At 43.9% G+C, this 72,089-nt stretch overlaps 1 protein-coding gene across 1 annotated transcript; it reads left to right on the top strand.

Annotated features, from left to right (window-relative positions):
- The first annotated feature begins 54,017 nt into the window (after positions 1 to 54,017).
- ZNF217 (zinc finger protein 217) lies at positions 54,018 to 65,611 on the top strand. The gene is given in 7 exon segments (XM_027623902.2): positions 54,018 to 54,088; positions 54,226 to 55,700; positions 59,109 to 59,225; positions 59,972 to 61,242; positions 61,244 to 61,391; positions 62,876 to 63,007; positions 65,476 to 65,611. Coding segments are annotated over 6 exon segments (3,192 nt in total). The 3' UTR covers positions 62,986 to 63,007; positions 65,476 to 65,611.
- The last annotated feature ends 6,478 nt before the right edge of the window (positions 65,612 to 72,089 follow it).

Raw genomic sequence — 72,089 nt, 5'->3', positions numbered from 1 at the left:
CACAAGCAACTGTGAGCAGGGGAGGGGCAAAGGGAGAGGGTGAGGGAGAGAAATCCTCAAGCAGATTCCCCACTGAGCCCGGGGCCAGAGGCCAAGGTGGGGCTCAATTCCAGGACCCTGAGATCATGACCTGAGCCAAAATCAAGAGTCTGATGCTTAACCACTTGAGCCACCCAGGCACCCCAGCAAACCTATTCTTAAAGGTTAGATGGCATGTGTTTTAGTCTTTTTTTTTTTTTTTAAGACTTTATTTACTTGAGAGAGAGCAGCACAAGCAGGAAGAGCAGCGGAGGGAGAGAGAGAAACAGGCTCCCGGCCCAGCAGGGAGTCTGACGTTGGGCTCCATCCCAGGACCCTGGGATCATGACCCCAGCAGAAGGCTGATGCTTAGCCCACTGAGCCACCCAGGCGCCTCCATGTTTTAGTCTTTGAGAGCCATATAGTCTGTCTCAACCACCAACAGCAAGTCATGAGAAAGCAGCCATAGGTAATCCATAAATGAATGGGCACAGCTGTGTTCCAATAAAACTTTATTTATAAAAACAGGCACCTGCACCATTTGTCTCTGGCGGGAGATTGCTGAGACCCGCTTTAGATGTACTAAGTCATTCAGCACTCACAACCTACCCTTGAGGCCAGCACCAGCACTATTAGCATCATCCCACTTTAGAAGGAGAAACAAGCTGGAGGGAAGGTAGGTACGCAGCCAGTGACTGCTGGAAACTGGCACCCAAATGCCCATTTTCCCTGTTATGGAAACAAGCATTGCCCGCCAACTCTCACATCAGTGGTGCAGACTCTGGAGTCCGAGTAGCGGGTTGGGATCCTGACGCCTTCATTTACTACCCGTGAGAGCTTGAGCTGCGGCCTGGGTTGGATTAGCTCAGTCCCCTCTGCTCACTTGCTTTCTTGGGAGCCAGCCAAGAGCATGTGTTGTCAAAGTTTTTGACTGACAAGCTTCATGTCCATGTCCTGCCCTTGAGCTGACTTCCCCCAGGGGTCTTGGGCTGCCTGTCTCCGGGGGATGAGCCTGGCCAGCCTGGAGTTCAGGGCCAAGAACCTCATCGCTTCACTAGATACTGGCTTTCTTGGTCTCCACTTGTTTCACCTTCTTTTTCCCCCTCCTTGTCTGGCATTTGGGTCAAGACATAAGCCAAGAGTACTGTCCGGTCCCTTAGCACTTTTGAGCTCTCTTGGATCCAAACAGACACCACATCCCCTGTGACCCCAGTCATCCCCCCTTGGCTTTAAACCTCATCTACCTGCTAAAGAGTTACATACTTCCCCCACAAGCCAGCCCAAACTTTGGTCTTGTTTATCCATCTGCCTGCTTAGACAAAACCACCCCCTCACCAGGCTTTATATTTCTGCTGAGTGGTATTCCCACCTGAGGCATGTGTAAAGTAATCATTTGATTGTCCTTTGCTTGCCTTTGTGAGAACCGAAGTTAATGCGAAGGCAGAGACTTACTTCTATTTGCTGTGTCTTGGACAGTGACAGGAAGAGGGAAAGCCCTCAAAAAAATATCTGTTGAATGAATGAATGAATGAATGAACGAACAAATGAATGAAAGAATGAAGAGAGCAGAACAAGCAGGCCAGATGGGGTGGTTCTGAACTATCAAGAATCCATGCTCCATCCAAAGGGGCACCTCATTCTTCTCTCCCCTGACTGAGCCCAATGGGAATCTAGGAATGTCTTGTAATTTTTCAAGATAAACCCCAAATCTGGATGTTATAAAGTCTCCAGGTTATTTTATTTTTAATAAAAATAACCTTTTTTTCGGGGCACCTGGGTGGCTCAGTCGTTAAGCGTCTGCCTTTGGCTCAGGTCATGATCCCAGGGTCCTGGGATCGAGCCCCACATCGGGCTCCCTGCTCAGCAGGAAGCCTGCTTCTCCCTCTCCCACTCCCCCTGCTTGTGTTCCCTCTGTCGCTGTGTCTCTCTCTGTCAAATAAATAAATAAAATCTTAAAAAAAAAAACACCACGAAAAACATTTTTTTCCCAAGTATAGTACGCATGCATTTTGTAGAAAGTTAGAAAATAGAGCTAAACGATAATGTAAACATAGAAGCACGAGACTCCAACCTCTGTGAACGGCTTTATGCTTCCAGATCTTTCTCTGTATGCATACATAAACATCCATGTATTTTTGACCACAAGGAGATCATCCCTGATTTATTGACTTAACCATCTCCACCTTCCGATTTCAATACTTTTTCTTCTTATTTGGTATTGCTCCATGTTCAAATTTCCCCACTGACCCAAAAAATGTCTTTTGCAGCTGGTTTACCCAAACCAAGATGTAGTGCAGGCCCAGGCCCGGAACTGGGTCATTATGTCATGCCTGTCTTTTCCCATCAACTTCAGTCCCTTCTTCCTTCCTCTGTGCCTTGTTAAATGCACCAGGCCAGTCGTCCTGTAGAATGTCTTTTTGGGGAGATTTGTGTGGCTATCTCCTCATTCTTCAGCATTTTATTTTATTTATTTATTTTTAAAGATTTTATTTATTTCTTTGACAGAGAGAGACACAGCAAGAGAAGGAACACAAGCAGGGGGAGTGGCAGAGGGAGAAGCAGGCTTCCCGCGGAGCAGGGAGCCCGACGCGGGGCTCGATCCCAGGACCGCGGGATCATGACCTGAGCCCAAGGCAGACGCCCAACGACTGAGCCACCCAGGTGCCCCTATTTTTTTTTTTTTAAGATTTTATTTATTTATTTGAGTGAGACAGAAGGAGCAGGGGGTAGAAGGAGAGGGAGAAGCAGACTCTCCACTGAGGCAGGGAGCCTGGCGTAGGGCTCGATCATGGGACTCCAGGATCATGACCTTAACTGGAGGTAGACGCTTAACCAACTGAGCCACCCAGGGGCCCCTCTCTAGGATTTTAGATGTTAAAAAGTAATTTATAAAAAATGAAACCACACACACACACACACACACACACACACACACGCACACGAAATCACTGTGAGGACAAACTGCACCTGTCTGCAAGCTGAATTCAGCCACCAGTGCTGGAACTCCAAGGGTTAGGGGGACCCGCCTTGCAGTGCCCATGGGGTCCCTAGGCCTGAAAGTCATTTAGAAAAATGACTCTTGGGCGCCTGGGTGGCTCAGATGGTTAAGCGTCTGACTTCGGCTCAGGTCATGATCCCAGGGTCCTGGGATCGAGTCCCGCATCGGGCTCCTTGCTCCTTGGGAGCCTGCTTCTCCCTCTGCTTCTCTCTCTCTCTCTCCCTCTCTCATGAATAAATAAATAAAATCTTTAAAAAAAAAAACAGAAAAATGACTCTTGTGGCAAAAAGGAATGGGGCAGATTGGTGGGGACCAAGATTCTGGATAGGGGACAAGTTAGGAGGCCAGTGTAGGGCCCCAGCATCACCTGAGGCATGGTGACCCAGGGTATGAACTCTGGGCCCAGAACGCCTGGCTTCAGATCTCGAACTCACCACAAGCGCTGGGACCCTGGGAAAGGCACTAGGGCTCTGAGTCCACCTGCATGAAATGGGGACAATAGTGGCACCTAACTCACAAAGTAGCTGTGAGGACTCAGTGAGCAAATGGCTGTAAAGTACATAGAACAATGCCCAGCACACAGTAGGTTCTATGCAGGTCTTTACTATGATTCTTTTCCTTCGGCTTAATTGAGGTGTAATTGACTAATAAAATGGTGATATATTTAAAGTGTACAAAGTGATGCTTTGCTGTTGTATCCACTGTCAAGTGATTATCATCATCAAGTTGAAACATTCATCACCTCACAGTTACCTTTTATGTGTGTGTAAGAACCCTTTAGATCTACTCTTATAGCAAATTTCAAGTGTATACAATAATACGGTATTATTAACTGCAGTCACCATGCTGGACACCAGATCCTCAGAACTTATTCATCTTCTGATTGAAAGTTTGTACCCTTTGACCTGCCTCTCCTCATTCTGCTCCCACCCCCAAAGACCACACCCCCAGCCCCTGGTAACCACCATTCTACTCTCTGTTTCTATGAGTTCAACTTAAAAAAAAAAATTCTCCATCTAAGTGATACCACATAGTATTTGTCTCTCTCTGGCTGGCTTATTTCGCTTAGCATAATGCCTTCCAGTTTCCCCCATGCTGTTGCAAATGGCAGGATTTCCTTCTTCTTTATGACCAAATAATATTTCAGAGCATGAAGATCCCAGAATATCCCATTATAATATATAATAGAAATATATATATTCCAGTGTAATATTTCCATTATATATTATATACTTTGTCTTTACTCATTTATCCCTTGATGGTCACTTAGGTTGTTTGCATGTCTTATCTTTTGAGAATAATGCTGCAACGAGCATGGGGGTGTAGATATCTTGTCAAGATAGCAATTCCGTTTCCTTTGGGTGCTGTTGTTATTGTGACAGATGAACGACTTTCTCAGGTTCGCATGCCTAACAAATTGTTCTAGAAGCCAGACTTTCTGATTCCCGTTTGCCTCCTCTTTCCATTCAAGGCTATTTATGGAAACTAAGATCACCCAAAGCAAAAAAAATTAAGTAACTAAATATTTGTATCAGCTTAACTCAGTTTCAGCTGTAATCTGGGAAATCAAGATTTTGTCAGATGTATTCAGGTTTCACAGACCCATTCACTCGTTTTTAAATTTCATCCATCAACTTTAGAAAATAGCAGCATCGTAGAAAAATTTTAAAAAAAACCTCAAAAACTATGTTGTTGCCAGATTTATACCTAAATTTAACTGAAATATTTTTATGGTTTTTTTCTGATAATAAAAGTAAGACATGATCGTTACAGAAAATGTTTAAAATATGAAGCAGTGCAAAAACAGAAAAAAACATCACTCACAACTCTACTTTTCCCCAGCTAAGGACTTGAACTCTTTGGGTGCAAACCCTTCCAGTATTTTACATACATATGAAAATGTTCTTTGTTTTATATTGTTCTCTATTTTGTGTTTGTGGCACACACTGTTGGCTGCCTACACAACACAGCAAGTATTCTATTCTATTCTTTCTTGTTCACAGAACCCTGACTCTTTCCAGGCATTTTACCTAATGTGAAGGCGGGACCCACCCTTGTCCCAGAGGGTAAAATTTGATTAATCTAAGACACAAATCTGGATGTTCCATTATCCTTGCCACTGATCAGTTTAGAACATTTCTCAACCTCAGTACTTTGGACATTTGGGGCTGGATTATTCTGTTGCGGGGCTGTCCTGTGCTTGTAGGATGTCTGACAGTGTCCCTGGCCTCTACCTTCTAGATGTCAGTATCAACACCTCCCCTCCACCCCAATTATGACAACCAACCAAACCAAAATGTCTCCAGACATTGCCAAATGTCCCCTGGAGAGCAAAAATGTACCTGACTGAGAACCACTAACTTAGGAATAAGCAGGTTCTAGAACCCTGGCCAATGAGCCATGTAGGGCATACCTATGTTACTCCTCTTAATGACTATACAGTATTCCATAGTGAAAATAGACCATCATTTATATAACCAGTCCCCTAATGATGGATACTAATTTCCTTTTCGATTCTCTGCTGTTCTAGTTAGTCACACATATGACTTTATATATTCACACACTTGTGGAAATAAATGCCTAGAGGTGGAATTTGTGAATTGAAGTTTTCATTTCAATAGATATCACCAGTATGCCTTCCAAAATGTTCCAAAAAGTCAATGCTGATTTACCTACTAAATGAATGAGTGTTTATTTCCACAGACCTTCACTAACTCCAGAGAGAAAATCCACTAAAATAAATTTTGTTTTATTTCAAATACATTAACAAAAATGGTTATCTATTGAAAACTGATTTTCTTAGTGATGGAATAATGTTCCATTGAGGTACCACAATTTATTTCTATTACCCTAGGATGAACACTGAGTTGGTTTTTATTTTGCAGAAGGATTTCCCTTTCTTTTTTTAAATGACTACAAATATTTTTCATAATTGTGACAATTCACTGACAGGCTCTTTTTAAATATTAAAAAATATCTGTCTTTTGTCATTGGCTTTATGATTATTAATCTATGTTTCTTTGCAATGACTGTCCTTCCTCCAGGGCAGACTTCTCCATTAGATGCAGCGGGCCCCAAAAACAACTTTAGTGTCTTTTACTTTTTATTTTTTTTAAGTAATCTCTACACCCAACATGGGGCTCAAACTCACAACCCCGAGATCAAAAGTCGGACGCTCTACCGACTGAGCCCAGCCAGGTGCCCCAGTTCTAGTATCTTTTAAAATCAGAAGAAAAACATGACCTTTTGGGTTGAAGAAAACGTTTTAATATTTAATATGAACACATTTGATTCATTTTATACGGGATGCAGTTATAAAATATATTCTATTTTCTTTTTTATAAAGGAAGGGACCCATGGAAGTCACCTTACAGCCCTACCTAGTTTTAGCATGTTTGCTCAAAACACATGGATCAAATCAAACACATGGTCACTTCCATGTGGAATAAGAATAAAAGTAACAGCTTAAATCTCAATGTGTAAAATATTCAGATAATTTTCCATCAATAGTGATCAATTTTCAATTTTGAAATGTGACTAAATAAGGGAAGATGAGAAATAGTTCACATCACTTTTCATAAAGAATGACGAACCTCTGGGTGTGTCTGTGATCTGCCTTCACCAACACAGTGAGAGGGAAATAAAATACACATTTTTCATTTTTCAGCTTCCCCCTTATTTTGATTTTATTGTTTGACATCTTTCATTTTTTATCAGAAATAAGGTGTGTTCAGTGTTCACCTCTCCCACAAGTTGCCGTAGTGCATTTTTTTGCTTGTTTAAATAAAAATGTATTCCATTTTTTATTTTTTAAAAGATCTATTTTAGGGGCGCCTGGGTGGCTCAGTCGTTAAGTGTCTGCCTTAGGCTCAGGTCATGATCCCGGGGTCCTGGGATCGAGCCCCGCATCGGGCTCCCTGCTCCGCGGGAAGCCTGCTTCTCCCTCTCCCACTCCCCCTGCTTGTGCTCTCTCTCTCTCTCTCCCTGTGTCTCTCTGTGTCAGGTAGATGAACAAAATCTTTGGGGGAAAAAAAAGATCCATTTTACTTTTACAACTCTGGATTTATTCTGGACATTTTTGGTTTCATTCATTTATTCATCTAACAAATTTAAGTACAACAATTAGAAAAGAATAGCCTGAGAAGGACCTTTAGAATCAGATGAATGGATGAGGACAATTAAAAGTCACAAAGTTGTAGGTTTCTTTTAAAAAATTAAAAGTGGAGCATGAGTTCCCAGCATCAGTTCTTTGTATCTGGACAGAGGAACCAGAGAAGAGGGGCAGAGCTGATGGGAGCAGGCTAAGCCAGGCTCAGGGTACCTCTGAGGGCAAAGGCTAAGCTAAGACTCAGGTGTCCCCATAGCTGCTTTGTGTAGGTGACACGGTTAATGACCTACCTTCTTCCCTGGTGTTAGAACGCTTTCGGTTACAGTATTGTGGTGAATCATTTCCTTCCAAGGCTCAGGGTGATCTATCACACGGATGCCTTGTCTAGATTTTAACAATATGAGCAAAAAAGTTTCCTCATTCCAGCAATGCAAAACAGATTACATAAGAACCGTGTTCTTTAAAAAAATCCACATAAAGGTGTAATAACCGGGAAGGAAAATAAATGCAGGGGAAAACAAATCTCTAAAAAAAAAAAAGTAATAAAAATGCTTGTCAGAGAAATGAGGCGGTTTCTCTTCCCTTGTCTAGTTTGTAAGAGTGAAACTCCTTTCTGAAGGGAGGAACTGGGCTGGGATGGTGGGGCGGTCTGGGTGTATTTGCCTTTTCTGAGCCTCGCAGGATTTCCCTAGGGACCCAGTGAATAAGGAACAGGGACGGTGTGGAAACACTGGCCCTGGTGTATTACTGCTTGCACTTACAGGAGTTTTTGTTTTTGTTTTTGTTTTATGCCAAATCAATACCTTGGTTGTCCCTGAAAAACCCTATAGGTCTGTTTTTAATAGCTGGCTTACATGGTTGAAATTACACTGATTACTTAGCAAAGCCTCACCTTTGATCTACTGATCTAGTTAGGGCTATGTGACAGAGGGAGCCTGTGGCTGAGAGATCATTAACAAATTAAAAGACGGGAGGGAAAACTGCAAGTTACAGAAATACAGGAAGTCTGAGGTTTGTCAGTTGTTGAAACATTTTGATACTGTCTTTTAAGAGTCACAGTCCTCTGCGGGCTTTCTTTGGATGACAAAATACTGAGAACAACAACAACAAAAGCAAAGCCACACACAGTTCAAACTCAGGAAGAGTGGATCAATTCCAAATTAATGAATGGTGGCTGGCATTCTATTTCCCATTTGTGTGATACTGAAACCAAGGGGTATTTTTTACAAGTTTTGCTCTCATTAAAAAGTGTGCCCTTTAAACTTTTATTTGTTTTAATTAATAGACTTTACTTTTTTAGAGCGGTTGTAAGTATACAGAAGGTTGCCATATACATTCCACCGCTGCCCTGTACAGTTTCCCTATTATTTACCACTTGCATTAGTGTGGTACGTTTGATAAAACTGATGAACCAGGGGCGCCTGGGTAGCTTAGTCGCTAACCGTCTGCCTTCAGCTCAGGTCTTGATCCCAGGGTCCTGGGATCGAGCCCCAAGTGGGGCTCCCTGCTCTGCGGGAAGCCTGCTTCTCCCTCTCCCACTCCCCCTGCTTGTGCTCCTGTTCTTGCTGTGTCTCTCTCTCTCTGTGTCAAATAAATAAATAAAATCTTAAAAAAAAAAGAATAAAAGAATAAATGATCCTGTGACATGTACACTTCAAAGCAGTAAATAAAATGAATTAAAAAAAAAACAACTGATGAACCAATACTGATGCCTGATTATTAACTGACATCCACAGATGACATGAAGGTCCATCCTTTATGTTGTAAAGTTCTATGGATTTTCAAGAACGTGTAAGGATATGTATCCAATCATTACAGTATCATACAGAACAGTCTGAATGCCCTTAATATTCCCCCTTTTTGTTCCAGCAAGCAGCTAATCTAAATTGTCCTTTTTTTTTTCCTTTCAAACAGAAGGTCTCACATATTTATTACTGAACCAACCTACTCGTGCAGAAGCATAGTAGCAGAGATACATCATTTCCCTGATAAAACATGTCTACTGTTCAGGCAGCAGTGATGTTTACGCAGTGATGGGATAGGAGCCCGTGACCTTCACGCAGCATCAACACGTGTGCCGTCTCACGCGCGATCCCTTATAGACCCGACTTGGACCTCCTCCGATGCCTGCTCCAGGAGTTGTGCCTGATTTTATTGCCAGTTTTCATCCAAATCCACTGGGGAATGGGACGATTCTGCTTTTGTTTCCTAGGCAGGAATTGCTTGATCCTGAAAGTCTCGTGAGAAGACGTGGAGGGGAACAGTCAACTGCACGCACCGTGATGGTAGAGAAAAAGCTAAATTCTGTACTTTCAACGTAATTGCTGTTCCCCCTCCCCCTTTTTCCCTTCTCCAAGGGACTTTTATTTTAGGAATAGATGACAGCTGATTCTCCTTTTTGGCAGAGACCCACAGAAAGCCACTTTGTCTGGCTGCAACTCACATATCCCTGGAAGATCTCTCCTGCTGTATTTTTGCCCATGCAGGAAAATACCAAAACTTGCTTTGCCAAACACCCAAGAGGAAGGCCCTTTCCCCATAATGACAGAGCAAACAAGCTAGAAACTGGAAGGGGTGTGTCCAACGAGCACCGGCCCCTCACCTGGTTCTATAGTTGCACATCCTTGATTATTTTTTTTAAGTTTATTTATTTATTTTTAGTAATCTCTACACCCAACACGGGGCTCGAACTTACGACCCCGAGATCAAGTGTCGCATGTTCTACCGACTGAGCCAGCCAGGTGCCCCCCTGATTATCTTATGAAGCTGCCCAGACACAGAATTGTTTCTTGCCATCTCTTGAAGATGTGACGTCTTGCTCACGATCCCCTTCATTATTGCACGTGTGTCTAGTGTTGAACTCCTAAGCCTACAACTGCGACCAGACTTCTTAACTGAGTGTGTAGGTGGCAGAGCGGTTAGACAATTTGGGGGTAGAGAATGCAGGATGTAAAAAGTAGAAAATTACCGAAAAAAAAAAAAAAAGAAAAGAAAGAAAATTACCATGCCTCATCTATTCCTTTATTAAATTATGCCACAAATATTTGAGTCTCTACACTGTGTCAGGCTCTGCTTGAGAATAAGACAGTTTCTGCCATTATGGAGCTTATGGTCTCACAGAAGAAAATACTGAAGATAGGAATTTACAGGCAGAAGGTGAATAAAGCATGGTTGTAAGTTGGGTGGGGGAGCTATTTGGTTACGTGAGTCGGGAAAGGTTCCTGCAGAGCTGATATTTGAACGGAGCTGTGAATGAAGTGGGCCAGCAAAGCCCGCAAGAGTCTACAGATGGAGTGTTCCAGGCAGAGGGGGGAGCAGACACAGGGCCCAGGACTGGGTGAGCTGGATCTGTTGGAGGAAAGGCGAGCATCCAATGAGCTATATCTCATCTTTTCTGTCTTTACTCACCTTTTGGATGTCTAAAAACACCTCAGATGAGTATAACCCAAACCGAGCACCTCCTCTTCCCCCACCCAACCAGTTTCTTCCACAACCTTCCCAGCTCTGCTAAAGAAAATTCCAGTTTTATGTTGGCTCAGGCCAAGAACCTTGGAGTCACCCTTGACCACTGCTTTCACTCAGATACTGTTCCTAACCCAGAGCAAATGTTGTCAACGCTACCTTCAAAATTTATCAAGAATTCCATTAGATAGGGGCGCCTGGCTGGCTCAGTCGGTGGCGCATGCAGCTCTCTATCTTGGGGTTATGAGTTCGAGCCCCAGGTTGAATGTAGAGATTACTTAAAAAAATAAAAATCTTAAGAAAAAAACAAAAGGAATTCCACTAGATAAATCCCAGCAATTCTATCACTTTCCTAGCTCAACCCCTCACCATCTCTTACATAGATTATTATTAGGGTGCCCTCACAGCTGGTTTCATTGTTTCCAATCTCCCCCACCCTCTTACAGTCTGCTCTTAAAGTAGGGAAATCTGTGAAAATAAACCAGACCACATCACCCCTAACCACACAACTGCCATGGACCCCATCTTGCCCAGGCTAGGATCCCAAGTCCTTATGATGGACTGCACATGATCTGGTCCCCCATGCTCTCTGACCTCATCCACTCTGCTCCAAACACCATGAGTTCCTCCTCTTGCCAAGAATACACCAGGCGTGGTCCAATCTCAGGCCTTTGAATGTACTGTGACATCTGCTCGGATGTTCAGAGTAAACATTTTAGGCATCGTGGACCACATGACGTCTTTGGCAATACTTAACCCTGCCATCGTCACACAAAAGCAACTAATAAACAATAAACAGCAAGCAGGGCTGTGTTCTAATAAAACTTTATTTATAGACACTGAAATGGAATTTCCTGTAATTTTCATGTGCTGCAAAATGTTGTTCTTTTATTTTTTTAATTTTTTAAAAATATTTTATTTATTTATTTGACAGAGAGAGACACAGTGAGAGAGGGAACACAAGCAGGGGGAGTGGGAGAGGGAGAAGCAGGCTTCTGCTGACCAGGGAGCCCGATGCGGGGCTTGATCCCAGGACCCTGGGATCATGACCTGAGCCGAAGGCAGATGCCCAACAACTGAGCCACCCAGGCGCCCCAATGTTGTTCTTTAAAAAATTTTTTTATTCCAACAAGTGGAAAATGGAACAACTATTCTTAGGCAGTGGGCTGGATTTGGCTGCCCTCGGTCCCTTGTATGTCGACCCCTGCTTTACAGAGTACCTTCCCTGGCCATCTGCCCCCAAATTATAGGTACACATACACACACACCCCATTTTTCATATCCTTTCTGAATAGGGTCTCATGATCTGGCTTTCTCTATATTTATTCTTTGTCTTTTTCTTTAAGTAGGCTCTACACCCAGCGTGGAGCCCAACATGGGGCTTGAACTCAAGACCCTGAGATTGAGATTTGAACTGAGATCAAGAGTCTGTCGCTTAACTGACTGAGCCACCCAGGCTCCCCTTTCTTTATGTTTAACTTACTATCTTCATTTTTATCTCTTCTCCCAAAGTTCCAACTGTAAGCTCCATGAGGGCAGGAACTTTTGTCTGTTTTGGTGCACTAAGGTGTCCTGATGTCCCTAATCTACCTGGCATATAGGGGAAGCTCAACACAAGCTGTTGCATGAGAAAAGAGTGCAGACGATGTCTGGTGGTATCCACTCTCAAGCACTATCTCCAAAGAGCAGGGAAAGAGGGAGGAAGGTACATTTGCTGAGCACACTCTCTGTTCAAGCATCAGGCTTTACGCTCCGTACGTGCCAGATGTAGAATACTTTTCAGCTGAGAGCAGGGGTTAGCATGGGGAGACAACATGTTTGTGGATGATGATGCAGTGTGGTTGGCAGGGATGCACTTCGGTTCCCAGACCTGGGTCCTGCCTCAGAATAACCTGACAGAATTTTCCAGAAATGAAGTCTCCCAGGCTCCACACCGCACTTACCGACATCAGAATCCCTTGAGAGTCAGGCAGCTACGAGATTACATCCAGACTCCACCAAATACTGACTATATGACCTTGGACAAGTTACTTAATCTTCCTGAGTGTTTACTGCAAAATGGAGATAGTAATTACCTCATAGAATTGTCACAAGGATCCCCTGAGCTCATGTAAGTGAATCGCTCAGCACAGCGCTTGGCACATTGTGTACAATAAATAATAGCTCTTGTTTACTTTTCGTTAGAAAGGCATGCTCACCATGGAATAAATAATGAAATACAGATCAGCAAAAATAAGGCAAAAAAAAAGTCATTCTAGTTCCCCAGAATAACTACTGATAATGTTCTAATGTACATCCTTCCAGATTTTGATCTCTCTGTGTGCTTTTTTTTTTTTCCCCCTCCGTGTGCTTTTTAACACACTACCATCATTGGGTTGCTTGTCATCTTAAACCGCCCCAAGGAATTGACCCTGAATTGGATCAAGGCAGCAGGTCGAACTGCTGGTTAATAGAGAATATAGAGAACAGAGAAACAGAGACCAGAGAAACAGAGAACAGAGAAACAACTCTAACTCTATCAACTGCTGGATAATAGAGAATAACTGAACGTGGGAGGGTTGCCATCAGCAGAGTTTCAGACGTGTGGATCTCGGCAGGACAAACACCCTCAGTTTCCTCCACAAATAAACTGCAAGGAAAAAGGGGTCGCGCATCCTCCGGGGCAGTGCTGTCTAGATAGCACTTTCTGCGATGATGGAAATATTCTGTATCTGCATTGTCCAGTGTGGAAGGTGCTATTCCACAACATATGAGGCCACTGAATGCTTGAAATGTGGCTTGTGTACCTGACTGAATTTTTTTGCTGTATTAAAATTCATTGATTTAAATAGCCACATGTGGCCAGTGGCTACTATGCTGAACTGTGCAGCTAGATTAAAAGGGGCTTAGACACATGTCATCCCAACTGCACCGTAAAGACCTTGTTTTGTTTCTCAAATAAATTAAACAAAACACAACACAACACAACAAAAAAAAAGCCCATGAGACAAATGAGGGCAATTTATTTTATGTAATTTATTCATTTCTGAGACCATGAGGGAAATTCAAACACTGGCGAAAATCTTTGATAATATTAAAAACTTTTTGCTAATTTTGTAAGGTGTGATAATGATATTGTGATGATGCTTTTTAAAAAAGTCCTTAGCTTGGGGCACCTGGGTGGCCCAGTCAGTTATGTGTCCGACTCTTGATTTTGGCTCAGGTCATGATCTCAGGGTCGTGAGACCGATCCCCAGGAAGGGCTCGTGCTCAGCGGGGAGTCTCCCTCTCTCTCTCTCTCTCTCTCTCTCTCTCTCTCTCTCTCCCTCCCTCCCTCTCCTTCCCTCTGCCCCTCCCCTCCCCGTCCACTCTCATGTGCACGCGCACGTGTGCATTCTCTCTCTCTCAAAAAATAAATAAAATAAAGACACAGTTTTAAAAGGTCCTTATCTTTTAGAGATCCTAAAATATCAATAGATGAAATTATACAGTACCTAGGATTTGCATCAAAATAACATAGCAAAAGAAGTAGGCTGTAGATGACAGAAGAGGTTCAGGAGTTGATAGTTGTTGAAGCTGTATAATGAGTAGATGGAGGTTCATTACACCCTTCTCTCTATTTTGCTTGAAATTGTCCATATATAAGAAAAATTTTGTAATCATCTGGCTTTATGTCTTTTTCTTCTGTAGGGAGGGCCATCATAAGTGAGCACTGACATTTCTAAATGGAAAGGTATCAATTCTATAAGTATTAATAGAGTTTTAAGAGGAAGATAAAACAGTTTCTCTACACAAGTTCCAGTCAGGCCTCATGTTACCAGCTTCCTTTAGGAGGGCTGAGACCGTTCCCATTCTCTGTGGTATTCACATACCAAACTCAAACTGCCAGGACAGAGGCCACTAGTTGCCCCAATATCTGTCTCCCCTTCTCTATCAGCAATAAAATCCCAACTTTTAGTTGGCATGTGGCCACCCAGATAAAAGAGTGTTTCCTGAGCTTCCTTTGGTCTTGGAGGGGTGGCTATATGACTGTATTCTAACTAATGATCCGTAAGGGGGAGTGGTATAGATGGCTTCCGGGAATTGTCTTTAAGGAGGATGTTTCCTTTTCTGACCTTCCCACATTCTTTCTGTTTACTGGAATGTGGTCTGATGGCTGGAGCTTGAGCAGCAAGTTCGGATCATGAGGCTAAAGCCACATGAAAGACAGGCCAAGCAGTAAAATAGAAAGAGCCCAGTTGCTGACATGATGGAGTGCCACAGAGCCCTAGACAGACACAAATCTTTGTTTCATGAAGGAGAAATAAACTCTTACATGATGTTTTTCTATTATTCACAACTGATTCTGATCCTAATTAATATGGTTGCTAAATTTTATTTTTATCAATTCCCTAATATGTATTGAATATTTACTCTGTAGGTTGTATCATGCTAATTGCTTTGAGAGAGGCAAGATAAAAGTTGTAGAATCAACACATAAAGGATTTTTCAATTGCACTGAAAGATAACCAAAATGTAAGATAATTAAGATGTGATTAAATAATAAAACTAGCTAGTATGTATTGAGTACCTATTATGTGCCAGACAGTGTTCTAAGTACTTTACACATATTAACTAATTTAGTTCTCACAGCGAGATTGAAAGTTATTTACAGGTGTGTAAACAGAAGCACAGAGAGGTTAAGGAACTTGTCCAAGTCACACAGCTTATAAACTGTGAAGAGAGGACAGACAGATGGTATGGATCAGGAAGGTTTCCGAAGGAGAGAAAGAGCTTGGACCCCAAGTATTTTAGCCTTTGTGAGTCCCTTCCTCCGAAAAAGGATATTAAAAATTATGTTTGGCCATTGCATTGGCATAAAGATGGATATAATCCCGGCTGGACTATTATTCCAGATTCATTATTGCCACATTAATTTTTCTTCTAGCTTTGGGAGAAATTAAGATAAAAAAACATTTTTGAGGGCCCTGAAAAGTATCATGGGGCCCAAGTACTAACCCTTATTCCTCAAGGAGAAGCCAGCCCTCACAGCGCTGTGTCATTTTTCTACTGAGCACTTCTTCCAACTCTGGTTAAAAACTTCCTGCACGGTGAGGCTGCGAACACCTGAATCTAACTCTCCTGGGGTCACACTCAGAGCGTCAGTGACCTCTAGTCTCCCAGGGAAGGCCCGGCCAATCTGCATTTTTAATCAAGCTGTTAGTAATTCTAATGATTACAAATGGTTGAGTTCCATTAGAATTAGCTGTTTAATGTCTGTTTACCTAGCTAAGACTTGGCCTCTGGCTGGGACTCTTTTTGTGTGTGCAGTTCTGCATTTCCGCACCAACACAAAAGCTGGCACATAGTGGGTGCTCAATAAATGTTCAATGACTGGGGCGCCTGGGTGGCTCAGTCGTTAAGCGTCTGCCTTCGGCTCAGGTCATGATCCCGGGGTCCTGGGATGGAGCCCCACATCGGGCTCCCCGCTCCGCGGGAAGCCTGCTTCTCCCTCTGCCACGCCCCCTGCTTGTGTCCCCTCTCTCGCTGTGTCTCTCTCTGTCAAACAAACAAACAAACAAATAAATAAATATTCAATGACTGAGGGGAAAAAAAGGAAGGTGCCGGGCTTGTCATGGCTGTAGGAAAGTAACTATATTTTCAAGGACCTGTGAGTCTTAAAGGAGTCAGTGTAGCCCTGCCCCCTAAAATATTGCCTGGTAGAGTAGGTCTACAACAGAAATATGTTGTTGAATGGCTGCCCGTGGGTGTAAGATTTTCATACAGTGCACACTATCGTGATTTTACTCGGATTATGGGATTAATAGGCTCATACATATTTTTAGATTTATTTGAATTCCAGATCTGTGATGTCAAAGACATAAGAAATCCATGGATTTGACATAGATGATTTGTTTGGCGGCACTTGCTTACTGTATTTTCCTTTAGTTAAAGTCTGGGTGAAGCAAAAACATCCACTTCTCTGTGAAGGGACTGGCACAGGATTGTGCATTCATGGTGTTTGGCTTATGGGCATAAATCCATTTTGCTCAATACGAATTAAAAAGTTCACTGAACTCTTTCATTCAGTGAAATCATTTCCACTTTTTCTTGTGGGATTTACACTGAATGTAAGATGAGAGCCTTCAGGTCTTTTCATCAAACACAGAATGGAAAGCTTAATTAAATTATACTTGTCATAGCATCTGCATGTGTCCCTTAGTGTTTAGCAACTTGATAATAAAGACAAGTTCTAATGACCCATGTAAGTTCTGCATACTTCACTTGGGTTCCAGAGATAGCTTTTCTTTCTCTTATTAAAACTGCACTGCAATAGGCATAGTGTCTCCTGCATTTAAAAATTGGGGGGGGGGGCGGGATGCCTGGGTGGCTCAGTGGGTTCAGCGTCTGCCTTCAGCTCAGGTCATGATCCCAGGGTCCTGGCATCAAGCCCCCAACGGGCTCCCTGCTCAGTGGGGAGTCGGCTTCTCCCTCTAGCCCTCCCCCCTCTCATGTGCGCTCTCTCTCTCTCTCTCTCAAATAAATAAATAAAATCTTTAAAAAAAATAAAAAAACTAAAATTGAGTCCTTTTCTTTTCTCACTTTCTCTTTAGAAGGAGGAAGAGACAGATCATGAGAACAGAACTGATATTAGGAATTTGGCCCAAGAAAAGAAGTTTCCAGGGACAGTCATGATGTCCATGTAGGTACAATTTGACTTAATGTTCTTTTTATTTCATCGTGGATGGTTATAAAGTACAGAATGAGGACCCCCCAAAATTGTGACTTATCCAAGAAAATGATATATTTTTTTCTACTTGTGGTTTAGTTTACTGACATCCAAACCTGCTTTATAAAAGATGACATATTTACCACATTACACATTTAAAGATTAAAGAGTATTTCTGGGGCGCCTGGCTGGCTCAGTTGGTGGAGCATGTTACTCTTGATCTCGGGATCGTGGGTTCAAGGCCCACGTTGGGTGGAGAGATTACCTAAAAATAAATAAATAAATAAATAAATAAATAAATAAATAAATAAATAGTATTTCTTGTATATTTAAAAATGTGCAAGAAAGATTCATGTTCACATATAAATATATTTTAAAATACATAATTATATAAAAGGTGAAACAGAACTTTTATTTATGGACATCTGAGTAACTAGAAAATATAATTAAGCAAAATATATATTCTCTTAAGCATTATGGCTAGATCTTATTTGTTGTTTGTTAGCCTGGTTGTGCAGCACCCCCCCTTTTTTGTTTCTCGTTTGCTTATTGATTGCTGTTTTTTAAGATAGTAACTATGAGTCCTTCAGCTAGTGGATAAAATCCACCAAGTTTTAACATTTTTGATTTAAGTTTTACAAGTATTTAAAATGGATTGAAATGAATCTGCCTGTCCAGAGCTAAACCATCGAGGACTTACTCTTAGACATAAGCCGTGTTTACCTAACTGGGGAAGCACTTGGTGGTTGTGTTGCAACAACCAACTTGGCTGGGAGATTTAAAGGAAATATTAGTGGGTAGATATAAAGCTTTGTCCTAGATCAAGGTCACATGCCTTCTCGTCCGTCCTCAGTGGGTTCCGACTCACCATTCAATACAAGTCTCTGAAGTGAGACACCCCGATTTTCACCCACACCCTCGTGATAGTAGAAAAAAATTCGGCCTCTGGGACAGAGGTCAGTGAGCTAACTCACTTCATTGAAGGTTTGCAGGCTGCAGTAATCCCTGGGGGCAGCAAAGAGTAATGGATTGGAGCATGGCGCTTAGCTGTGTGATCTTGGGTAGGTTGGTCAACATTTCTGTGCCTTGGTTTCTTCCTCTGTAAAACAGCATCTGCCCTGTACAACTGGAAGAAGGATTCACTGAACTAATCCATAGAAAAAGCACACAACAGCGCCCGAGATGCGGTGAACAGCATGTAGAGAAGGCTTGCCATCATTGCAAAGTGAGTTGGGGACAACTCCCTCTCTCACAAAGGCTACTGCTCACAAGAGGGAGGTGGTCTCTGCCCACTGCGGGGAAGTCGTTTACTGAAAGGACAGAGTTTTCTTTCACGTGTTTCAAAAATGGAACTGTTCGCAGGAAGGGAGAGAAAATGCTGACTTCTCCCAGCCTCCCTGGCTCCCAGGCTCCCAACCTCCCAGCCCGCAGCACCAGGGAGGAGGGGCTTTGAGAGTCCAAGGGACTTTTAGCTGAGTAATAAAGCAATATTCCTGGTGAACACCACCTTCCCGTCCTTCTCTCCATGATTGTAAAACTGTAACAGAATGTTCAAGGTCTCCAAGGTTTTTACAAAAATCACTTGAGAAAGACTGCCCTGGAATCATCAATATTTAACCCATGCTTACCGGGCATATTTGAAATAAGTGAGGCCTATGAAGTGTCTGATGTTTTGTCATGAAACTCTGCAATGTTTTTTCTCCGGGTGTTAGTAATAACCACCCATTGTGTGAATTACACCATGTGAGTTGCGCAAAAAGCGGTGATAGTTTTTAAAAATATTTTTTTTCCTCCAAAATGACCAGAAAAAGAAAATCACTGTGGGGGGGAAAAAAACACAAAACGTGAAAAAGAAACACACACAGAGGAAATTTTAAAATCACTGGTGACTATTAGTAACATCTTAGTGGATGAGAAAGTTTTTTAAAAAGTCCCTCGTGTGTGGTGTGGAATCCGGGATTTTTTTTTTTTTAGGTGCCGGGATAAAATTGATACCACAGTAAACACAAGGAGAAAAAGAGGAAGTCATTCGACACTGATACCAGAATCTAGACCACTTCCTTTTCAGACAGGTGCATCCCCCATTGGGAGAAAGGACCAGAATCTTCAAGGTAGGGCGTAGAAACAAGAATTGACTATCCCTTGGGAATCCTAAGAATTGAAAAGTATAGGCTGAATGTAAAAGCAACAGGTATAGGAGAGGTGCCTGGGTGGCTCAGTTGGTTGGGCGACTGCCTTCGGCTCAGGTCATGATCCTGGAGTCCCGGGATCGAGTCCCGCATCGGGCTCCCTGCTCGGCGGGGAGTCTGCTTCTCCCTCTGACCCTCTTCCCTCTCGTGCTCTCTCTCTCTCTCTCTCTCAAATAAATAAATAAATAAATAAATAAATCTTTAAAAAAAAAAAAAGCAACAGGTATAGGAGAGCGTAGAGTCTGGATACAGAAGAGAACATTCAGACCCTGGGTATAAGGGACAGGCCGTGTAGGGGGAGGACCAGTACTCCCCCAGGAGTCCTGGACTGAAGTTTGGGCTCTGCCATAAGTCTGTGACCTTAAAAAGGTCACAGTCTCTCCCAGCCACGGTTTCCCAATCTGTACAATGGGCAAGTGTGCTTCCCTCTTCTCCTTGCAGAGCCATCTGAAGATAATGTATCTGTAAAATCCTTTTTAATAGTACAGGGCAAACACAATGTGTTGTGTTGAAGAGGCACAATTCCAAGCATTTCCTGTATTGTTTGGACCAAAACATTGTTTCCTTGTCTACATTATTTATCTACAAGGCCTTATAGTTGTTTGTAGCGATGAAATAGGCTGTTTCCACGGTGCCTGTTTAGAAAGTTTGGTGGTTTAACTCTTAGTTAAAGGGCTCTTATCTAAAAGTCATGTTTTTAAAAACGAGGACCCGGAAACCCTCTTCCACAACCAGAAAGAGAGGGGATGACGCTGTCCTGGGGCTAGAACCACCTCACTCACAGTTTATTCCTGCCCCCCCGTGTGTGTTGACTGTCTCTGGACACAATTTAATGGCCTCAACATCAACACGCTTGATAAATGGATCAAGACGGCGGTATTTCCTCGCGAACGCATTCTCCTCTGGGTCCCAGCTCGGGCCCCGTTCTGTAGGTCTCGGGCCATAAATATGTAATGCCTCCTTGGAACATGGGCCTGCCTATCTGTGGGCCCACGCCCACTTGTTGTTGCACATGAAACTTGGAGGCGGGCCAGGGGTATGGGCAAACTGCTGTGCCAGAACTGGCTAATCACAGCCCCCCCCACCCACAGGGACAGAGGCCCCTCCGCTGCTGTGGACTGGGCAGGCGCTTTCTCAGAAGCCTGCCCTTCTGGTGAGGCAGTCACCCTTTGGGGCATCAGGAGTCTTTGTTAAATTACTCCCTTCTTCAGCTCATTTGGCCGGCTCTCTGGATTTAGGCCACGGTAACTGGCTGGCTTTTCTGAGCCTGCTCTTGGCACAGGTAGGAAAGGAGGAGAAAAAAAAAATGGTGTAAGCAAGTTTCGAAATCTTAGATCATTTCATGAATGACTCAGTGTTTCCTTTTGGAAAAGTGCAATAATTGGCTTTCATTAATAACTTAGCTTTGGGGAAAAAAAGGTTCTAAATATTGAGAAGCCTTTTGTACTACCTGAACACAGCTACCTTCCAATTTTCATTTTTATAGCTTCCAGAGGGATTTCATTCACTTGATAATGTGGGCTCGTTGAAAAATAAACTGTCACATACTTCCTCCTTCAGGCTTCCTGTTCTTTCTGAGAAAAGCATTGGGGTTGTCTCTCTCTCTTTCCTTTTTTTTTTTTTTTTCCATTTGAGAAGTATTTCAAAATATAATGTATCAAATCAACAGGTTGTACACCTTCCACTTACACAATGTTGTGTGTCAATTATGTCTCAGGAGAGCTGGGGTGGGGAGGGAATATTTAAAGTATAAAGCTATTCCTCTTCTTGGAGAGACGAGTTACAGTCAGCTCCGGAAGAGCAGTCTGCCATTTCTCTCTTCATAGAATGAGATTCTCATTCCTACAGAATAGTTCTGAATGTAGGAAGTATGTAACTAAATATATTTCTAAAGTTACCTTTAATTCATTCGAGCACGTTTCAATCTTTGAATTAAGCAAACGAAGGAGCAAAACAAAAACAAAACAAAACCTCTCTTCCTTTCTGTCTCTCTCCACACGTAAACAATCCTGAGGTTTTAATACAGAAGATATCCATTCTTCCGGCATTCGTGCTGTTGAATCCAAGCTATAAACCCAGAAGATGTCTCAAATGACTCATTACTGGAATAAATGTTTCTAATGTTAAAGGTATGCAAATAGAGCATAATGGGTGAAGGAAGACTCTGTGATATGATAAATAAAGCTGAGAATAGGACTGTGGTCACTGTGGACTCTATTTGCATACGGGCTTATCTTGTTTTTAAGGCAGGAGGGGAGAAAAAAGAGGAGGAAGAGAAAAATCCCGACTTTCATCACAAGGCTCTCAAAATACAACTTCATAATAAGGCACAACACTCCAAGCCATGTTAACGAGCAAAAAAGTGCTTAGTGTGGAAGAATCCCAAACCCATTAAAAACGTTTTCTAGAATATAGAAAGCAAACACGGGACTAGCCTCAGGTCATCTTACTGAGAAAATTGCACAATCAAACTTTTTGTCGCTCGGTTCGGCTGTGTTAGGTCAGGACTGATTCTGTTACGACTCGGGTTTCAGGAGTCTGCCCTGCTTAGGTTGTTGGGCTCATCGCTACCTGGGTCCCTGACTAGTTCTCCAAGCCAGACGGACCGTCCGATTAGAAGAGAGAAAGACAAAAAAAGGGAGACGCACAGTGGATTCTCTAGCTATATATCAAATTACAAATCTTGCAATGTTTACTACAAGCCAGAAGCACCTGTTGTCATTTTGGAAGGGAAGCTCCAATTGTACTTTTTTTTTTTTTTTTTTACATCTCTGTAAACACATAGTATCATCATCCATGGTGTGCACTGGAGGAAACCATTGTTCACCCTTGTAAGGTGGAAATATTACAAGGAAATAGGATGAGCAAAGTCCATACTGACTCAGGAGGAGAATGGGTTTAAATAAATACCTCAAAAATGTCTACATTAATCCCATGAGGTGGAGGGGGAGGAGCGGAGGAAGTACATCAGGAGGCAGGTGCCCTGAAGAAGACCTTGTGTGGGTGCTCACCCGAGCATCGCCTCTCGCTCTGGGTTGCCGCAAATCGGGACACCGGGTCCACTTCCAGTAGCCCATCCACCGTCTTCTGGGGCGGGCGTGTCGGGCTGCGAATAGACCAGGTACACATGCTGTGAAGATTCATCTCAGAAATAGCTTTAGATGTCTCCATTTTATATGGTTCGATAATCAGCTTAGGGGGGCGCTGTCAAGGCCTCTCTGACAATTTACTTACTCACGGGCAAAATGGAGAAGGTGTCCTATTTTGAGTGAAGTTGGATTCTGGAGTGGAAAGCCAGAGGAGGAGGAGGTCAGGAACCTCAGGTCTTGGGAGACAGAGGGGGAATGTGTCTTATATAACGAGCTTGGTCCCTGAAGACTGCAATTCAGACATATGTGCTCCTGGACTTACAGCATCTACATGTGTGTTTCTTAAAGAAGGGAGTACCCTCTTGTGATATCAAATTCAGGAAGCAGAAAGGATACACAGAGAAACACCAGTCTCCCTCCTACTGTGGTTATCCAACCTCCCAGGGCCCTCCCTCAAAGTCACCACGACTGGAGCGGAGCTAAGATTTTTTTAAAGGAGATTAAGTGCCCTCTCAATCTGGTTTTCCTTTACGGTGTGAATATCCTTTTTGTGGTCTTTATTCCTGGTTAATAGACTCTGAAATATCTTAAGATACAGAAGGAGTAAGAGAGCTTCCTGGTATCAAAGTCTTTACCTGTTAGGGTTTGAATTCAACTGTCAGTGAAACTTTTTTTTTTTTTTTCCTCTGTTTCACTTTTCAGAGAGATTCTGCACCATCCTACCTGACCAGGAGTTGTGTGTGTGTGTGTGTGTGTTTGTGGGGCGGGGGAGCAGGATGGGGGTACAGCATCCTTATTTTGTAGATGTTAAAAGGGAAAGAAAACAAGACATGATTTAAGAATCTGACATTATTTTTAACATCTGAGAAAAATCATCACTATGAATGATCAAATGAAGAAAAGCAGGATACTACCAAGGTACTGGGCCATTTTAAAAAAACTGCAGGGAAACACATCAACATAGGAACCATGACTATTAAGTGTTATGTGTTAACTTTAGGGGTGTTTTCTGCACTTTTTAGAATTTTCTACAAAGAACATGGGTGGCTCAGTTGGTTGGGCTTCTAACTCTTGATTTTGGCTCAGGTCATGATCTTAGGGTCATGAAATCAAGTCCTGAGTTAGGCTCCACGCTCCGCGCAGAAATGCTTAAGATTCTTTCTCTCAAAAAAAAAAAAAAAAAAAAAATCTACAATGAAGAGTAAGTCTTCTATTATAAGAATAAAGAACTATTTTTAAAGACTTGTCCACAGCATACTAGAGTGTACCCTGTAATCTTTTCTAAGCGATAAAGTTTGAGTGCACTTGTATTATAAAATAAGGCAGGTAACTAGACCTAATGATACTCTTTTAGCTCATTGTGGAGTTATCCTGAATAATTCTGATTCATCTACTGTGGCTTCTACTATATTCTAATCACATGTGTTCGACACACATTTATATATAGTTTAATCATAGATCTCATTTCTGTATCTATCTCCACAGTTTGGAAGATGGTATTTTTAACACCACGCAGGACATTCTGTATCAGGTCAATAAATATAAATTTGAATATCGAGGAGCTGATCAGTTTTTCTTTTCTTTTTTTTTTTAAGATTTTTATTTTATTCATTTGAGAGAGAGCGAGCGCAGAAGCAGGGGGAGAGGCAGAGGGAGAGGGAGAAGCAGACTCCCGGCTGAGGCAGCCAGGAGCCCGATGTGGGGCTCGATCCCAGGACCTGGAGATCATGACCTGAACCAAAGGCAGATGCTTAACCATCTGAGCCACCCAGGTGCCCCCTGATCAGTTTTTCTTGCAGGGCTGCTCCTGACCCCTCCAATAAGCCTGAGCATAGATGATAGACATTCTACCTATTATTCTATAAAGACCCCTGGTAGTAGCTCCCTGGCTTGATCAACTTAATGATTCATTTATACTTGTAATGTTATTTTTCAGTTGTATGCTTCTGTGTGCTTAAAGTAAAAAGGACAAAAATAAGTCTGAGGGGGAAAAAAACATTTTAATTGCTTTCAAATGTTCCAATAAACTCAAACCCTTCTATTCTTGCTCAAGAATTTCCTTGCCAGATTATTACACACTTGCTTGCCAACTCTCTAGCTTTCTCTTATTTTCCTAATCTTTGGAACTATAGATGATATTAAGTGTTGCTAGCTGTTTGGAAAATGTAAATATTTTCAAAAGACTTAAACATTCATATGTCATAGGAAAGATTTAAAAAAAAAATCAGATCTCTGCTCTTAAAAAGAACGAAAAGTTTAAGAATCAGAAAATAACAAAACAACCTTAAGCCCCCAAGAAGAAAGAGGTGTTGTTGTTTTGTTTTTCACATTCATGTTTAAATAACCATTCTGTTATCTTCAACTGTAGTTCCTACTGAGAACGGCCCAACAAACGGCCAGTCTCTATGACTAAGGAAATACTTCAACTAATGATCTACTGATAGGCCAAGAAATATCAACAAGGCCAGGAGGCCTTGAAGGTCACTATCTAACAGACGGTGGCACCAGCTAGATGATGAGGTAGCAGTGACTATACCCAAACCATCGCACAGTTTGCTAAGATTATTTCAGTACATCGACCAACTCCCGGTGGCACATCACCTGGGTTCTCTGTAAACAGAATACAGTGGGATATCCTGTGAGTGGTGGGTGCCTATATTCAAAGTAGAAGCTTTGAATTATTACCAGTTAAAATTCCAGCATTTCTCTGATATATTTACAGTGTTTTGCTGCATACTTGGAAAGTAGGAAAGACATAAAATCTTTAATAACTTGGAAAAGTAAAGAGGAGGGTGGAAATGGTTTTTTTTTTTTTTTAAAGATTTTATTTATTTATTTGACAGAGAGACAGAACAAGTAGGCAGAGCGGCAGGCAGAGAGAGAGAGAGGGAGAAGCAGGCTCTCCCCTGAGCAGGGAGCCGGACGTGGGGCTCGATCCCAGGACCTGGGGATCATGACCTGAGCCGAAGGCAGCGGCTTAACAGACTGAGCCACCCAGGTGCCCCTGGAAATGGTTTTCTAATGTACAGAAATGGAAAGAGACAAAATGTTTTAGAGTGAGTTCAGATATCTTTTTTTCACAAGCAAAATTCTGACTTAGATATGAATACTATCCTCCAAATATTTATAAAAACAATTTTATTTCAATCTTGATTTCTTTGGAAGTGAAAGAAGACTCAGCTTCTTGGATTCGTGATCATGTTTTACAATGTACTGTTTTTATAAACTTTCTTTTTTTTTAAAGATTTTATTTTTTTTAAAGATTTCATTTATTTGAGAGAAAGAATGAGAGAGAGAGAGAGAGAGAGAGAGAGAGCACATGAGAGGGGGGAGGGTCAGAGGGAGAAGCAGACTCCCTGCCGAGCAGGGAGCCCGATGCGGGACTGGAGCCCGATGCGGGACTGGAGCCCGATGTGGGACTCGATCCCGGGACTCCAGGATCATGACCTGAGCCGAAGGCAGTCGCTTAACCAACTGAGCCACCCAGGCGCCCTTAAAGATTTTATTTTTAAATAATCTCCACCCAATATGGGGTTCGAACTCACAACCCCAAGATCAAGAGTCAATTTCTCCTTTGACTGAGTCAGCCAGGTGCCCCTATAAACTTTCTTTTCTTTTTTTTTAATTTCTTAAAAAGATTTTATTAATTTATTGTAAAGAGAAAGAGAGAGTGAGCAAGCAAACAGGGGGAGGGAGAGGTCATGATCCCATGACGTGATATCATGACCCAGACCCAAAACCAAGAGGAGGATGCTCAACTGACTAGTTGGCTACCCAGTCGCCCCTCTAAACTTTATTTTCAAGAAAAAATATATATGACATCTTCAGGTCTCCAAAAAGACAATATAATCATCATGGGGCAATTTTTATGTCCCTCATAGTGTCTTGTGATATAAGGAGGGAGTAGAGAAACTGAGTCAGGGATGAGGTCAAACCAAGCTTTTTACATGACCCAAGAACACCAAAAGGCTATAAGTCAATTTAATTTAAGCTAGTGCCCTTGGCTCTGGATTCGACTTGACATATTTGTTAAAGGACATTAATTTTAAAATACATTTTTCATCATAATTATTATGTAAGTGTTACAAAAAGTCATTACTCTCTGGGGCCAGAAGGAAAGGATTTTGTTCTTAAAAGAACCCGTCAATGGTTGGTTTACCCCACTAAACAACATCAGTTGTTCCCAAATGCCAAAAGATGTCTTCAGAAGAAATAGAATTCCTAAGTGGGGCTTCTTTGCTCCCTCTTAGACCCTTGAGAAGGCAGGTTTGCCACTGAGGCAAACATTCGCTTTCTCTTGGGGTGTAAGACTATGGACTTACCTATTCCCTTATTTACAGTTAAGGTCCTTAATTAAGAAGCAAATATAAATCTCTCAGCCTGGTGGTCAAAGAGGAGAAGCATTCTTTGAAAAGACATAGTTTAAGGAAGAGAAGACTGAAAGGAAAAAAATGGAATAATGCTGCATCGAACAGATTTTTAGGATCCCTCAAAGGGACAAAAACCATGTTTTCCAAATAGTATTTTTTTAAGTATCTGTCAAATCTGTCATTCACCTGCTTAGGATTATTTTACATTTCTTCAAAACCTCTGAAGTTCAAAGTAAATAATTGTTACAACAGTTAAGACCAATGTTTACAAGGAGGATGTTCCCCAGGAATTTGACATTTCAATTAAGATTGCCATAGTGTTGCCCCTGCCTTTTCAAAGATGATCAAATATATCACATTGGAAAACCGTGTAATCTTGTTTGGAAATCTTCCTCATGCTCTTGCATCCTGTATGAGTTCTGCCAGAGAACTTTAATACAAATCAGAAACTTAATTTAAGTCATTGGTACTAAAAAAGAAACTTCTGGCCCAGTACTTTGAATCTTTTGATTATTAATAACCAAGCGAATTGTGTTTTCAAGTTGGTGAAGTGTTCATTTATTCTGCTTCCAACTGTGATCTCTGCATACACAGGGTGTCCGGGAAGTCTGGAAGCAAAGAAGAATATGCATAATGTTATCATGGACATCTTCGATCTGCAAAAACTAGAATACAATAGAATAGAGTATGATAGAATAAAATAGAACGAAACAGAACAAAGGAAATTGTTAAAGTACATATTAAATAAATAACATTGTCTCTGTTTCCAGACTTTATGGAATTCCTCTGTGAGAACCTGTGGGGGTGTGTGGAGCCAATGAGTAGCTGGATGAAATGGGAAACTCCACTGCAGGAAGAGCTGCTTTTCTGATGCTGCTAATTAAGGCATGTGGAACCCTTCCTTCTGAGTCAGCTTGGAGGTATGTGGAACTCTGTGCTGCTAGCTGCTTACATGATTATTGCATGAAACTTCGGAAGTAAAAGCAGAGTATCTTGCCACTTAACATTTAAGAGGCAAGAGGTGGTGTGTGTGTGTGTGTGTGTGTGTGTGTGTGTGTGTGTGTGTGTGTGTTTAAATGGTTCCTAATCTTGAAAATGGTCTGTGGCAGCTGGGCTTTTTATCAGGCGATCGTATTTACAGCATAGTCTCAGATGGCAGGGTGCTATCCCAGGGAGAGGATTTGGACCATTTATGAGCTCACGTTAAGGTTCACAGGCTTATCACAACGTTCTGGGGATTCACTACTATTACACAGCAATAAAAACATCTCTGTGGACTGTCAACTCTTCTTATTTTTAATGTCTTGTTGGTAAAATAAATATTAATTTGTTTTATTTCGAGGGTAATTCAAGCATATTATAGAAAATAATCCAAGAAAAATGGGAGGTAGAAAAAAGGTCATACATATCCCATTATCAAAAAACAACCATTTAAATTTTTTTAATTTAACATTTTTTAATAAACATTTTGCAATGTACACAAAGGTAGAGAGAATAGTAAAATGACCCCCCCATACCCAACACCCAGTTTTGCAATTTCTAGTTAACATTGCTTCAATTCTCCCGTTTTTAAAATTTGCTTAAGTATTATGAATTCTAACATGTCATTCTCCTCCTATATGTTTCAGGATCTATCTCTAAAAATATATCCATTTTTTTCAAATACCCCACAGTGCCTTTATCACAGCTAGGGAATTAACAGTAAGTTCCTGGTATCACGTAATACCCAGTCCATACTAAAATGTCCCTTGATAAGAAAAGCAATTTAAAAATTTTACATATACCTCTATCTTCCTTTTGCTTACTAATAAAAGGATTTCTAGTTTATTAAACATGTGATTTTGTATCTTGATTTTTCCATTTGCTATTATAACTATTTCCCAAAGGCATATTTTCAAAACTTTAAAATTTCGAAACGGGCCATGTGTGCAAGAGCAGGAGATCTCTTGGAGGATTAACCATTTCTTTATTTGTGCGTTTCCCCATATACATGGAGAGAGTATGTGTGTTTTTCTTCCCCTTTATAGTAAATCCCATTGCCCTGAATATCTTTGTTCACAATACCTTTTCCTTTATTAGGGCTATTTCCTTAGGACCGATTCCAGGAGCGTTCCTGCTGCACCCAAATGTATGAACATTTGTAAGGCCCTTGACTTGTCTCACTGAGTTGTTTACAAAAGGACTGTACCAATTTACACTTCCACTTAAAAAGGATGAGAGAGCCTCTATTAAAATGCTTAAAGGCAGTGCTTTTCCGAACTCTTATAAATCACTGGCTAAAGCTGGCTTGTGTTTGTCATATGGTTACAGCGGATCACAAAATAAATAAATACACATTTTCTATAGCTGTAAAAACATGGCATGCGCAGACTGCCAAACAACCACAGACTAACTTTGATTAAACGAGGAAACCGGTCTACTTGTTGAAAATGTGGTAATGAGATAGTTTCCACCCAGACGGGAAGCCCGGTGCTGGCGGGGGAGGGGCGACTGCTTTTCTTCTGGTCTCTGTCTGCCCACCAGGAAGGTAGAAATGATCAGGTCAGCATGCTCTTCGTTTACTTTACCTTCTTCTTCTTCTTTTCCTTCTTCATTTTTTTTTTTTTTTTTTTAAAGCTGAGTATCTTATTCGTTTCTATGCGGCTGAGTTGATGATGCAGAAATACTGTTGAAAACTAGCAGAAACTTCTGGTGGCAGGCGCTTCCTGTCAGGGCAGCCCTGCAGCCCCGGGGACCCGGGGATTAGGGGCAGAGCCATTTTAGCTTGGTCCAAATTCTACTTTGTTTCCTTGGGGACACGTTGTTCTTATTTGTTGACTTCCAATAAAACGGCTTCAGAAAGGGTTCATTTCTGTTCATCGCATTCTTAGTTTCTTGAGAGAATAGATCATGTCAGTTGCAAATCCTTGTAGAAAATTCAATTGTATTGGTTTGGAGACATGTATGTGTATATGTGACAGGTTTATTTATTTATTTTTTTTTGAGGCAGGGAGAAAGAAAAACTATCTCATTACTGCCGTGTTTAGGGGGGAGCATAAAACAAGAAGGAAACTTGATAAGAAAATACTTAGCAAGATGGTCCTTAAAAGCCCAGAATCTGAATCTTTAAGTCTCTCTTTTTTTTTTTTGAAAAAGTTCAGGAAAAAGGTTTTATTATCCTTGTTTGCTTCTCACTGTTTTCATCCCACTCAGAGACGCTGAAGTAGTTCCTCAAAGCGAATGGGAACAAAATATAATCTCTTAAAATATTTTTAAGAGGACACGCAGGCTTGGTATTTGTAAAAATATGTCAACAAAATGTGCTAACCACTTTTTTTTTTTTAAGTTGTCAAAGAAGCCAAAGGGATTAGTTAAGCTGAAGGGCTGTTTTAGAACAAGGGGACACTGGGAAGAATAATGACTCAGGTCATTTTGGCTGGTGTTTACTGAGTGACCACCGTGTGCCAGGCACCCATTCGAGGTTTGGTTGTGATTAGCTCATGTGACCCTCCAAAGCGCCCGATGCGGTGGGTGGCACTGTTATTCCCATTGTACAGGTGAGGCAGGCAGCTCAAGTCAGGAGACTGAGGATTCCCAGCAGCTGAGCCATGGAGCCGGGGTTTGGGTCCACGCAGGCTCTAAAGACCGTGTTCGATTCGGTCCGGTTTCTGGGAAAACACGCGCGTTCGTTTTGGGAGCTGCTGAGCCGCAGCCCATCAGCTGAAAGTAACGTGGTGAGGTAGCTGGTTTGGGATGACTACCCCTGAGCACTAGAGCAGCGTCTGATCTTCAGTCTAGACTCAGGATTTCTTGGTCACTCTACACCTCTCAGGAGCGTGACCTTAAATCTCCTCTCCAGCATTTTCCCCAAATCCCAGCATCTTGTGGGAGGGAGTGGTTGGAGAGGGTACACCTAGAGTCAGGAAGACAGGAGCTCATCCCCGCCCCCCCCCCCCCACATCCTTCCCTGTAGCCACTCACCTCTGACTCTCTCCTTCAGGCGCCTCTCCGGGCTCGCTTGACCTCCAGCTTGGAGAAGATGCTCAAGGAACCGCGAAAGGCAGGTATCTCACAGCTTCCGTGAGGAGGATCGCTCCGATCGAGGTATCTTTCTTCAAAGAGTTCCACTTGCTTTGTCCTCGTTGGGCGGTCTTGCTGATGGTCGAGAGCTGCTCGGGTTCTGGAGTGGACAGACCTGGGTCCAGCTCTAACGGGCTCTCTCACTTCATATAAACATTCTTGCTCTCTTCTCCAACCCAGAATACATACCCTGGCAGGGCCCTGCAGTGGTTGAGAATGGACCTGATTCTGAGTGCTGGTGAGCTTCTGGGGCCGTGGGCAGTGGTGTTTATGAGACTAGCGTGTCCTGATTGAATGCTTACTATGTGCCAAATTCTCCCCAAAGCATTCTCCTAGTGAGGACTGCTTTATTCCTCCAAATACACCTGTTCAGTGAGTACTCTTACCTCCCTCTGTACAAGGGGTATGGGGGCAAGAGAGCTCCAGGAGGTGGCAAAGGCAATAGCTGGGTAGCCCAGGGTCTCGGTTTGAACCTGGAAACCAGTCTCAAGAGCTCAGCCCTTTACTCACGACCCTTGTTACCACTGGGAGATGCAGCTTTTAATCTGGGCGACAGGGGTAGGGGGTGGGGTACCGACTCTGTCTGGTATCCAGAAAGAGTGCAAGCAATGTACTCGGCCCGTCATAAGTACTTAATCAATGATCACTGTTATTATTTTCTGTTCTCCTGAGGCCAGAGTCAACCACTTAGTACAAAAAAAGAATGACAGGAGTCAGCATGGGCTTTGGAATTCGTTTGAGCTAGAATTCCACTTCATTCTTGTTGTAGAATCTCAAGTAAGTTAAAGAAGTTAGTAAGTCAGAAAGTGAGTTAACCTCTGATGGCTATGGTGTCCTCTCTGCCAGATGAATTTAAATGTACAGGTTATCAGGACAACGAGATAACACCATGATTCGATAAGTCAGGTGTGGAGTTAAGACTCTGGCATGTAACAGGGGCTCAATAAATTGTTTTCTTTTTCCCTTTTGGTTACTCTGTTTCCTCTCTTCTTACTGGTACTAGTCTTGTGGTTGTTGTGTTGTTGTGCTGAAGATATGGACACAAATATCTGAGTGATTTCAGCAAGGGAGACCATCTGGGTTATTATTTTAGGGGGACTCTTGGTTTTATCAATTTATCAGTTTGTTATCAAGACTCTTAATACCTCGGTCAGGTCATTATTCCTCTGCTCATACTATTCACCAGCTCTCAGGTTCATTCGGAGTAATATCCAGTCTTTACAATGCCCAAAATGGTGTGTACCTCCTCCATCCTAATTTTCTGACTTGTGTCCTCTTATTACTCCATACCAGTCACAGCGTTGCACTGGCTTCCTTGCTGTTCCTTGAACCATGGGGCACATGGCTTCAAGGTCTTTGTGTGCCAATCCCTCAGCCGGGAATGCTCTCTCCTTAGAACTACACATGGCTCTCACTGTCACCCCTTCAGATCTTTACCTGGATGTCTCCACCTGGGATTCTCCCGGCCTAGCCTGTTGAACATCACCCCCGGCGACTCCCTCTAATCCCTGGCCCCTTTGCCCCACCCCCCATTTTTTCTCCATGGCACTTAATGTTTAATTTTGTTTTTATTATTATTATTTTTTAGTTTTTGTATTGTTATTAATTTTGTTTTTAAAGATTTTATTTATTCATTTGAGAGAGAGAGAGAGACAAAAAGAGCACAAGCAGGGGGAGAGGCAGAGGGAGAGAGAGAAGCAGATTCCCTGCCGAGTAGGGAGCCCAAAGCAGGGCTCAATCCCAGGACCCTGAGATCATGACCTGAGCTGAAGGCAGATGCTTAACCATCTGAGCCACCCAGGTGCCCCAACATTTAATTAAAAAAAAAAAAGATTTTATTTTTAAGTAATCTCTACACCCGGTGTGGGGCTCAAACCTTCAACCCTGAGATCAAGAGTCCCATGCTCCACCTACTGAGCCAGCCAGCCAGGCGCCCCATAGCACTGATCATTTAATACACTACAATATTAAGGGTTAACTCCACAAGGATAGGCATTTGATGTTTTGCTTTCCTGTGGTATTCCAGAGCACCTAGAACAGTGCCTGGTATACAGTAGGTGCTTAATAAATATTTGTTGAGTGAGAGAGTAAATGAATGAGTGAATGGAGGAACCCAGGGAGCATATTTACTCAATTCAATAGAACAACTAACTACTGGGATACTTTCCTGGGTGCGAGCCACGGTGCCCTGACGTGGAGGAGACTGGCCTTACCTTTCTTTGAGGAGCCTGCTGGTCATTCCGACAAGCACACACAGCCAAGGCTAGGCATAGCCAGTAAATGTCATAAAGGAGGCGTTGAACGAAGACAGTGACTGAACAAAGAGCATGGTGGCATTTGAGTGGACCATGGGGGTGGGCAGGATGACTCTGGATTGATTTTTGGACATATGTGGCGTGTGGGCTTGGGGAGGTTCAAAATGAGGGTGGGACAGGCATTGGGCAGAGCAAGGAGATGGGTAAGGAGAGAATAGTTCATTAAAAAGCAGGATGTGAAAATACTAAGTATTTTATTCCCCAGTTTTTAAAAAATTTCTCAGGGTATTTAATATAGTTTGGAATTCTGTTAATAGGCAGCCTATTTTTAGTTATACAGGTCAAATATGCTTATGTTTTACAGGTTAAAAGATTAAAATATTTAGCTACCAATAAAGGGTCCTGGGTCCTTGCCCATATCTGAGAATTAACCAACTTTTATTCATGTATTTGCATACATATTTCTTATTTATTAAGATACAATTGACCTGTAACATATTAACTTCAGTTGTACAATATAATCATTCAATATTTGTATATATTGTGGAATGAACAGCCTATATCTTTCTTATGGTCTCTGTGTAGTTTATTTATTTATTTATTTATTTAAACATTTTATTTATTTATTTGAGAGAGAAAGAATGAGAGACAGAGAGCATGAGAGGGGGGAGGATCAGAGGGAGAAGCAGACTCCCTGCTGAGCAGGGAGCCCGAGGCGGGACTCGATCCCGGGACTCCAGGATCATGACCCGAGCCGAAGGCAGTCGCTCAACCAACTGAGCCACCCAGGCGCCCCCTGTGTGTAGTTTAAACATGTGTGTGTATGTATATTACATATACATACATACACATACATTTATATTATGTCCATATACATATATTTCTTTTAGAAAGTATATTATCGTGTATGTGTGTTTAAACAAAAATGGCACACCTTTTGTGGCTTTATTTATTTACTCCACAATGTCTTGGTGATCTGGCTCTGTGAGCACATGACACTACTTCATTCTTTCCAACTGCTGTCTGCATTCTGACATTTCGATATCATAGTTTATGTGGCCATTTTCCGCTTGATGAACATGTAGGTTGTGGCTTATTTTTCACTCTTATAAACAATGCTACAATGAATATCCTTGTGTATGCTTCTTTGAGCCCCTGAGTGCTTATTTCTTTAGGGTGGTTACTATAATTATATGCTTATCTATTTTCTCTTAGGTTTTAATTTGTTTAATGTCTGTTTCTCCTGTGAAAATGTAAACTCCACGAGGGCAGGAATCCAATGTGTTTTGTACCTCACTCTTTAATTACTACCTAGCCAGTGCCTGAGACAAAGGAGTGGTCAATAAATATTTATGGAATGAATCTGGCTGAAAGGTTGGTGGGGGCCAAGGGGTAGTTTTGCATCCCCAGAGAGGGAGCTGTGATTTATTTTGGTAAATGGGAGATTTTTGTACAGGACAGTAGTATTAGGAGGATTATTTGTTGGGTTTAGGAAAAAGTCTTTTAGGCTAGGAAGAAGACAGGTACTGGGGCCCGGTTATGAGATCATTACACAGGTCAGGAGGAAACGAGAAACGGGACGGTAGGAATCGAAAGGAGAGGGTGCTTTTGAGAGCTACTGGGTGATAAGATCTGTGAGATTGACTAACTGATTAGCTCGGAGGGGGTGTGTAAAGAAAAGCATGGAAAGTGGAGACCCACTCTAGGACATGTTCATTTCACAAATGTTTATTACATCCCAGCTCTGGGCAAGAAGCACTCTTTGCTAATTGCTGTTGGGACGTAAATTTGCAGGACTTCTCTTCCCTACCTTCCAAGGAGATTTGGAGTCCACTGGGGACGATGGAGGACGAGTAAGCAGGTACACCAAGAATGCCAGGGAGTGACTGAGGTGGGAGGGACCTGCCCCAGGGCAACCAAGTGAAATAGTGTTGTTCCAGAAGGGGGGTGGGGGGTGGGGCGAGGAGAATGCCGGCTGAGGATGTTTCAACCCTGCCCCAGAGACACACAGGGCTGACTGGTAGACATTCAGGAAATAGGATGTCGAGAAACGTGCATCAGTGTAGCTTTTGAGAAGAGAGGAAATTTAGATTGGTGACAGAGCTGGGCTTTGACATAGGCTTCAAATGGCCCACGGGCCTCAGTGTAGTCTGGAAGGTGGGGAAACAAGACTGTTAGCTGTGTGACGTCAGGCGGGCCACTTAACCATCCTGAGCCTCAGTTGCCTCTTTTTAAAGAAAAGGCAGTAATAAGTAAAGGGGTGAAGATGGGTAAGGTTACGGCTAGTCCCGTGCCAGGCGGGCTTATCAGTGACAACTCTGACTCTCGGATCGTGCCCTCCACACGGGACAGGAAGTAGAGGACCGCAGTGGCCTCCGATTTGCCATGTCTCCTTTGTTTAACCAGGATGCGATCTTGCAGGAGATAATCCCTCGAGGAAGAAACACTTACTAGAAGCTCAGTGGGTCCGTTTCACTTGCATTTCATTGCCATTCCAGTGGCATCCCAGTGTTCCGTGGGATGAAAAATCCAAAGTCGTTGCGCCCCCGCCCCCCTCAAATCCTGCCTGCCACATTATCAGGGATTTTTGTTTTTATTCTAAGAGACATGGGGAGTTGTAGGCAGGACCCTGATGTAATCAGATTTGACTTTTGAAAAGATCAGTGTGGCTTTTGAGAAGATCGATGTGACAGAGATGGGATTGTCTGCATTTCTGCTGGAATGGTAGCTCTGTAAACTTAAGAGTCCCCCTTTCCTTCCAGTTGGGTCCCAGGACTGTGGCAAACAATGTGGGCACACGCCATTGGTTGGATGCATAGTTGGCCTCTGCATTTATTTTTTTAATTTTTTTTTAAAGATTTTATTTATTTATTCATGAGAGACAGAGGGAGAAAGAGAGAGGGAGAGAGAGAGAGAAGCAGAGGGAGAAGCAGGCTCCCAAGGAGCAGGGAGCCCGATGCGGGACTCGATCCCAGGACCCTGGGATCATGACCTGAGCCGAAGGCAGATGCTTAACCATCTGAGCCACCCAGGCACCCCTGGCCTCTGCATTTAAAGCAAGACTAAAAATAGCCACTGTGTTACTTGGAGGCTATAATGAGATAATGGGTGTTAAGTCCCTGGCACACAGTCTCTATTTACTCATTTCTCATCCACTCTTTAATGAGCATCTACTATATGCCAGGCATGGCTCAAGGTCCTGGGGATGCACCGGTGAGGTGTGGGGGTGAGGCTGGCCAGGTCTGTGCGGTGAAGGAGGCTTCTGCCTGCTGCCTGGGGGCCTTGGGAGAGCTACTTAATCCGTCCCTGCTCAGGTTCTTCCTCCAACAAATGGAAAGATATAAACCCTACCTCATGGGGTCATTAGGGGGATTAAATGAGCTATAAAGTGAAAAACACACATTGAGAACTCAATAAATGTTAGCGCTTATCAGCTAGCCTCTCGGCATGCTGGCCCTGCGTTGGGCATGGGATCTTTCTGAACTATCTGGTCCACGTGACCCATCCCCAGGCAGAGAAATGCGGGAGGCATTGCTGGGTGTGGGTTTGGACAAGTCCCTGCTCTTCATGGAATGAACAGTCTGATTCAGACCAAAAAAATAAAAGAAAATGACATTTTTAACCAGCTACACAGACAACTCACTGGACCATTTCTCTCATTCAGGAGGGAGAGATGGAAGGAAAAGGAGGGAAGTGAGGACAGAGATTCTGTGTGCTCTTCCCAGAGAGCCTGAACCTCGGGTTTCAGGACCCGTGTAAATGTTGTCGGGGGAGCTGAGGCTAAGTTACCAGGTAGACTCCAAGACAGTCCTACGTAAAAGTGAGCCCTTTGTGGAGTTGCTACTCCATATGCACGGGAAGGGTCATCATAAAAACCATTTGCTGTTGAACAACACAGGGCTCGCCTATGGTTTGACATGGGCAAACCGACCATCTAATGAGGCAGACCAAGCAGAGGTTGTAATCCCTATTTTACAGATGAGGAAACTGAGTCAAGAGCCCAGTGACTGGCCTCAAGACCCAAATCTCAGTTCCTTTCCCATCAGACCTCTCTGTGGCCGAGCTCAGTGTTTCACTGTTCACTTCTATATGCATTTGTTGTGAGCAAATCTACTGGTCACGGCTGTGGGCGGCCATCCTAAGAGGAGATGGTATAGGCAGTTGGAAATGCGTTTTAAGAGCTGAGGGGAGAGGTCTGGGTGGAAGGTAGATGTTTAGGAGCCCTAAACATCTAGATGGCATTTTGAGTCACTGGACTGGATGAACTCACCTAGGGAATGACCAGGAAAGAGAAGACAAGGTGCCATCACTGGGCTTTGGGTGCTTCAAATTCTGGAGGTCAGGGAGAGGAGAAAGACCCACGAAGGGGACTGAGAAGGAGCGTCCAGGGAGGATGGGGGTGGGGAGGTGGAAATCAGTAGAACGTGGGGTCCCAAGCAAGGGAAACAGTGTTTTAAGAATGAGGGAGGGGTTAGCTCTACGAAGCGTGACAGATGTGAACAACATGGGGACATGGAACTGGCCATTTGACATGTCACAACCGGAGTCAACACCAGGCCTTGCCACTGTCATTACGGGGCCCTGCCTTATTTCCTGACTCCCCTGTCTTCACTCGCTGGACCCCAGGCACACTGGTCTCCTTACAGTTCTTTCCCCAAGCCAGCCTTTCTCTGGCTCTGAGCCTCTCCTTTTCCCCCCGCCCCCTGCTGTATTAGTATGCTTTGCCACCTAACATCCTGGGTGTCTCTGCTCCTCAGGGAGACCTGATCTACAACCGCATGCCTCTTCCCCTCTCCAGGGACCCTTATGTTGCAGATATACTATCTGTGTGTTGTCTGTCTTCCTCTAAAGGGGCAAAGACTTCGTTTGTTTTGCTTAAGCAAGCTTGTCTCTTATGCTTTGGACAGTGCCAGGCCTCTCCGCGCCCCCCTGCAAAACTCTGGGTTTACAGCTCTGCAGTGTGTCTCATTTAATTCTCCAGAGTCTTACAGAAAAAAATATTATTTCCGTAAATAATAAGATACTTCTTTTTCTAGTTTTATTGAGATATAGTTGACATATGACACCGTCTAAGCGTTGGGCATACAACATAATGATCTATGTCTATATTGCAAAATTATTATGGGAAGTTTAGTTGACATCCATCACCCCGTAGTTACGACTTTTTTTCCTTGTGATGAGAACTTTTGAGGTCTTCCTCCTCCTCCTCTTCATCATCACCCCATTTTGTGGATGAGAAACCTGAAACCCAGAGAGATTAAATAATATTCTGAGGCTGATGCAGCTTTCAGAACGTGGAACTGGAGTCCTTGAGCCAGGACAGTTGGAAAGAAGACATTACCGCACGTTTTCAGAGGGAACCCACCCTCTCTCCCCTCAGAGGCACAGAGTTTAAACCAATTTCAGGAGGAACAGAAGCTGACATCTTGAAAGAATGGGAAGAGGGAGCCACAGGTCTGAAGGCTCTAGGTCAGAGGGAAGAGCCTAATGGCTGAAGCTTAGAATCCCAGGGAAGGGCTTGCCAAAACTTGAGGCTGCAGAGTTAGGCAGGGGCCAGATCGACAGAGCTGGGGAGGCAAGCTCTGGAGTTTCTTCTTTTTTTCCCCTGGGGCCATAGGAAGCCATTAAACTGGGCGGTGACAGGATCTGATTTACTCTGTAAAAAGATCTCCTGGACTTCGGGTGGAGCATGTGTTAAGGCAAACCTAGAAAGGAAGAAGCTGGAAGAAAGCTTTACACACTCTATATATTTGGAGGAGAGAGTGAGAGATCATGGTGCTGTGTTAGAGATAGAGGTAAGTGGACAAAGTTGAGATATATTAAGCTAGAAATTGTAGGCCTTGATGGATTAAAGGTGCAGGTGGGGGGGGGATGGAGATGAAATATAGTTTGACTTCTGGGTTTTGGCTTGAGTAAGTGGGCGGATGGTAGATGGATCCATTTATTGAGATGAGAATGGGAGTCAGATTTCAATAAACGTTAGTTACTTTCTCTTTCTGCTACCTCCCTTCTCCCAAAGCTCCCCATCTGGAATATCAGATGAGTGCAAAGAGCTTTCCAGAGGTGCTCCGAAAGTTAGGTGACACATGTGGTTTTTAAAGAAAGTTTACATTTGCAACGTGAGTGAAGTCAACCTTGGAAAACCAGCCAGAATATTGGCGGAAGACAAAAGTTGTGCTCGAAGACGGTGGAGGGGAGGATGCCCGTCAAACTTGCCCATGGGACATAGACAGTTAAAAATAAACTACGCTCTTTGCACATTATCAGGGTTGATTAATTTAATCAAGTCGTGATTGTATCTAAACCTCGATTTAAATTGAGCCTTATACTCGGCCCCTCCCTTTTCAGTTTGCTTGTAAAAACCAGCAATCTCCTCTGTTTACAGTACTGTTCTGAGCCAGGTGGACTGGCAAACTCCAAGGGAGAGTCTCGAAGCTCCAGACCCGGCCTCCGCTTCGGAAAGGTGACTTCTGCAATTTATTTTTATCATATAGCATGATGATGTTTTACAGAGGGCTTAAAATTTCGAGATGACTCGAGTGGGATCAAGAAACTTAATAGAAAAGAGAGGAGTGTAGCGTTCCCTGGAGTTGTCGGTGATCCCTACTTAATTTAGTGCATTCAGTCGTGTTCAAAGGGCTGTCCCGGCTTCCTTCTCAAATGTCCTTCGTGGTTTACAAGGGCTGGCAGGTTTGCCTAACTTTCTCATTTTCCTTTCCTGCTGACTCCTCACTGCAGTTTTTCGGGTTTTCCTGCTCTGAACACTGAATTCTTTTTTTTTTTTTAATTTTATTTTATTATGTTACGGAACACTGAATTCTTTTAAGTCAAGTATCTATGTTGGCCCCATTTCAGCTCCAGGGATTTACGTGCAGTTTCCAAATTGTTTTTCTGTAATAGTTCCACAGTTAAATAAATACTTATGAAATGGGAAGATCATATCGCATTGTTCTTCTAATTAAGGCTAAGTCTCCAAAGATGATGCCAATAAATGCTAAATGTAGCAAATTAGAAGGGTTTTTTGTTTTGTTATTAGATCAGAGAAGGCTGTGGCAGGCAGCATCTGGAGAGAAAACCAGAAGTTAGCGAAGAGGTCTCATATCACAAGGATTAAATCAGAGATAATGGTGCGATTTTTCTAAGCGTACACTGGGAAATGTATCTTAAGGAGGGCCGATCTGTTTGGATAATTGTGAAAAACGAGGTGTAGCTGATGTGTTTGTCGCATTAGTGAAGTGGGGCTTTTTCCGCCCTTTCTCCGAGTAAAATGTGCAGAGCATCAGCTTCCATCTGAAGGGACATTTCGGGTTCTCTTCTTTGTTTGTTGCCAGCGTCTCTGCAGCACCTGACTCCTTTAGAGATAGTCTAGCTGGGGGGGGGGGGGGTGATGGCAAAACAGGATTACTTGGGGGTGGAGCTAAGTATATGTGGACTATAACGCTTTGTTTTCAATTTTCATTTCATAGAATAAGGAGTTCTGAGCTTTTCCTACAAAACTACATGTTTCTAGTGTTCTCCTTTACTTTTGGAGTTTGCATTTTTAATTGTTTTAACTGTGCATGCTTCCCAGATCTTAAGTATGAGTCTTCACATTCTAAGGGGAGAGTGTGGGTCTCAGGGATGCCCTTAACAGCAAATTCAGATCACTGTATATCCATTTGAAAACACAGTATGTGTTTGTAACCCAGCACTCAGTCACTGGCAGAATTTTCTGCAACGATTTCCCAGTTTTATTGGCACGTCTCCAGGAATAAGGTTCTTTGTAATTCTTTGCTCAAACATAAGGATCACATATAAAACTCCAAGCAGATAGATCAGTTAATACAATTATCTTTCAATTTTAAAAGCTACAACATAATAAGGTTTTTTTTGGGGGGGGGGGGAGGAGAGAGAAACAGTAACTAACAAACCATAGGATGCTATTATGCTAACAAAGTGGTAGCTTTGTAAGAGCATAGAGAAAAGCACAACCGTTTTTGCCCAGAAAATAATTCAGTAGCAACAAGGTCTGAGAGCCAGAAGCCTCATTGTTCTTAGTGAAACGATTATTTGTCAAAACATTTGATTGTTTCCCTATCCCTACTGAAAAGTTTGGACTTTTCTTTTTGCCCAATTTTGACACTAGAATTTTTAACTATCAGTGCTATTGTGTTTACAGCATTCAAGGTTTCAGAGTTCAAAGGTTATCCATTAACATGTAGAGCGAAGCTACACTTAATGTTGCGACTCAGCCTGGTTCCACTGGCCCATAGCTTGTTTTGTAGCAATGCTCTGAGCCATTTGTTTTGATAAGTTAAATCAAGTTTCTTGTTTATGAAGGGTGTCTTTGGATTGCGGATGTGACTATAAGGGTTTAAAAAGTATTTTAAAGAAAGATATTATCTTCCCTGAGAAAAGGAACCCTAATACTAGAAATAGAAATGATCAACATCAGTGTATTTGAGTGAAAAAAAAAAAAGAGTTCTGGCCAAAGAATTTACTTCTGGCACTGCTAATTAATTGTAAGTAATTGGTTCACTTCCTTTTTAAAAAAGACTAACCAGACCATATGTGGGGTTAGTAGTTTTATATAAAATGACAACAAAACATCACACTTGGCAAATACTTCCCCTCTGCTAAGAAGCTCTCAAATTCCATTTTCTATTAACTGCACTGCTCACCAGCAGAGTGTTTTTATATAGCCCCTACCCCTTTTATTAAATATATACTTCAAGTGCCTTTTTTGATAGGTTTTAAGTTTTTCCATTTTGGATACACCCATATTCCATTAAAAAACCCACTTGGCTTTTTTGTTTGTGGTGAGTTGTAGCTCTGTTTACATTTGCATTCGTTTGCATTTGGGGGCAGAAAACTTAGTGGTTGTGATTGTTGCTACTATGGTTCCTCCTGGGGCACACCTAAAATGAGGGAACACAGGCCTTCAGAATCAACCCCCCCCCTTTCTTTTTGTGAACAAGGAAGAGTGGTAAAGGCTCTAAATACGTTGGCTGTGGGAAGGGGAGAGGGGGCAAGGCTAGTTTGGTTCCGCCCCCCGTTTCAGCCTGGTTTTATCCACGTGGATTTCTATCAAAGCCAAGTGGATTCTTGGAACCTAGGCCAAGTTTAGAAATCTCAAGTTATAATAGCGGCGCAATCGAGCCCTTTTAGAAAAACAATTACAGGATAGCTTTATGAAGATGCTAATTAAACCATTTTAATCATGTCATCTCGACCTTGCTCACACTTGACGAAAATCTGAAAAACTGTTCGTGCACTGCCGCCTTCTAACCTACTCAAATGGGTCTAGAAGCTTTTTTGCTGGTCATTCGTGACGACCCGGGAGTTCGGCTACCGGCCCCTCCCTCGCCTGGGCACACCTTGCAAGGGAGGGGGAGGTGGCGAGGCTGAGGCGTGCATCTGCGCCTGCGCGCTGCCCCCGTGGCCCCCTCCCCGCGTACCTGTCACTGGAACCGCCGGAGCGCGCGCGGGCCACGTTTAGCCGGATGGCGGGAGGCGGGGTGTGTGTGTCTGGGGGGGGGGGCGGGGGGAGTGAAAGGCGCGCGCGTGCGCGGGAATCGCAGGCGAGAACGGGAGGGCGCGCGCTCGTCCGCTCGCTCGCGTCCCGGAGGCGGAGTCCGCGGCGGTGGGCGGGGCAGGGGCGCGCCTGCGCGGACCACGTGGCCCGGAGGCGGGGCCTGGGCGGGGCCGCGCGGCCGGTGAAGGCAGGAGGCGGGGCGTCTCAGAGCGGCGGGGCCGAGGGAGGGCGCAACAGCTGCTCCCTGAGCACTTTCTGACCCAACAGTCCCCCTGCGCCGGACGCGCCGCGCCCCGGCGGCTCTAGGGACCCCCCGCGCCTGCACTGTCCCCGCGCGGACGAGTAGGGGGCGCCCGCGCCTTTGCCCCCCGTGCGCACCCCCGCCCCGCTCACCTTAGCCCCGCGCCCGAGGTGAGCCCGGCCCCCAAATCCCCCGGGCGGGGGTGGGGTGGGGGCGGGGGGCGCTCCCTTTGGGGGAGGGTCTTCAAAGCGCGGGGTCCCGAGGCGCCCTGGGAGATGGCTTCGCCCCGCGCCCAGTGGTCCCCCGTCTCTTTTGGGGGGCCGGTACGGGCGCGGAAGCCGGGAGGTGTCCGCACAAAAGGCCGAGAGAAACTCCCCGTCGCCTCCCCTCCCTCCTGCCTTCCCCGCCCCCTCCCCTCCTCGCCTGCTCCCTCCTCATTCAAACCTCGGCTCGCTCGTGTGGTGTCAGTTCAGTCCCGGCCGCCGCCGAGCGAGGAAATGGCCGAGGAGCCGGAGCCGCAGGTAAAGGGGGCGCGCCCCCCGCCCGCGCCGGGCCCAGGGGCGCCTCGCCTCGCCCTCCGGAGTCCCCCCGAGCCGCCCTCGAGTCTCCCGTGCTCGTTAGCTCGCCCCCCTCCCCGGATGACCCCCGCCCCGCCCGGCCCCCGCTCCTTCTGTTCCGCTCCTCTAGGGCGCCCCCTCCCCACCCGGCTTCGGAGCGATTCCAGCGGCGAGGAGGTGCCGGGCGAGCCCCCGGTGTGTACAGTGTTTTCCATCACACTCACTCTTGGGGATAGTCAGGATGGTTTGGGGGCGGGGGAGTCCCTCTTCTCCGGCCGGGACCGAGGGGCCGGCCGGAGGGAGCCGGGGGCTGCGTGCGTGCGTGGGTGGGTGGGGGGCTGTTCCGGAAAAGTTGGGTGGCTCCGCCGGGCGGCTCTCCGGCTTTGCCGGTTGGGCCGTGGGGGGCGGGCGGAGGGGAGGGGGCCGGCGCGGGGTCCCCCGCGATGGCCCGGGAGGGGCTGGGGCAACTTGGGAACAGCCAAAACAATGCGTCCTAACAGGCGTCCCCCTCAAACAATGGCCGGGACCGTCCACACGGGCCGGGCGGAGGGCGCGTCTACAGGGGCCGAGGGAGGGGCTTGGCGTCGCCGCGGACCCCGACGCGCACCACAGCAAGCCCCTCGGCGCCCCCAGATGCGTCCCCGGGAGTCCCCGTCTCCTGCCCATCCCTGAGCAGGCGGTGCACAGGCTGCGTTTCCTGGATGTGTGTGATGAGGTTTTTTTTTTTTTCCTTTAATTTTTTGAAACTTTTTTAATAGCCTTTAAACGCTTAAAGAATATCTTTATAACGCTCACTTCTAGTTGGAGTCCCAAAGCCAGCTGGAAGCAGAACTAGTAACTTAAAGGGCAGGAAGGATCGAAATGTTCGCCTATAAGTGTTTCTTTCTTTCTTTTTTTTTAAAAGGGAAGTTTCTGCCAGGAGGCGCTGAGTGGCGAAACCGCGCAGTTTCAGATGTAGAGCCCTCTTCTCTCTTGCTTTGGCCCCAAAATGCGAGCGGCACGGGATGGGGAGGGGAGAGGAGGGCGCTGCTGGGGGCCCCTGGAGGCCGGATTTGGGGCGGCCTGGGCGGTCCTGCTCCGGTGGGGGCAAGACCTGGCCTGTGCGGTGCGGAGGCCGGTACCTGCGCCCAGGATCGGGACAGACGTTCAGGTCCTGGATTGGAACCCACAGTGTTTGGGATTCAGGGAAGGGCCACCGAGGACGGGAAGCCGCGTTCTTGGGCGGTTGGGGTGGGGGTGGGGTGGGGTGGGCAGGCGGGGACTTTTCCTAAAGGTTTAGTTACAGGAACAGGAAAGAGCCGCCAGTGGCCACTTCTGGGACCCCAGTAGCCTGCTTACACTTGGCGTAGTAGAAACTTTATTTTTTTCCTCTTTTTTTTCCCCCCCCAAGAAAAGAATAGTCACTTTAGAGTTTAAGGCTCTGGTGTATTCCTCTTTGAAATTCCTTGAGCCTCAATTTATCTTTCTGAATCAGCCTATAGGGCTTGAAGCATTGGCATGAACATTCCTAAACGTGTATTAAATGCAGGGCTGTTGGCAGTGGTCCTTTGGCCAGTTTGGGGTCGTGTAGTATTGACCACTCCATGCTACATACTGGCTGGTTTCCTAGCTTTCTAGATTCTTTGGAACCATTAAGCTGTATGTTTTAAGAAGCCTAGGTCTGATTTAGTTCAGGTTGATTCAATTATGTCTTCATCGCTTTTGAGTTGGTTGAATGAGTTGACATGAGATTAAGCTCAACAAAAGAAAAGGCAGGGTAACGACAGCTGCCGGCCAGGCCTGGCGACTAGGTAGGGGTCTTGGGAGGCCTTGCACCTTCTCTTTTGTATGTGTTAAAGAAGTACATTTAAAAATGTTCTTTTACTGTATTCTCTCCCCTCCCCCACGGATGGATGCCTTTATAGATCTCAAATAAGACTTAAAATGCTAAGTTCTATAATACTTTGAGAATGAATAATCAGTTTCTAAAAAGCCTTCAGTGTCTGCAGTGACAAGTGCAGAGTAATAATCTAATTGCTTTTTGTCTGAAAAATAACAGCAGTCAAACCACTAGTTTGTGCTTGCTTAGTTAATGTGTGCTAAGAACTTTTAAGGTGTGTCCTTAATGGTGGATGACTTTTTCTGAGAAGTCATGTTTATTTTAGATACTGTTTTTGTTCAGTATCCCAAAGACTCTAGTAGTATGTGTGTTTTTAATCCTGGTGTTTTAGTGAAGTCAAACCCCTCCCACCCCAAATTGCTGCCATTTTTTTTATCAGTTATATAAGTATTAAATTCAAAGAGGCAGAGTGACTTATTTAAAAACCCTGTTGTCAGTAGCTACCACACAAATTTACAATTTATTTGGCTTGTTTGTTGGAATAGGGTTAATAATCTGATTGTTTGGAATTTTAATTATTTGGTGTGAAGAGGAAGGCTGCTCCTTTAGACTCCACCTTGGTTTGCATGCTGGAGGAGGAAGTGGGGGAGGATTGTGACTTTTCCAGGTGAAGGACACATACTTTTCTTTAGTGTCCACCTTCATTCAGTCCCTTTATCTTCACAGCACCTTCTAACACTTTGCAGTTTGACCTTTGCTGTTTTTAATAACTTGTAAGATCGAAGTTTAGCAGTTGTCTTGGGTTCATATTATTCCCTTTCACTTCCTAATCAAAAAAAGGAACTAATACAGCACTTCGATAAACTTTGTAGAAAATATTTTCCCCCTTCACCCTGAAGAATCTTGAGATAACAGCTTGACCCCCCCCCCCCCCCCCCCCTCCCCAGGGGAAGCGGAGGGAGGAGAGTAGGGTTTGACTTTGCCTTTACTTTTAAGGTGGAGGTAGATTTGCATTCTCTTTGTAAGCCTCCATTTTTGGCAGAGGAACTTCTGGGAGGAATAGCAGCCCCTGGTTCCCTTCCAGTGGACCTTTAAAGAGGAAATCAGAAAATAAGACTTAATCATCAAGTCACTTACAAACTGATGAAATCATTAAGGAATATAATGGCCTGGCAACGAAGGAGTCCCTCTCTCCTCATTTCAGATAATCACTTTTCTCTCTTTTAACAACATTTATGTTGAAATGGCCTGTTTTTGCCACAGCAGGGCTGCCTTTTCTCAACCCTGGAGCACTCTTAATTCTGAGACGCTTGATTAGAGCCTCAGGGGTCCCAAAAGCTGTGCTGTTTTCCCACTTTATAAAATTACATGCTTTTCTCACAGTTGTGACAAACATGATATTGGTGGCTAAGAACTTTGGGGTAGTTTTAATGGCTCTTCACTGTCTACTATCTACTACTTGAAAAAAAAAGATACTTTTATCTGACTCTTTGAGGACTGTAATTTGGACCTTTTTTATGTTTCACGTGAAGCTTTGTTTCCATTTGCTCAGAGACAAGTTCAGTTGAGAATGTTCCATCTCAACATATGCCAAGTATGTCCTGTATGTTAGGGTTTTTGAGGTTGCTGGGGATGACTTATTTTAAATGGTTCATTGCTAATTTCCTATTTGAGTTGAACCCCGTAGCAGTATGTTTAGTAAATGAATTGGAAAGTTGAAGCCAAAGTTCTGAACAATAGCTATATATTTTCAAGCTTCAGAATTGTACAGTAGGAACGAGAAATCTGAGACTGTTGTATAAGCTGAGGAGTATTCCACTAGAATAAAATCAGTGTAATGAGATTTTAATTGAAACGACTACATTTGGAATATACAGAACTGTTTTCAAGTTACTGAGGTGTTAAGAATAAAAACCTGGAAGGTGTTTACAAAACAGCTACTGAGCAGAAATTAAAGAAATCCCAATCACATTAAATGCTCTAAATAGTGAAAGGTTTAGTTACAGCATGTAAACTAAACTTGAGGCTGTGGAGGAGCCTCGATTTGTACATCCCATCTCCAGATTGGGGGGGAGGGGTGCTAACCAGTTTAAATGCACGTGGAAGAAAGAAGGAATTACAAAGACAGCAGGAAATTTCTGAAATTCGGGAGAGGGAGTCTTGATCGTTATAACTGAACGGCCTTCTCTTGGGGGGCGGTGGAAAAACTTCTCAAGTGTTGGCTTTTAGGAAAAAGGTGATTGGGATTATTTTTCTCCAACCAAGAATAGAGTTAGGCAAATTTATAGTGGCCTGTGGGGCACAGGATTTTGAATTGAGACCACGAGGGCAGATAGAAATCTGGTTTTGAGGAAGTGGGACAGGGACCATCCTTTCCCAAAATCTGCTGTTCATGATGAGCAAGCTCAATTCTTGTATAAAGCTATCTTCCAAATAAATAGTGGGGCGGCCCCTGGCAGCCTGCTGCACCACAAACTGCCCTTTTATGCTTAACATTGGAATGCTCATTAACGACTTTACATTTGAACATTTGTTGACTGACTGTTCTTAACGTCCCCATTACTTCCTGCCCAGGGTAGCTACATAACTGAGTTACTGGAAATTAGGGGCCAGTTTGGTAATTTTATGATAAAGTTGAGAAATAAAATTACTAAACCTGAAGAGACAGCTGGGTAAGTTAAATTGAGAGAATTAGTTTAAATTCCTCAGCTTTTGTTCTTTAAGCTTTACCTATGTTGTTTTTGACCTCCACATTCCTTCACTTCGTACTGAGGAGCCACAACCCTGGAGTCAGATGCCAGTTTTGTAATGGCTTCGTTAGGGTTTTGTGTTTTGTTGTTCATTAGTTTCTAGCGTGTCAGGAAACCTCTTGGATTTAAAATGCAGTTCTGTGGACTGGAGATTGAGAGTCTAGATCTCTTTTGTTCTTGTATCAGCATTAGGAGAACTACATGTTTTTATTTTTCCTACCTGTGTCAAATCAGGATAACCTCAAAACAGGTCAGTTAGACCAGAAGAAGTGTTTTGGGGTTTTTAAAAGCTGCGGATAAGCTTTGTTTTCAGTTGAGTCTGTAAGTCTCCTCAACAGCGATTATATGGATGAATTGAAAGGAGAGTTTTTTCCCTTAATTTTGAAAGCAAACAGGTGACTTAAAAGAGCCAGACATACAACTTGAATATTTACTCAACAGAGATAGGGAGGGGAATATTTAAATGTTGCTAAAGAAAGAGCTCATGCCCTAAAAGGCAGTGCCCATGTTTATATTTAATCTGGTTAGTTAAATGGGGTATAATTAAGAACACTCACCATTGGGCTGTGTGGAAAAAGAGTTGTAGGTGTGTTAGGGTAGTGGTGTAGTAGGATGGTTATAGTTGTCTAGATACACACTTATCTGTGTGTGTGTGTGCACGTGCACGCATACACAGGGTGTTTTCCTTGTGGAGAGCAAAAGAATACAGGGAAAGAGAAGAGTTTACTGTTTTAGTTTGTTGAAATCCCTCTTTTTGGTGCAGTTAGTCCTGTCTGAAATCTTTTTAGAGTATTAAAGGTAGTACTGGTTAAGTAGCAGTAACCTCACAGATAGCCATGCTTAATCTTGCTTAATGAAAATTCTTTTTTTATTCATTTCCCTTAGAGTTCTCTTTTTCCGGTCAGGATGGAATTTTTTAAAAGCCAGTTTACAGACCACAGTATCTGTTAATATTGATAATACCGAAACTAAAACTAATATGTGGTGCTTCAAGTTCACATTAAGATCTTTTAACTGACCTTAATTGATTTGGCATGAATCAGGCAGAGTTTTTAATCATGACACTCAGATATACTAATATGATTAATTTTTTTTTTTTTACAGTACTTTGGTCTCTAATCATATTTAGGACTGAGCTCTAAGTTTCAAGAAAATGAGACTATGCTATAGGGTCTCTCCCCAAGCTTTGCCTTTCAATAATCATTTGCTTTTGGATAGTTTAGATTGTGATGTTGAGTGTAAACTTCTGAATATTTTAATCTTTTTCTTTCACTTAACTTTTCAACATCTTTCCACAGCTATATTAGGAAAGTTGGGTTGACCATTTAGCTCATGGGTGTGACCTTGGTGATTTCCTTGAAATAGGGTTGGAGGATTTAAAGTTACAGGTTTGGATTGCACTGTGGCTTTCTATGTGGAGTTCTCTTCACTTGTTGGATTAAGACAAAAAAAAAAAAACCCAAACCGGTATGTGTGACCTACAGAAGGAACATTTATAGAAAAACTGTAAGTTTCCTGACCAGATCTTGGAGATAATTTTGCTGTTTAAAGGGTACAAATGAATTGGCCAGGGACCAGCAGTTTGTGTGGGTTAAATATTTTAATTATCATTTATTTGGACGCTTAAGTGATTCGGAGGGAAAAAGATTTGTAGGAATACAGCAAATGACTTGGTCATAAATGGAATTTTTATGTGTTTTTGACAGTTTTTGAGGACTTTGAATTCCTTTTACTCCATGATAGGGTAATAAATATTCTGTATCAAAACATGTGAGCTAACCTGTCCAGCTGAAGTAGAGACTGTGCTGTCTCTAAAGGTTAACAAACAGCGTGAGTACATTTAGATGTAAAGAACTGTTCCCAAGTGACAGCAGTTGTCCGCAAGGTGGCATTTACTTCTAATTTGTTGTGCTTAAACATAAATTATTGTGTTTTTCATTAAGGATTGTATAATGTGTAATAGTTGATAATTTCAAAATCTAGTAGCAGAAGCCTTACTCACAAACGAGTATCTCCTTTTTTTTTTTTAAAGATTTTATTTATTTATTTGAGAGAGAGAGAATGAGAGATAGAAAGCACGAGAGGGAAGAGGGTCAGAGGGAGAAGCAGACTCCCTGCTGAGCAGGAAGCCGGATGTGGGACTCGATCCCGGGGCTCCAGGATCATGACCTGAGCCGAAGGCAGTGGCTTAACCAACTGAGCCACCCAGGTGCCCACGAGTATCTGCTTTAAAACAACAACAGTAACAGGAGACATGACCTAAAGAACATTAGACTTCTCTTTCAGGCAGTGATGGCAATATGGTTCCTACTTTCTTTTCAAAGATCATCTTGTAAATTTTTTTTTTTTTTTTAAGTCTCCGTTTAAGTGATCACGATACCAAGTCAGCCCTAGTATTCTTCCAGAATATGAGGTTACACTGGATATTGCCTCAGGTGCCTTGAGTAAAGGTTTAGGAGCATTTTTTTTAAATATTGAAAAACATTTTTGCCACCTGCCTTTCAGGAGGGTGTTCCGAAGGCTCACTTTTCTGCAAACTAAAAGCATTTAGATTGTAGGGGTTGGATTATGATCTCCCCCTCCTTCCTCCTCCAGGTCTTCGTGAAGACAGACAACTTCCTCTGCTCACAGTGTCTTGTGCTGGTGCTGGCTTCTGCGTGCTCCCCCTGGAGACGCCGAAGGTTCGGGGAAGGCTGGGTGGGTGCTCGCCTCCCTCGCCTGCAGTGGTTGCTATTAACACTAATTAGATTAGAATGTCTATTTTTTTTTTTTGGTAAGTTTTGTTAGTATTAAAGTCTTTGTTATTGCAATCACTCTAAAAGATTTTAGATTTTGTTAGCAGATTGGTTTTAAGTGATGTAGATAATTGGTTTATAGGTTAAGGAAGTGTTTAGTCTGCATTCAGTTTCTAAGTCAGGGGTTGAAGGGGTTTGCTATCAGAGATTCCCAGCTTATCCATTTCTGTTCTGGTGGGTCTGTAAGGGGAGTAGTTTTAAATCCAAATGATAACAGTTTTGCTTGTGCTCAACTTTGTGGAGTGATTAAATATGATTCATTATTTTTTATTACACCCTTGAAACTGTAGAGAATGGTATAGCAGATGGCAGCCATAGGGAGCCGTGTAGAAGGTCTGATGAACCTTCGAGTTAATTTTAATATCAGATGAGTTATGGTTGGTGACTGTGGCCAGAGATGTGCAATATTGACTCTGTACCTGTGCTGACAATGTAGTGTTTGTTCATTTAGCCACTAGGTGTTTATTGAGGGCCTGCCCCTGTGCCAGAGACCCCTTCTAGACGGGAGGGGATAGCAGCGAACAAGGGTCTCTCCTCCTAGGATCTTACTTCAAAGGAATGGCCCAGGGTTTTCCTATCTTGAGTGAGTGGTAAAGATGGCTATGACCCAACGTAGTCTAGTGCTCAGGACAGCTGGGCACAGTTAATGACTATATCAGGATCTGTGCCAGAAGCTTCCGTTGAGGGAGAAGTGCTTCAGTTTTGCCTGGGAGGGTCTTCTTCCCCATCTGACCATACGAGGAGACTCGCTGGCCCAGGACCTCCTTCCCCTTGTCTCCAGGCCTCCATCCTTCAGCAAAACTGAAGCTCTTCTATGTTTTTTTTTTTTTTTTTTTTTTTGCACTGTACCTCCTTTACTAATCCTTCAGGTCTTATGTTAGAAGCTGATGATGACTTCCCTTGACCCACATATTTGAACATTTCAGAGATAAAAATTGAAACAACTATTTCTCAAAGTCAGGCATTTCCAATTATATGTCATTACCCTGGGTGGGAAATAAATAACAGGGATGTACCCACATCATGTTTCTTATTCAGAGACTGAGTTTATGATTGGTGTCTTTTTGGGAAAGATTATCTGTAGAAAACTGGAGTTCCCCCAAATTTAAAATATCATAGAGTAGTAAAATTTCTTTAAAAAAAGAAAAAAAAGCAGAAGATAATGTTGATGTCTGACATGGAGGACTAACTTTGATTTTGGCAAATTAGGGCATTAAAAAAAAAAAAACTTTACTGCTCCCTAATGCCACTCTTTCATTTTTTAAAAAGCTGTTTTGCAACCAAAAAATAGAAAGGGCCTCAAATAGAGGACAGCCTTTATTCAAATTGAAATTTATCTCTGTACTTGGTGGAGAACTCATTGAGCTGTTTCTGTTTTTCATATAGCTGTCAGCAGGTGAAAATGTGCTGGTCAACTTCGTGGTGTTTTCAAATACCATTTAATATCTTGATTTAAGATAGCATTAAAAATTCTTTTGAATAAGTCTATCCATAAATGTAGACCTACCCCCCAGAACCACAGAAATTTGGAACTCTTGAGGATGATCCTGTCATTTAGCCATCTCCATCAAGTAGATGAAGATGGGGTATGTGGTGGTGACAGCTTGAAGGTTGTGACTTAGCCAGAACTAGAACTCAGGTCACTGGGGTGTTCTGTTATTTCCCACCAAGCTGGTAGCCAGCTCCAGTGGTTTATCCTCCATTGTGATGACAACAAAAGACTCAGAAATTAAGATAAAGCACTTTAGTACGTTCTTTCTTTACCCTAATCTTTGATCTGCAGTCTTATTTAGAAAAGCCTGATGTTAAAGATCTGGTTTATTCAAAACTAAAGATAGCAAGGGGCATGAGAATTTTCTTTTATTATGAGTGTAAAGAAGGGGAAGAAATGTTTCCTTGTCTTCTCTGAGCCTAGAGGCCCTTGCTCTTTGAGGAAGTGGAGAGAAGAAAGTAAAGCTGAAGGTGGTGGGAGTATTTTGCAAGTCTTTCTGTTTTGTTGGGGAGAATGAACAGACCTCGGTTAAAGTAGTTGAGACTATTGAAAACCAATTCTGTGCTTGCCAGAAAGGTGGGGGGTATTGGGTTTTTGGAGCTTAATTCTCCTTCAAGAGTGAAAATTAGCTTCCGAATCTGAGCCTGCAGAGCTAAATAAAGTAATAGTCCATTTTTCACCTGGCCAATGCATAATGTGAAAGGTGGGTTAAAAATGGGAGGACCCATTTTCTGATTGAAGACTGAGCCTTGTTGAACGGGTTGTGTGGAGGATTTTAAAGTGTATATTCACAAAGTAGCTTTGTGTATATGTATTTGCTTATTTATTGTGCAGACAAGGAAGCCCAACCCTGAGGCTTGTTGAAGCAGAAAGTTGTTACAAGCAAACTGGGATTTGGGCAGTGGGTTGAGGGTTACAATATCCTGTGAGCCAAAATGATGAAGGTTTCTCTTGGCCAAGATGAGCATCATTCTGAAGTGTTCTGTAGTTTTTGAATGTGGATTTTATGAAAGGTTCCTGTTTTTTGTGTGTGTATGTTATTGGCCAATGCATGTGTAAAGCTTTGAGGGTGCATTTAGGCATTTGTGTTTCTCGACTGTATATAAGACAGTTTGAAGTTAAGTGCTGTAATTGTCATTTTTTACAGTTGGTATAGTCTCTAGATTTGTAGAAACTGTTTATAAGGATACACATGTGCATTGTAGTGTTGGCATTTAAAATATATTCCGCTGAATTTAACAGTTTCTGCCCTGAATCTTTACATTTTAGATTTAAATCATTAAAGGACCACGTGTTACGTTTCTTAACTGGATGAAAATCTAGTGATTTGATAAGTGTACTGATTGGATAAAATGCTAATGATTTAATTAACGAGCATGTTGAACAGGATGCCCTGTGCTAGTTAAGGGAGAAGCAGATGAGCTAGGCTACAGGCAGACCAGCTGTGAATCGTCCACGCCAGGCTTCTCCCTGGCTGCAGCTAACCATTTCTATATTTTGTTTTGTTTTTTTTCCCCCCTCTAGGTTTTGGAAATCCCTTGTCTCCAGGTTGCTGGGATTGACTTCTTGCTCAATTGAATCACTCACTCACTCAATGGAGACAAAGAGAATTAATGCTTTGTGCTGACTCATATTTGAATCAAAGCATTGGGGAGTCTGTCTGCCTTGTTTGTGGAAAGAACCAGTGAGAAGCTCTGTCACCGAGCTTCCTTCGACTTCAGAAGATAAGAAGCTCCAGGAATATATACTTTCTTTTGAACTTTTCTAACAAATATTTGTTCTAGTTTTAAGTGCAGGGCTGCTGGGGGTGTGAGTGACAAGTCTTACAAGTGGCCTTATCCCAATTCCAGAAATTCCTCCACCGGATTCTTATTTTATATACAATCCCAAAGTGCCAGGAAACATGCCAACTCAATCCCTGTTGGTGTATATGGATGGACCAGAAGTTATTGGCAATCCCCTTGGCACCCAGATGGAGCTAGATGATGCCGTGTCAATAAAAGGGACCACCGCTGTTCCTTTCAGAGCAACACAAGAGAAAAACATCATCCAAATAGAAGGATATATGCCCTTGGACTGCATGTTTTGCAATCAGACCTTCACACATTCAGAAGATCTTAATAAACATGTCCTAATGCAACATCGGCCTATTCTCTGTGAACCAGCAGTTTTGCGTGTTGAAGCGGAGTATCTTAGTCCTCTTGATAAAAGTCAAGTGAGAACAGAGCCTCCAAAGGACAAGAATTGCAAGGAAAATGAAGAATTTAGCTGTGAAGTATGTGGGCAGACATTCAGAGTGGCTTTCGACGTCGAGATCCACATGAAGAAACATAAGGACTCTTTCACCTATGGGTGTAACGTGTGCGGAAGAAGATTCAAGGAGCCCTGGTTTCTTAAAAATCACATGCGGACGCACACTGGCAAATCCGGGGCCAAGAGCAAACTGCAGCAAGGCTCGGAGAGCCCGGCAACAATCAACGAGGTGGTACAGGAGCATGCCGCTGAGAGCATCTCCTCTCCTTACAAAATCTGCATGGTTTGTGGCTTCCTCTTTCCTAATAAGGAAAGTCTCATCGATCACAGGAAGATGCACACCAAAGAATCTGCTTCCGGTGCCAGTAGTACACAAACAGACTCTCAGCAGGGGGGAATGCCATCTCCGGGGGAAGAGTTCTTGCAGTTTTTAAACTTGAGACCCACCTCTCACCCCGAAACCGGCAAGAAGCCCACAAAATGGATACCTCAGCTCGATCCATTCACCACCTACCAGGCTTGGCAGCTGGCTACCAAAGGAAAAGTCGCCGTGTGCCGAGAAGTGAAGGAACAGCCGGGCCAAGAAGGAAGTACCGACAATGATGATTCGTGTTCTGAAAAAGAGGAGCTTGTCGAAATTTGGAACGCTGGTAAGAGCCATTCCGAAGGTTCTGGAAAGTCCAAGACAAGTAAAAGCAGTTGTGCAGGCCTCGCACAAGATAAAGAGAAGCCCAGACCCTCCAGTGGTGAAGTGCCTTCCGTGGAAGCGGACCCAAAGTTGTCCAGCAACAAAGAGAAGCCGACGCATTGCTCGGAATGTGGCAAAGCCTTCCGCACCTACCACCAGCTGGTCCTGCACTCGCGAGTGCACAAGAAGGACCGGAGGGCCGATGCCGAGTCGCCAACCATGTCAGTTGATGGAAGGCAGCCTAGGACGTGTTCTCCAGACCTCACCGCCACCCTGGATGAGAATGGAGCCGTAGATCGCGAAGCTGGTTCTGAGGATGGATCTGAGGACGGACTTGCGGAAGGGCTCCAGTTGGGTAAGCCTCTCCTCCATGTGCGCTGTCCTTACTCCGTCCCCATCCCAGAAATGAGGGTTGGCGAGCTGGGGCAGAGGCCAGGCTCTTGTGGTGCCAACCTGTCGTAAGTCACTTCACCTCTCAGGGCCTTGGTTCTTCTCAAGGCTTTTTCCAGTTCTGAAAATTCTGTTGTTTTATCTTTTGCTCAGGGAGGACACACATCATCTTCACTTGCGCATCAGTCTGAGGCGGTGGTTCTGACCTGGGGCATTTTTGCCCCCCGTGGAATCTGGTAGTGTCTAGAGATATTTTGGGGTGTCACAGCCGTGTTGGTGTGTGGCTGGCACCCAGTGCGGGGAGGCCAGGGATGCTGCTGAACATCCCACTTGCCGTGTGCAGGGCGGCCCCACAGCTGGTGATTATGTGGCCCAGGGTCAGTGGTGTCAGGGTTGAGAGACCCTGGGCTTTGCTTCAGGGGTTCTGGCATACCTGAGCTTCTCTCTAAAAACAGGTTGTCCTTACATGCAACCGACTTCCCTGTCCTCCGTGACCCAGCTCTCATGCGCTTACTCTGGCTGGTGTTCTAGTCACAAAAGGTACTGGGAATGATTGTAGGCCAGAGCAAGGGTATCTTTAGAGAAACTGTTTGGTGCTACCTGGTACCCAGTCCTGTCTGGTGGGCGAGTGTTCATTAACAGCTCAGAGACTAAGACCATTTCTCTGTAAAATAAAGGGAATGTGAACACACCAAAGATGGTTTAACGGAATCTCAAATGCTCAGATTTTTCTTGAACTAAGGGCTTCTTAGAGGAAACGGGGGTCATCGCTGAAGGCTTAGGGACCTCTTACTTCTTGAAGCCCAATGGGCATTATCCAAGACAGGATCCCACCTGTGGTTCAGGTCTTGCCCATCTGTACTTAAACCAGAGCTGCTGCTTCTGTCTAATAATGTTTTGTTTGAGTAAGGGATTCTGCTGCTTGAAATTTGACAGTTAAAAGAACCCCTGGCATCTTCAACAACTGAATGGTGGGAACATGAATTAGTCTTAGAGGGACGTTATCATTCACAAAAGTAGTCTTTGGTTTAAGCAGATGCTGCTACCTTCTTTGACTAACTTGATGGTATGTGGCTGGCTTGTGAGAACTCGTGTGAGACCCAAGATGAGTTTGACTGGATGATACACTGGATGCTTCACGCTCCAAACCAGTGTCAGGTTCTTTTTGCCATCACAAGATGGATTGAGAACAGTAGTGTTCATACTGAGGATTTAGGATGTTTTGAGTTTCAGGGGACACAGGAAACCTAGCACTTAGGATACCACAGTCTTCAGAAATCTAGAAAATACCATTATGGTGTCTTCATGACATCATAAAAAAGGCCTTGAACACAGAGACCTGTCTTCAGAGTGGTTCCTAGTAGTGTCATTCCTCTTCAGGGGCATGTAGTAATGGGGAGATGGTTGGATCCTCGAGCTGCCCCATTGCCCTGAAAGAAATGAGATCGCTGGTCGCATTCTGCCAGTAGGTGGTGTGGGCGAAAGAACCTGGTGGAAATCTTGGTTGTCAGGCGGATAGAATGCCTGGTGGTAGCTGGGAGCGCCACGACTTGCCTTTAGTCTGGTTCTGCCACTGCATTATTCTGTGGCTGATTACGTGTTGCTTAACCTTTCTTCGCCCTGATTTCTCTGTTTGCAAAATTGGTTCATCGACCCTTGTCTTCCACCTCCCAAGGATAATTTCAACAGCCTCTTGATAAAAAGTTGGCAGTCCTTTCAGAAACTATAAATCAGAGGTGATGCCAAAGGAGCAGGAACCAGGTATATGTGGACATTTCACGTCCTTTGTGTTAAAACAGACCCATTTCATAACTTTTTGGATATGATGCAACATACCATAAATCCTGACACATACTTGGGAGTAGGAAATTGCAGTAAGGTTCAAACTCAGCTCATTGGGTATGATTGTAAGACAAAGCTGGGCCTTCTGTATTTAGAGAATTGATTTTCCTAAGTTTATATTATGATGTGGTGGTCTAGATTTTGGCTTTCTTGAGATTGACTTTTCGAAAGGCAAAGTAAATGTTTTGTTTTGGGGTTTGTTCAACTTTATAGTATGTTTAATAGTGGTTTTTCACGTGATTGTGTTTTTAAGTCTTCACGGCCAGTGGTGGCCTCTGCTGTTTTACGGCTACGGCAGAGGTGCTCAGTGGTGCATACCTTTTCCCCAGGGGGTTGGGGGCCGGGGTCATGCGGTCCCCTCCTCTTGTCCTGGAGGCTGCCCGCGGCGGGGCCCGTAAGCTGCTTTTTAAAATCGTAAACTAGATCTATGTAATCTAAAATACAAAATTGGGAAGAAGCAGGGAAAAGAGGCCTTTTTAGTTGGAGTTAACAGTTTTCAAGGCAAAAGAGCCAGTTTAGTTAGGCTCAGTTTTAAGAGGTGACCCCACCTCCTTGACCTCACTGCAGTGTAGGGAGTACAGTCTTCAGTAAGAGGAGGTTTATCCAGAACTTTAGCGCTCATTTTTACGGGTGTTAAATTTTTTTTTTTTTTTTTTTTTTTGGCAGGCAGCGGGGAGCGGGTATCTTAACTGTAGCAATGTACTCGTCTTTTGGAGGGCTGGTGTTTAGGTATAATCATCCTTTAATTAATGTCCGCAGTGGGCCTTTACTCTGTTGCAACCCAGATACACTGTCCTGGTCGTTGCAGAGATTGAAGTATATGGTTTAGCCCATTGTCATTTGGGGACAGATTGATGTCAGCTGTATTTTTGGCCACGTGAGCGCTTGTGAATGATACAATTTGCTTTCCAGAATGTGCTGAATTTTGACAAACTTTCTTAGGTGTTTGACCCAATGCTGAAACCTTTTATTTTCCTTAAAGATTAAGTGGTGCTTGCTACCCTCTAGTGGTAGCTGGCCCAATTTTAAGATACACTTCTTTTCCCTGGTGGTTGGGGAAGCTGGCAATTTCTATTGGCTCAGTTTTCTAAATCAGTTATTCTGAAGAAGCTGGTTATTCTAGCCCGTGTCTGTAGGTCCAGCTTCAGTCTGCCAGATCCTGCTTGTTGCAGACATGTTGGGAGAACAGAAAGTTGCCCATGCATGTCAGTCTGTTAAATGATCTTTCCTGTGATTGAGGCAAAGGAAGAACTGAATCCGGGACACCAAATTCTGCTGTACTCAGAAAACAAAAACAAAACCAAGAAACAGCACGCATGTTATAAAAAGCTTCCAAAACTTCAGACAGTCTCAAAATAGCATTTGGTGTGTTCCTGTCCTTTCTGGTATACCCCAACACTTAATATAAAAATTATTTTATGCTTTCCAAAAAAAAAAAAAACAAAACCGTTTCCATCAAGAATTCTTAGCTTGTCTTAACTCGTGTACCTGAGCTGTCTTCTTACAGAAATATTTTTTGTTTCTGCTTAAGATAAAAATGATGATGGAGGAAAAATAAAGCATCTTACATCCTCAAGAGAATGTAGTTATTGTGGGAAGTTTTTCCGTTCAAATTATTACCTCAATATTCATCTCAGAACGCATACAGGTAAGGAACTTCCTAGATTTTTAAAATTCTTGTTAGCTCAAAGAATTACAGTGTAGCTTTGTGTCTTGACTTCTTTTATATTGTTGTTCAAATATTCTGTTAGGCCCTTGTAGTAGTTGAAGAGTAAGTGTGTGGTGTGTTGATGGTAGCTGTCATTTTAGGTCTGTTAGTGTTCTTGTAACTTGAACTGTTCCTGTTTCAAAGTTTGTTTCTTGTTTAGTTTCTGACTACGGTTGCATCTTATGTTTTTTCATGCCACAGCTTTTTTTTGTATTAACTGTTATGATTTAGAAGGCAACAAGAATATATTTAGTATTTTCTTTAGATTGTAGAAGTGGCTGTGACCTAATAATGGTTTAGGAGGCTGGGTGGACTTGAACTGCCTCTCTCCTACTCAACTAGCTGTGCGTGCAACCTTGGGCAAGTCATTATACCTTTCTGTGCCCCAGTGTTCCTGTAAAAGCAGGATAATGATACTCTTCTGTTCCATAGAGCTATTATGAAGGTTAAATAAGTTTAAAATGTGCTTTTTTTTTTTAAAGACATGTGTTCACATTTTCAAATATTCAGTATAGTAAGGGTGATAAAGCGAGCAACTTGTGAAAAATCCTGGATATGCAGATTCGTAGAGAGAAAAGGGAAAAGGAAAGACCCTGTATTTTCTCCTGGCAGATAATTTTAGCTTCCAAAGATCTATTTAGGTGTTTTTCATGAACTTGTGTGACACAGTGACATTCTCATTTTAGGTGAAAAACCATACAAATGTGAATTCTGTGACTATGCTGCGGCACAGAAGACATCTCTGCGGTATCACCTGGAGAGGCATCACAAGGACAAGCAGATCGATATTGCCGCCGAAGTCAAGACGGATGGGAAAAACCAGGAGACGGAAGATGCACTACTAGCCGCCGACGGTGCGCAAACCAAAAATTTGAAAAGATGTTTTGATGGTGCCAAAGATGTTAAAGGCAGCCCACCTTCAAAGCCACTTAAGGGGATGGCCCCCTCTACCTTTCAGAATGTTCTGGGCAGCACTGTCCAATCACCAGTACACAGAGATACTCAGGATTTCAATAAAAATGCAACTGATGCCAGTACTGATAAAATGGGCAAAGCTCCTGCCCCCGCGGGTTTGGACGTGTTCCCGAAGAGAGCGCCAGGTGACCCTCAGCCCCCCGAGCCCGCACGTAGGCCAGAGGCGGGGGTCCCTGCGCGCGCGGACAGCAGTGCGGCCCACGGTGCTGACGGCGGCCCCAGGGAGGAGCAGGTGGGGACGGCGGCCGACGGCAAGCACAGGGCCAGCGGGGACTGTCAGGAGAAACCGCTGAACCTGTCCCTCGGGGCGCTTCACGGCTGCCCCGCCATTTCTCTGAGCAAGAGTTTAATCCCAGGGATCACCTGCCCATTTTGTACCTTCAAGACCTTTTATCCGGAGGTTTTGATGATGCACCAGAGACTGGAGCATAAATACAACCCCGACATCCACAAAAACTGCAGAAGCAAGTCGGTGCTGCGCAGCCGGCGCACCGGCTGCCCGCCCGCGCTGCTGGGGAAGGACGTGCCCCCGCTGGCCCACTTCCCCAAGCCCCGGGCCAGGCCCGCGCCGCCCGCCAAGGCCGCGCCCGCCGACCGCGACCGCGGGAAGCCGGGCCCCGCCGCGCCCGCCAGGCCCCCGCCGTCCCCGGGGCTCGACCCCAGCACTTTAGCGCCCAGCAACCTGAAGGCGCCGCGGGCGCCGCACCAGCACCAGCAGCCGCCGCCGCAGCTCGGGGGCGCTCAGGGGGTCGCCCGGCCAACGCAGGCCGAGCCCGCCAACCCGGAGAGGGGCCGGAGGCCCGAGGCCAAGCCCCGGGGGCCCGCCGCCGCCCCCGCCCCGCCCGGTGCCGCCAACGGCTGTGCGGAGCGCCCCTGGGCGCCGCGGGGCCGCGACCCCCCCGAGCGGCCGCCCCGCAGAGCCCGGAGAGCCGCTGCCCAAGCGGCCGCGGCCCGACGCCGAGCCGCCGGCGCCCGCCTTCCGCCGGGCCTTCGAGCTGCCCAAGTACCACGTGGTGCGCGGCCTGCAGTCGCTGCTGCCGGCCGAGTGCGTGTGCCCGCCGCCCGCCGCGCTGCCGCCCAAGCCCCGCGCCGCGCCCGCGCCGCTCTTCGCCTGCGGGCCCGCCGCCGACGGTGAGGCCTGGGGGAGGGGTGGACAGACCCCGGGCCTGGGGGGCGGCGGGCGGCGGATCCTGGGGGCTGGCTTTCCGGTGTCCCCTGAGCCCTGTGCCTCCCTCACTGTCCAAGGCCGGCGTCCCGTGCACGTCCAGTCCGGGGTTGGTGCTGGGGCTAGGTCCCCGCTCCCCACGGCGCAGTCCTTCGGAGCCGGACCTCGGCTTCTGTCCCTTTGCCATGTACGCGGCTGGCAGAGTTCCCGCTAGCAGGTGGCACCTCACAGTGAACACCCACCCCACACACCCCCGAGCTCGGGCCCTCCACCCAAGCAGGAACAGAAAGTATAAGAACCCCAGTGAACAGCAGTCTTTTGAACAGTTTTGATGCTAGGATTCTGGACTCATGCTGCCCAATTTTTAGCCTTCGTTAAACATTAAGCGCGTTTTAAAAGGGACGCCCTTTTCCCCAAATGGGTAAATTGTTAAAAGTCGTAGATTTACTTTGGAGTTCTCCCCGTGGAAATGTTTTCAAAACCCTGCTTCCTCCTGGCCGCGTTCCGTTAGAGGTGTGTGGTGCGTACCTGTGCATGTAGAGAGGTAGGTCAGAGTGTCTTGGAGACCTTGTTCCACTTGGCAAACTTGATTAAACCACTTCCTTTGTCGGATGGAAGTCCTGCTGGTTTGTGCAGCTCCAAAGAGAAATCCATTTGAAACCTCTCAGTTTGTATTAACTTCAAATTACGGGTTCTGTGTAGTGACAACACTCTTACCCAGGATAGCTGGATGCCATTTGATCTGGTATGGATAGCAAATTAAAGAAGTTTTTTTTTCACACACTCCAGTGAATTTCATAAAAATTGTGATGAAATATTAATTTTTGTAGCCTTTTGATCAAAACTGTCTATCTTTCTCCCTATCAGCTCTTAAAATGGACAGGAGTCAAAACTTTGCCTTAACTTGAAGAGTCTGGGCTCTGTGTTGCAAGCAAAATCCTTTTTAATTTTTTAAAGATTTTATTTTTAAGTAATCTCTGCACCCAGCGTGGTGCTGCTCAGACTCGTAGCCCCAAGATTGAGAGTGGCACACTCCACCAACTGAGCCAGCCAGGCACCCTGTAAAATCCTTTTTTAAAATCATTTTTTCTCCTTCCCCACAGTTTTGGTTTCTGATGCATATAAGTTTAAAATATTTTATGCTACCATTTTTTGGCTTTTTTTTTTTTTTCTGTGCCTAAACCTTGGATCTTGACTTTTTAGTTCTTACTAAGGACACCATAGTACTTAGATCTATTTTAGCTTTAATGACTTGAAGTTTTGTACTAGCAAATATCCTCAGGGCACTTAAAAACGTTTCAGTTGTAACTTTGCAACATGCATGCAGCTGGTGTATTTTGATCCCATTACGAGTCAGGAATGGTGAAAATTGACCTCTGACAACCCACCTAACACCTTCCCAGTTGTTGAACTTAATTCTAAACATCTTTTCACATTTTTTTCTGAACAGGAAAAAGACCTGTGTCGTACCAACACTTGTCTAGCAGCATGCTACAAAAGAGAAACTATGAGAATTTTATTGGAAATGCACATTATCGACCAAATGACAAAAAAACTTGATTTCCTATTTTGTCTAAGAAAGGTGAGTGTATGTGATGTATTGATTTTACTTAATTGGCGCCTGGGTGGCTCAGTCGTTAAGCGTCTGCCTTCGGCTCAGGTTATGATCCCAGGGTCCTGGGATCGAGTCCCACATCGGGCTCGCTGCTCAATGGGGAGTTCGGTTCTCCCTCTCCCACTGCCCCTGCTTGTGTTCCCTCTCTCGCTCTGTCTCTCTCTGTCAAATAAAATCTTAAAAAGAAAATAAACCATCTAACTTATCCTGTAGAATATAAAGTAAAATTACTTTTATTTATTTATTTACAAGATTTATTTATTTTAGAGCACGAGAGCACAGCTGGGGGGGGGGGAGGTGCACAGAGGGAGAGGGAGAGAGGGCTCCATCTCAAGACTCTGAGATCACAGCCTGATCTGAAACCGAGTCGGGATGCTTAACGGGCTGTACCACTCAGGCGCCCTTAATTTTAAAGTGTTTTTAAAATATTTTATTTATTTATTTATTTGAGAGAGAGAATGAGAGAGAGCACATGAGAGGGGGGAGGATCAGAGGGAGAAGCAGACTCCCTGCTGAGCAGGGAGCCCGATGTGGGACTCGATCCCGGGACTCCAGGATCATGACCTGAGCCGAAGGCAGTCGCTTAACCAACTGAGCCACCCAGGCGCCCTGATTTTAAAGTGTTTTAAAACTTTGAGTTCTCAGGGTCTGTGGATATCAGTGATGATGATCATAGTAATAATGGTAATAGCAACTGGAATTTACTACGCATTTATTTTGTGCTCTGCCTTGAAGTGTTTTATAATCATGACCTCACTTAAGCCTTCCCACAGCAGGGGGCATCAGGCCAGGGATTAGCAAACTGCCCTCCACCTGTTCTTGTTTCTAAAGTTTTCCTGGCACACAGCCATGTCCATTCCTTTCTGTATTGTTGATGGCTTCTTCTGTGCCACATTAGCAGTGCTGGGTAGTTGTGACAGGGAGTGCAGGGCCTGTAAAGCTGAAAATATTTACACTCTGGCCCTTTATAGAAAACGTTTGCTGACCCCTGGGTTAGGAGGCCCTGGGTGTGCTTTACAGATGAGGGTACCAAGTCTTGGAGTGTGTAACTTGCCCAGTGCTTAACTCTGGTTCTGTCCTAGGTCTGCAGGAACCAAAGCCTGTGACCTCCTCCCCCCCAGCCCTCCTATTAAAGAGCTTGTTCAAAGCCTCTGTGCATCCTTATCTGTGGGGTGAGGGGAGTGGGTCAGGAGCAAGTAGTTGCGTTTGGTCTTGGTGGTTCCCATGGCAGATGTATATAACTGTAGATACCCAGAAACTGCAGTATTGTCATAGTTGCACGCATAGTAATTTAGTTAATTCCAAGCTTGGCCAGTTGCCTAAGAGTTACTCTAGGCCTCCTTTACCGATACATTGAATGAAAAGATTGGAGCTTATGGACAGATTTGCGTTGTTCTCTCGCAGAAGCCCTGGTCCTGTCACGTGACCACCATCTAGACTCCTGGTCCAGGGCAGGGTTTCTCCCTCCTGTTTTCAGGGGGACACGCGTGGGGCCCATCAGCCTCATGCGGGTCTGCACTCCTCTTTCCCCTCAGATAGTGAAAGTAGAATGAGAGTCAAGTGTTGTCACAGGAATGGGATTAAGTTCACTCTCTGTTAAAACAAAAACGAATAATGTATGGATTACAAGGAACAGATCCTTCGTCACCGATTTCCCGTACTCGATGGCACAGTCCGTCAGTGACAGCAAATGTGCACTGTCCCGTTGGCCAGGCCTGTCCTCTCTGTAACCTCTGAGCTTCTCTGCTTGTACTTCCCTCTGCCTGGAACATCTTTCCTGCATCTTGTATGTCAGATCGCCTCTCCCTGATACTCCAGGACCAGCTCACACATCATTCCTGTAAAATGTTTGCCAGGAACTAGGGACTTCTCCATTGTGCTCCCTGTGCAGGTGTGATTCATCCCCATCACCTCCCCACCCCCCTTACCTGTGTGTCCAACTTCACTGTTAGCTGAGCTTGAGAGGACACTCCTGTGTTCCCTTGCCTGCCTAGCCCACTGCTGGGAATATCACTGATCCAGCTTGTTAAATGTTGGCTGAGCAAATAGTGTTAGAAACTTTCAGTTTCTCGTCAGTGACAGTTGCCTTTGCCAGACTCCGTGTAACTGGTAGGAATTCTGAATCTCGGTAAAATCATCTTCACTAAATCACTGTTCAGTATATAGTGAGGTGTCTCTGAGGTGCCAGTGTGAAGAGTCCTGATATTTTCATGGCAACGTGTTTTTTTTAAGTAAAGATTTTATTTTTAAGTAACCTCTACACGTGCTCCACCCATTGAGCCAGCCAGGCGCCCCTTCGATGCAACATTTGAGTTTAAGTGGAACTCATTGCAGTTCTAGATCTCCTTAGTTCTGTTGGTTGCACTTTTCTGTTACAGATTTTCTAAGCTGTTTTCAGTTTTATCTTCATGGCTTCTCAACCTTTGTTTCTGTAGGTCTTGATGGCTGTGTGTACTGTCCGTGAATGGAGTTCGTCCATCCTTTGAGAAAGCAGACGGTGGAAGCCCGTGAAATATAAGCTGTGACCGTGCCGTGCATGTAACACACCAGGAACACTACGGTTTTGTGACGTTGTTCTGTTAACTTTTGTACCAAATAGCAATAAAAACTATAGTTGCAACAGTTGGGTTGTACACAAATGGAGACTGGAAATCTCTATTTTGTCCCTGAATCATATTTTTTTTAGAATCGACCAAATAAGAAGAGTCTTTTGCCTACTTGAGCGCTGCTGGAAAGAAACCATCTGGGTTGGGGGGGGTGGGGTGGGGAGAAAGTCTATGATGCTTGCACCTCAGGTAACTCTGTACATAATTGTAAGTTCTAAACCTGCTTGTTTGGATACTGTGCGTTCCTCTTTTTCTCTAATGTAGCTCACCACTTTGAGCAGTTTCCTGCTATTTGTGCTCTTTCGTTTAAAATGTATGTTTTTTTTTTTTTAATTCTCAATGATTTGTATTATGTTAAATCCTCCTCAGTCTATTGTCTTAACAAAATTGTTAACGGAAGTATTGACCCTCTATGACTATGTGCTGCATGTACTGAGGTCAGCCATTCTGAGTTCGGTGCCCTTTTATTGCAAATTTCATTTTGTCAACCAAGGGAGTGTCCAGATCCGTGACCCCTTCCCGGAAACAGTGCTGTGGATTGTGGGGTTTTTAAGTGTGTGTGTTTACAGAAAGCATGTCCTCTGTGGAGCCGCCACATGTCCGGTAAACATACCAAATCGTAGGTGGGGTCCCTTGCATTTACTTTCTATCAAATTAAGCATTTTTGTTGGAAAATTCAGGTTGTTTGGCTTTCACTGAAATTAGTAGGTAAAAAGAAATGCTGAATTATACATGTGAATGACACATATTGGAAGCAATTTTAAAAAGGACATGAACGTCTTTGGGTAAATTTTAGGTTTGTATCTGGAAGTCTTGGTGTGCCTGGCATTTGGGTTAACTGTGGACATTCTGAGTTAATTATAGACACATTGATTCTGAAGAAGGAACTGCAGGCTGAGCCTTCTGGTTATGGGGAAGATGTGATCTCTTCTCGACCTCCGTTGTCTTCCCATTTTTGGTTGTTTCGAGCAGCAGCGTTTTTCTCAGTGCATACGCAGGTTGGGTTTTAAAGAGAGGGTAGCCACCAGCTGGCTTACTAGGTGTTTTAAACTTTGGTTCCCTTGATAACGCTGTCCGTGGCTGAGTTTCTTCAGCAGTACATTGGTTTAGCAACCACAAAATATTTTATTAAGAAAACTGTTTCAAAAATAAATTTGCACTGTTAAGTTGTCCTGCCCTGCCCTTCTGCGTTAGAGCAGGAGTAAAGTCCTAAAAGAACCCTGATTTTTTGTTTTGTTTTCATTATGCAACATGAAGCGTACTTGACGGAAGTCTTAACTCCCGTGTGAAAGGGAGAGCTGATTAGAGACCCGTCTGCTGGTATTGCAATGAAGTGCTTTGTATCAGGAAAACGTACACTATTGACCTTGTTTCCTGTTCATAAGCTGAGCCATATGTACATAATCTAGATTTTTGTTTTCATAGTTTTGCACTTTTATAGCCTATTTTTGAAGATTAACACATTTTTGCAAGATGATTGACTTGATCTTTGCCTAATCCAATGAGTGTTGCAGAAAAGCTTGCTGTGACTATAAATGTAAATCTTAAAAAGGGGATACAAGATAATAGAGGGCTGAAATTTAAACCTGTATTTAAAAAAAAAAATCACCAAATCTATTTGAAAACAAGTCAATTCATGTCATGCTGAAATTTGGGGGGCTTTCAGATTTCTCCTTTCTTCACCACATTTCTGAATTTCTGAATGCATAAAAATGTCCTTTTTTTTCACAGCCCTTGTACTCCAAAAATTTTTTTTGTTTGTTTTTGTTTTTGGTCCATCAGTATTAACTATTGGGATACTACTGGTTTTGTATGTTTTTTTTTTCCTTTGAGACAACAGTACATATAATAGAGGTACAATCCGTTGGATTTTTGTTTATGTATTTATTTCATTCCAGTTTGATTTATTTTAATTGTTGATACTTGTCAAACAGTAGACATTACTTGTTTTATTTATGATATATTTCAGCTTAAAGTTATGTTATTATATGTGGATGTAAATATAGATTTGGTGTTTTGCAGTCTTGCGTTCTGGTCTTTATTGTGTCCCTGGTTTCTGTTTTTGTTTTATTTAACATTTCATAAGTACAATGTTAAGCCTACAGGGTAGAAGAGAGGTTAGTGTTCTGAATCCTCGATGCTCGCCAGCAGTATTTTGCCTCTCTTCTCCCCTGAGTACTTTAAAAGCAAATCTCAGACCCCATGATTTAGTTTTATTCGTAAAACACTTCAGTATGTATAAGGGCTTTCATAATTACATGCAGCTAAATGGACAGTGATTCCTCATGACCAACCTCCATGACCACATTGCCTTGTCTTAAAAGTGGCTTCTCATTGTTGGTAAGTTGTGATCAGGGCCCAAACAAGATTCACTTAATTGGTTTAGAAGATTGTTTTGTTTCTGTTCTTTGTTTTTTAAGATTTATTTACTTAGAGAGCGAGCGGTGGGGGAGGGGCAGAGGGAGAGAATTTTAAGCAGACTCCACACTAAGTGGGGAGCCTGACGTGGGGCTCAATCCCAGACCCTGAGATCAGGACCTGAGCTGTCTGAAACCAAAAGTCAGACACTTCACCGACTGGGCCACCCAGGTGCCCCTAGAAGATCGTTTTTTTAAGTCGATTTTAATCTCCGTCCCTTTCCATACACACGTTTTATTTATTGAAGAGGCTGGGTAGTTGGTCCGGTAGAAGGAGTTTGCACATTCTTCTTCGGGTTTATTGTACATTTGTGGTATTGTCTAACCAGTGTTCTCCAGTCTCTATGTCCTGTGAACAGGTGAATTCAAATGAGAGTTTTAAAGTAGATTTGAACTCAGTTTTGGGGAGGAGGGGTCTTTGTGCTCCCAATCGCATCGTCTCTGGACACCTGCAATACTTGGTCTTCCAACCTGTACTCAAGTTGGATCAGTGGGTTCAGATGTCAGACTGCCCAGCTGTAATAAAGTTCTCCATCAGCCTCTCTCCTTCGGGTTTTAGTGGCCATTTGATGAGCATTAAGAATCTTGCAAAAGGTGATTTAAAGTTCTGTCATTTCCTCTGTATTTAGTATTGGGCAGAAGACCTCACTCGTGGTTATTTGATTGCCCTGAAATGCAGCTTGAACAAGAAAGGATAGATAAAACTTGATTCTCTCCCTTGATTAACCAGCTTTGAGAATAAAATCTGGTGCCCAGTATCCTGTCTGGTCCTAGACGTGGCTGGTGAATGAACTTGAGAGTTTTTTGTAGGAACTCTATACATTTGATGAGTTTAAGCAATTGCAGGCATTATTTTGATGCTTAGAGTCTCCTGTCTTTGGCCAGTGGGCTCCTTCAGGTTGGCTCTGTGTTTTGGGCAACAGTCTGAAGGCTTCGTAGCTTTTTGCCATAAGATGTTCTGAACTCATCCATTTCCTGACCAAGACCCAGAGAATTAACTGCTCTGAGGATCCTGGGTTCCTTTTACGGGAAATGGTAATTACAAGTGGTGACTTGGGAATAAGGATGCTCATCAGTCCTGGTTTGCTTCAACCCCCGGGGCTTCTTAACCTAGAGAACAAGGATATACTTTTAAAAAAAAAAAAAAAAAAAAAAAAAAAGAACAACTTCAGGAGCGCCTGGGTGGCTCCATCGTTGGGCGTCTGCCTTCGGCTCAGGTCATGATCCCAGGGTCCTGGGATCCAGCCCCACATCGGGCTCCCTGCTCAGTGGGAAGCCTGCTTCTCCCTCTCCCCCTGCCTGTGTTCCCTCTCTCGCTGTGTCTGTCAAATAAATAAAATCTTTAAAAAAAAAAAAAACTTCAATGAATTACAGTTTTTTTGTTTTAATTCGAACGTGGGGCTCAAACTCAACCCCGAGATCAGGAGTCACACGTTCTACCGACTGAGCCAGCCAGGCGCCCCTGTATTGCTGTTTCTAACTCAAAATAAGGTTTTTATTTCTTTGATTTTTATATTTGATTCTCTGAAAACTTGGGTTCCTGATATCAACATAACTTGCTTTATCCTGCCAGTAGCAATTAAGTCATGATGCCAATATTACCAACATTCTAAGTGGAGATTTCAGATTTTTTAATAGTTCCTCTTGTTTATAACTGGTTTTCAACTTGTGGTCCCGGACTAGCAAAATCATCATCATTGGGAAATCGCTAGAAATGCAGACCATCAGGTTCACCTTAAAGCTGCTGAATCAGAAACTTTGGGAGTTGGGGTGGGGGGTGCGGAATCTAGAAGTGTCTGCTGGAGACTCTGCCAAGTAAATTCCACTCAAGGAATACAGCATGGGTTAGGGAGCCTGAAATTCCTCATCTGTAGATTTGTTTGTAAAAAGTTATATCAAAGAAGAAAAATAAATGACTTTTTTTTATTGCCCTTTACCCTTACTCACCCAGTGAGATTTCCTCATCACTTTTGCACACACATCAAATGCCTGGATTCCCATGGCCGCCGTAGACGGCAACCCTCAGAATCACGTTGCCAAGGCCCGACCGCCTTCCCCCCGCCCCGATTCTGGCCGGGGGGTCTGGAGGAGGGCTGAGCCCCGGCATGCCTACCAGGCACCCCACGAGATTCTCGGTTACTCCAGAGTGAGAAATTACCTCAAACTTCCCTAGATTTTTGATTTGGAATTCTAAATGACCTAAAATAGCTTCAAACTGGCAACTGTAATCTCATTGCAATGATAATGAAAATGTCCTTGGATCAGGTGCCTGACAGGCATCCTCTTGGATTGTCAGCAGACTACGCCACCCTCATCCCCTCTGGGGAATTTTCCCTTTAACCCCCCAGCAGCCCCGGGTAGGGATTTTAGGAACAGCTGGATCCTTGACACGTCAGGGCCCTAGGGTTCAGAGCTCAGTGTGCGGTGTCCGTTTGTCCCACAAACGTTGTCCCACCCAGCCCTGCCCTGGAGCCCGGCTGTGTCTCAGGCCGTCGCCAACGCCTGTGCATGGAATAAAACCCCAAATCCTTGCCATGGCTTGCTTGCAAGGCCTGATCCCTGGCCTCACGGATCCTTGTTCCCTCGTTTATTGTGGCAGCCACAGAGGCCTTGGTTCTTCTAGAAACTTCCGGGCACCTTTCTCTTCCTGCAGTGGTACTCTTGCTGTTCCAAGGCCTGGTTACACTTTTTTTTTTTTTTTTTTTTAAGATTTTATTTATTTATTTGACAGAGAGACACAGCGAGAGAGGGAACACAAGCAGGGGGAGTGGGAGAGGGAGAAGCAGGCTCTCCGCTGAGCAGGGAGCCCGATGCGGGGCTCGATCCCAGGTCCCGGGATCACGACCTGAAACGGAGGCAGACGCTCAGTGACTGAGCCAGCCAGGCGCCAACCGTGGCCTGGTTACACTTTTATCCCAGGTAGTCTGCCCCCCACCCCGACTTCACCTAAGTGCTCATACATCACCTGCCCTGAAGCCTTTCCAGCCTCCCTACATCTGTATCTGGTATTATTTTTCCTCATAAAACTCAGTACCACCTGCCATTATGGTGTGGACTTGCTTGCTGCTCTTGCCCACTTGAAGGTGGGCTCCCTGGGGGAAGAAATTTATTTTATCGATGTTTCCCGTGGGCACAGCCCAGAGTTTGGCTCTCCTTCAATATCTGTTGGTAGGATGGATGGACGGATGGATGGATGGACATACATGATTTATTCCAGCCCGGCAATTCTTTAATGACAGAGAGATGGTCTCCTAGAATTATCTCAATAACCTCCTACCTATGAGATTATCTACTGAGTCACACTGCACATAAGCGTTTCCATCTGCTTGTGGCAATAAACTGTAATACTCAACTCTTGTTAGTTTATTATCCCTTATATATCCTTATACCAAGTGAAAGGAGTTTCACAGTCCGCTGCAAGGGTGGGCGGATATTTCAGAAGAATAAAAGGTAATGAGGATCAAGAGAGTTTTGGTCTGGAGTCTTTGAATAGTTTTCTGGGAGTGTGTGGGCAGAGTGGTGAGGATGGGCAGAGTAGATAATCAGATTATAGGAGACTGGAAGCCTGGAGACGAGTGTTATTCACATTTGAGACGTTTACACGCTGACACGTCTCATACATAGAGAAAAACTGCCCGTGGTCCACGCCAACACAAGCACCATTCATCAGAGGAAAGGTTAACATAATGTGCTCGTTCTTAAAACTTGTGGCTTCAGAATCGTTTTACACTCTTAGAAAATTATTCGGGGTCCTCGAAAGTTTTTGCTTCTGTGGCTCATGCTTATTGATATTTACCATAGTAGAGTTTAAAACAATGAAAACACAATAATTCAAGAGGAAAAATAATGAACCTGCTACATGTTAATATGAAGAACATATTTTTTTTCCATCGTAAATAACAAAATTCCCAAAGTGAAAGAAATTTTATGAGAAGACTGGCAATGTTTCACCTTTTTGTAACTGTCTTTAGTGTCTTACTTCATAAAAGAGAGCGGGACGGTCATCTCTGCTGTTCGTTCAGTCTT

Source organism: Zalophus californianus, chromosome 8 (genome assembly GCF_009762305.2).
Source record: "Zalophus californianus isolate mZalCal1 chromosome 8, mZalCal1.pri.v2, whole genome shotgun sequence".
NCBI classification, from domain to species: Eukaryota; Metazoa; Chordata; class Mammalia; order Carnivora; family Otariidae; genus Zalophus; species Zalophus californianus.
Note: the sequence above shows the minus strand (reverse complement) of the source record. Positions and strands in the feature narration are given on the sequence as shown.